At 42.0% G+C, this 61,266-nt stretch overlaps 2 protein-coding genes across 5 annotated transcripts in view; one reads left to right on the top strand and one right to left on the bottom strand.

The window, feature by feature from the left end:
- sh2d3a (SH2 domain containing 3A) overlaps positions 1–497 on the bottom strand; it is a 28,950-nt gene extending 28,453 nt beyond the window's left edge. Inside the window, exons 1-3 of the mRNA XM_034188400.1 lie at positions 401–497; positions 129–220; positions 1–37 (exon numbers count right to left, since the gene is read on the bottom strand). The exon at positions 1–37 is cut by the window's left edge and continues 81 nt beyond it. Coding sequence (XP_034044291.1) covers positions 1–37; positions 129–218 — 127 coding nt within the window. The 5' untranslated portion in view covers positions 219–220; positions 401–497. The remainder of the gene's footprint in view (positions 38–128; positions 221–400) is intronic.
- Positions 498–3,586: 3,089 nt separating this feature from the next.
- On the top strand, positions 3,587–55,921 carry LOC117525740 (proto-oncogene vav-like). Of its 4 annotated transcripts, none has more exons than XM_034187675.1 (29): positions 3,587–3,725; positions 3,851–3,952; positions 4,048–4,164; positions 11,755–11,871; positions 18,776–18,834; positions 25,351–25,416; positions 27,872–27,980; positions 29,606–29,695; positions 36,446–36,514; positions 36,605–36,708; positions 36,804–36,903; positions 38,071–38,166; positions 38,257–38,325; positions 38,401–38,487; positions 40,504–40,589; positions 40,674–40,809; positions 40,924–41,033; positions 41,234–41,335; positions 41,436–41,530; positions 41,661–41,683; positions 41,772–41,808; positions 46,878–47,014; positions 47,548–47,613; positions 50,737–50,768; positions 51,057–51,167; positions 53,598–53,685; positions 53,881–54,010; positions 54,114–54,265; positions 54,352–55,921. In XM_034187675.1, the coding sequence occupies exons 2-29, from the start codon at positions 3,866–3,868 to the stop codon at positions 54,403–54,405; spliced, it is 2,529 nt and encodes an 842-aa protein (XP_034043566.1). In that variant the 5' UTR covers positions 3,587–3,725; positions 3,851–3,865; the 3' UTR covers positions 54,406–55,921. The 4 variants fall into 4 exon arrangements, with proteins under 4 accessions (XP_034043566.1, XP_034043565.1, XP_034043564.1 ...); XM_034187674.1 differs by having other exon boundaries at positions 3,587–3,769; positions 29,600–29,695; positions 54,352–55,920; XM_034187673.1 differs by having other exon boundaries at positions 3,589–3,725; positions 29,600–29,695; positions 54,352–55,920.
- Positions 55,922–61,266: the final 5,345 nt, after the last annotated feature.

A 61,266-nucleotide genomic window follows, 5' to 3' on the forward strand; every position in this document is an offset into this window, starting at 1 on the left:
CTTCTTTCAGCTCCGTATCCGTGACGTTCAGCAAACCCTGACGAGACGGGCAGGAAAAACAGGAACTGTCACACGCATCTAAGTGCAGACACAACAATAACACAGGGGTGTATTTGCATGTTACATACTTCCAGACCGTAATATTCACTCTCTAGTGTCTTTGTGTACTGGGGAAGGCCAATCTGTCTCAGCCACCAGGCGATGGAGCGATTATTCATGTCTGGAAAACAAAGAACAGCTTCTATGTAACGTCCCACTGAACACGTGCTTCTACACGTCTCTGTTGTAAAGTTGCAAAAAGTACAAGTGAAAAAGTCATCATTCATGAGGTCATGCCTCAAATCTTCCAGAAACGATGCACCTAGGCACTCTGGGATTTTTCCTTTCTGTCTCTACTCACCGTCGGGTTTCCTTCTTCTTTTGCAGCTGCTGTCATGTAGTTTGTTAAAACGCTGAGGTGAATTGAGACTCTCACTTTTCTCACTTTCTGTTAATGGTGGAAACCTGCAGGGTTACTCAAAAAGCCAATCAGATTGTACAGAGGGCGCAGCACGCACCCCGCAGCAAACAGCAAATCACGGAGCGGGAATTAGCGTGACTGGTGGTGGGGTGGAGGCTGCAAGTCGGGGCAGAGTCCTGCATGTGCAGAGACGGAGACAGAGTGCCGAAAAACAAGACGAGAGAAGTATGAAAATGAATGAGTGTCAGGCAGCTGTCAACATGTTCGGTCAGACGCAGGCATGCAGGCACACAGCGAAACAATGCTGCGCGGAAGGCCGACACCTAGTGTTGAGGTAGTGCAGGCCCTGCAGCGGCTTAGGAACGCCTTTAGATGGATGCAGTAAAGTAAAGACTGCGTGAATGTGAGAAAATATCTGTCGTAACGTTTGTCTGTGGGTCAGCAGGAATACACTGAATCAACAGGAATATTGTTGTGAAACCTGGTAGAGGGATGGAGCAGGAATCGAGGAAACCCCCATTAATCTTTGGAGAGGATCTGGCTCAAGAGACAGATCCAAGTTGATGTCATTTTACATTTTCACTAAATTCTCAAGAAATCATTTACAGATCATTGTGCAAAACAATTACAGCATATTTATAGTGATAACAGTGGTGGAGCCAAAATTTTTCCAAATCAGGGGCCAGATTTTACACAGAGGGGCAAAATACATGCCCAGCATCTGTGCACAGGGCACCTGTTCAGTCAGGTGTTTATATTTCAATAGTCCTTCTTGTACTGTTGGCAGCACTTTCAGACTTGAAGAGAAATACATCATTAAATATATTTTCTAATATATTTACTCACACTGTCACACTCATTTTCAACCGCTTAGTCCAATTAAGGGTTGCGGGGGGCTGAGGCCTATCCCAGGACAGGATGCCAGTCTGTCACAGGGCCACAAACAGACAAACAAACACATTCACACCCTCTCGCAATCACCTACGGACAATTTAAAGATTCCAATCCACCTAACCCGCATGTCTTTGGATGTGGGAGGAAACCAGAGCACCCGGAGGAAACCCACACAAACACAGGAAGAACATGCAACTCCACACAGAAAGGCCACAGGTGGGAATTGAACCCATGACCTTCTTGCTGTGAGGCAACAGTGCTAACCACTAAGCCACTGTGCTGCCCTTATAATAATATATTTAATATTGTTCAAACATGTTGTGTACTTATAAAATGCTTGAAAAATAAAAACTCTGCAATTTTCATCTTTATTTATATTGTGGTGCACAAAAAAATGACACTTCATATATTTAAACATAAAATACTTTAAACACACAGGCACACACACTTATGTAAGAATACAGACGTTTGATTGTACTATTTTTGTTGTTTTACTGTAGTTGGCATCCAGCTTAATGGTGAATTACCGCCCCCTTCTGCTCTGGAGTGTGACTCGCACAGTGAATTGACAATATATAAGAATTTATATTTTGAGAGGAACTCTTTTCTGTTTTCCCCTGAAGGGGGCATTAGTTTTACTCTTGTACTTTCTTTGTTCCCCACTTCAGGAACACAATGTAGACAAAATATGTGTGTGTGTGTGGGGGGGGGGGATCACCACAGACGTCTTGTTTGTCTTTAAGATGTCGCACCGCCACTCATCCAATTAATTTCTTCAGTCTGAAAAGGTGAGATGGTTTGGTATCACCAGCATTTGCCAGCAGAGGGAGACAGCCTCTATAAACAAACGGCCAATTTCTTTCAGCAGAAGACATCATTGTAGAGTCTTTTTTAGAGAATCATTAAGATTGTTGGGTGTTTGTTCCTTGACAGATGTGAACCATCCTTAATCTTTTTGGAAGCTGTACAAGGAAATGGATTGAGTTGGGAAAGATGGTGTCTACGATCTGCCTCATGGGTGAGCGAAGGTTTTTCTTATTTCATAGATGGCTTCACTTCAAACCATCTGAGATGTTCACCTTCTTATGCATAAAAGTTTGTCTCGTCTTTTAGATGAGGGTAAAATGAGCCTTGGTACTCCTTCGGTAACCGTGTAGAAGTTTGAGCATTCCGCGCTGCCCCGAACACCATAAACATTATTTGTCTTGTGACGTGGCGTTTGATCCTCGGTGTGTAAGATAATTTGTCACAGTGTGTTAATGGATTTGAGGAAAGAAGGTATGTTGTGTTTTCCAAAGACTGTCTTGAGGTTCTTTACAGCCACGTTCTGGATAACAACTGTTTGTCTTTTTTTTTTTTAACTGGTCTGTTTCTCTTGGATCCACTTGCAGACTTGATGAGGCCAAGGCATCCAAAACCAAGGCTTTGACCCCTAAAGGCCAGGGATTTAAACCCTTGATGTCAAGGGTTTGACCCCTCAAGGCCAAGGCTTTGATCCCCTAAAGGCCAAGATTTTAAACTCTCAATGCCAAGGGTTTTACCCCTAAAGGCCAAGGTTTAAACCTTCAATGCCAAGGCTTTGACCCCTAAAGGCCAAGGTTTTAAACTCTCAATGCCAAGGGTTTTACCCCTCAAGGCCAAAGCTTTGACCCCTGAAGGCCAAGGTTTAAACCCTCAATGCCAAGGCTTTGACCCCTAAAGGCCAAGGTTTTAAACTCTCAATGCCAAGGGTTTTACCCCTCAAGGCCAAAGCTTTGACCCCTGAAGGCCAAGGTTTAAACCCTCAATGCCAAGGCTTTGATCCCTAAAGGCCAAGGCTTCCAAGGCCAAGGCTTTCTTCTCCACTTCTTCTATGTGGACATTAGCAACGATAGAAGAAACAGGGGGTTGGGGGGGTCCATAGCACATCAGCTGTGTTTTTGTCTGTACCTGTTACTGTCTAAACCTATCAAGAGCCACAGCGACCAGAGGAACTTGCTACAAATTAAAACACGAGTTGAGTGTAAGCCTGCAGAGCTGAGCTCAGCCACCACATCAGTCAGCACTCTCCAGAAATAACATCATGGCTGATATCAGCACGTTTATTCTCATCAATTTCAAGCTCTCGTTCCTTTCTCTTTGTTTAAATATACATGCAGATCACACTCCGCTTTTCACACCAATGAGGTGTGTGTGTGTGTGTGTGTGCAGTTGTGTGAGTCTGCGTCAGAGGAAAAAGGAAGCTGCGGCGTGAAGTTAAAAGCTTTTACCACCCTGCAGCTCTGCAGAACACCCACCACGGAAGAAAGGCAGAACACCATCGTACAGCAGTGAGATAATGAAAGCAAGGCGGTGAAGTGAACGGCGATAACGAAAACGAGAGACGCTGAAGGTGAGCGCCGATTGTCACAACTCATCCAACTGTCGAACTTTACGGTCGGTGATTTTACAGCAGCTTTTTGCCTATTTTATGGGGTTAAACAAAAGTTTTGTTGATGACCCCATCTATCTGTGTAGAAAACGCACGCCCAGATGGAGTTGTGGCGCCAGTGTGCACTGTGGCTGATCGAATGCCGCGTTCTGCCTGACAACCACAGGGTCACTTGGGAGGGCGCACAGGTCAGTCACCTGGTTTCACACCCTCAAAATAACGGTGTTGGCTCTTGGGTCTGATTCTTATTAATTTATTGTTCCATTTGGGGTTTGATTGGCAGGTGTGTGACCTGGCTCAGGCGCTGCGAGATGGCGTGCTGCTGTGCCAGTTGCTAAACAACCTGCTGCCTCAGGCTGTCAACCTGAGAGAGATCAACCTGCGCCCCCAGATGTCCCAGGTAACGCACACTGCGCTGTGAAGTAACTCTGCAGAGAGAGTGCATGTGGTCCCATTCAAAACAGTCGAGTTGTTTTTAACACTTTAAATTGAGTGCATTTCAAAGTGAGTTTCATAAACACTCAAACTCAGCACCTCACACATAATGATTGTCACTTATACCGCAATCTATATCTGTTGTCATGACGGTGGAGGGAATGAAAAAAGATAGAAAACACTCAGATGGTGCATATTTGCGGCGACTGCACACGTGTCTGAATTTGAAGATGCTCTTCAGCATGAGGATTAAAAAATGTGCAGAGAACTGCGGTTTCTATGCAGGTGGACATGCATTTGAATGTGTCTTGAATATTGTTAAATATCCCTCACCGTAAGATGAGTACATGACTTTAATGTTGTTGCTGGGCAAAACGTATTTTGTGGTTGGTTTTATAAAACATTCAAATGTATTAACTCCTTAAGAATACATAGGAGATGTTTGATACTTAAACCATCGGTACCACTGGACATTAGATTAACTTATTGGGTGTTAGGAATGTTTGGTGCAAATATTTGTATATTAATGAGGATGGGGGGGGGGGGGGGGGGTTGCCCAAAGAAGTTTCTCCTCATCTCTGCTGCCGATGTTGTGATATGGTGCTATATAATTAAACTGAAATGAATTTTTTTCCTTGGGAATACAGTAACTCATTAACAATACACAGTAGACACTTGATACTTTCACTGTATATACTCTCTGGGGATTAGCTTAGTTGATTTTACTGTTATATTGTGTATATATATTGAGGATGAATTGATATTTTTTAAATTGTGAATACAATAATTCATTAACAATGCATGGTATAGTTACTTGATACGAATACCACTGATGTGTGTTTGGGCTTAGTTTAGTTGATTAGATGTTAGTGATACATTGTGTATACGTATATTTGATTATTGAGGATAGAGTGATTTTTACTGTGAACACAATAATTCACTGTATGGTGTAGACTCTTGACACAAACACCAAGATACTCCTTGAGGATCAGTTTAGTTGTTTTGATGTTAGTGTTACATTGTGTGTACATATATTTGATTATTAATGAGGATGGGTTAATTTTCACTTTAAACACAATATACAAACACAGTGGAAGCACTTGGGTATTAGGGATGAATAAAGTTGATCTTTATCTTTAAATGTTGTTATTGTGGTTTATGTTAGTGTGTTATTGATTTATTAGGTTTATGTAGTTTGATTGGTTTATTCAGTTTAGTTAAGTGTCATGTTGCTGTTACCAAGTGTGAGAAGTGCAGTGCGTTTGATGTCTTCCACCACCGTGTCTGTCTGTGGCTATGTAAAAATAAAACACCTGGTTGTGGCAGAATACAGAAAAGACAAAAAGCTCTGCATGCTTGCATGCACGTGTGTGTATAACTTCGATCACGGACAAACTGATGAGAGCTGACATTTACCGTTTGGTATGCTGATGTATTTTGGGTCAAGGATGAACGCTGCCAAAACGGAACATTGATAGGACTAATATTTTTATATTAATTAACAACACTAAACAATGGACATTGATAATTACATTCTGGACTCAAGCGCCATTTCAGCAGGGAGTGTTAAATCATCTATATATTAAAAGTGTGCATTCATGCATGATTTTATTTATTAAGATCAATGTAAATACATAATATAATTGTAAATATGTTAAAAATACAGAGATGACACAAGAAAGTGAAAACACTTATTTCCATTGTGGTCCATTTACAAATCAAATGACAAAATAGGAGTAATAATAAAATAAAATAATAATAACAATAATAATGATTATAATTAGTGAGTATATGATAACAAGAACCTAAAATACATTACAGTACAAAACCTATAAATACATTAAGACAGTAAATTAACATTTAAAAATTATGTAATTAACAGGAAATAAAAGGGTTGAGTTCTTCTAAAAACTGTTGAAGTCTTAGGTCTAAGGTTCTAAAAATACTCTGGAATCAAACTCCATTCCAACTCATTATAGAAACTTTTGCATAATTTATTACCACACTTGAAAAATGTCAGCTACCTATTTTATAAACACTACCCACTCTCAAGCCTGTGGATCCCCACGGGCAGTGCGCTAGTGTGTTTGAGTGTGTGTGTGTGTATATATATATATATATATATATATATATATATAATTTATTTATTGTTAGGGTTTTTGTGTATATATCTATTTATTTGAACAAAGTATTTTTTTTTCCTCTGTCATTATTTAAGAATACGTCATAATATAGCCTTTCTATTCAGAGTGTGTTTATATTATGGTTCGGTGTGATACAGATTTGGGATAACCAATATGTATACCTGGGCTAGATTCCTGGTCGTGCTACTTGTGTGTGTCCTTGGACAAAACATTTTATGTGCATTGCCTCAGTCCACCCATCTGTCCACAAGTACCACCCTTGGCGGGTGAAGCAGCCGGCATTGGACTGGCATGACATCTGGGGAAAGTCCTAGACTCTCATCATCTTCATCTCATGGAATCCGGGGATACGCAGTGGCACCAATGGGCCTCGGGGCCTACATAGAATTAAAATTAAGCATATTATGATCAAAAAACTAGATAAGTTGGAATGAAGATCTACAGAGCATTGGCCTTTCTTGGCTTATGTTTGGTCAACTCATGTTTGTAAGATCTGAGTTGTCCTGCGATTGAGTAAACTGAACAACACGGCAGATTATCTGAGAAAGCAAGTCGAGCAAAATAGAAATGTCTAAGATGTAAGAATTACAAGGGAAGAAATGTGGTTGAGCAACACTCAAAGGGAAGTCCTTGTGTCTGAAATTTGTCCATTTATCTGTGTGTGTGTGTGTGTGTGTGTGTGTGTGTGTGTGTGTGTGTGTGTGTGTGTGTGTGTGTGTGTGTGTGTGTGTGTGTGTATACAGGGGGTTGTATGCTTTGGCACGTGCACAGTAACTCTGGGAAACCCTGTGAGCTGAAGAGTGATTAAGACACGTCCGGTGACTAACAACAGACAGCAGTCTGTGCTGACGTGGACACGCAGAAGGACGTTACACACAGATCTTTTTTCATTGGTCACTATACTATAAAATACTGTTAGTGTTTTATGCACAGTATCAGTGTGCGAACATAAAGTCATGACTGAGTGATGTATGCACCAAAACAGTCACAATTTAGCATTTCCCTTTTGTTCAAATTAGAGTTCCGCATTTTCCGCTGCTGAATAGACAGACGGACTCAGGAAGCTGCAGTGTGACATGCTGCCTCTGCGACCACCGTCTCACTCATGTTACACTTAGACTTAGACAACTTTATACTTAGACTGTTCTCTGCGGTTAGTTTTTTAGTGTAGTCACTTCATAACCCCCTCACTTCTTTGGCCACATGGTGAATGTGACCTACTGACTTTTCTACTGGGTTTCGTATTTCTTGGTAGAGGGGTTGGTCGCCAATTATCTAAGGGATCAGGGGATCAAATCCCAGTTAGACCTTGAGCAAATTGCAGAACACCAAATTGCTTCTGGTGTTCAGGTGGTGGAAGCTTCTTTCATCATTGTGTCAATGTGATTGTAAGGTACTCTGGTTTAAAATCATCTTCCAGAATGCATATTTTTGGAAACAAATAACTTTCTTGGCTGAGGATTTCTTTGTTTCCACATTTTGGAAATAGTGCAAAAAGTTTTGCAAGAGTTATAAACCAGCATGAGACTCGGAAATCACATTATTGCATCATTAATGGCATTTCAAATCTGCGTTGTTCCAGTCCACCCAGCTGGAAATGGAAACTGGCTTTGTTTAGGGAAGTGACATGCCACAGACTGGCATCCTGTCCAGGGGGAGTCATAGACTCTCATCTGCTTCACACTGTGGAACTAGGAGAAAAGCCCCCGCAACACTGAGCTTACTATAGAACTTTCTATGTATGTTCTAGGTAGCTTAGTACATAAGGAGCTGGGCTGATAATATATGTGGATCTGGGTTCGAATCCCTTATGCTTCATCTGCATTGTCACCTCACAATCCACCCAACTGTAAATGGGTACTGGCCTTGCTTTGGGAAGTATAACTGGTGTCCCTTTCAGGGGAAGTTGTAGACCATCATCTGCTTCAAGCTGAAGAATCCAGAGATAAGCACTGGCCTCAGGTCCTACATAGGACTTATGTCTGTTTCTTGCATACATATTTTTTTTTATTTTGCGTGCTGCTTATTTTGCTTGGGGTTGCCACAGTGCATCTAGTTTGGATCCGCATAATATGACAGGTTTTACACCGGATGCCCTTCCTGTTGTATCATAGAAAGTGGGATACAGTTGGACTTGAACTGGTGGGAACCTTCTGTTTGAGAATAGTAGAGAAGCTTGAATCTTCGACTGGACTGGGTTGCTTGACGCGAGGACGTTTCGCTTCAAATCTTCCGCATCTTCATCTCCACCTTAAAGACACTAACCACAAGTTTGAGGATAAGGAAGTTAAAATATTAGCCAGAGAGAAGAAATGGTTTGAGAGAGGGGTCAAGGAGGCATTCTTTGTGAAACGTTTGAAACCCAGCCTTAACCGGGGAGGGGGTCTAAGACACGCTTTATCCCCTGTTTACAATGGGGTACTCAGGTCAAAGCAGTTTCAGGCTTTTGTTCATGGTAATGAGTCATTCACGTCATCAGCAGAGTTGTCAAGAGAGCCATTAAGAGAGGGTCTGTCCCATCATTAGGAGGGACAGCTGCCCTGTCATTAGGAGGGTGCTAACTAGAGCACAATAGGTGCTAATTAGAGCTATTGTTTAGTCACCAGCCTATAGCAGCCTGCCTCTCAGTAGGAGGGGTCTGGTTAGGTTTAAAACTCCAGCTTTTGGGACTTCTTGATTATTCTTCTCTACAAGAGTCAAGACAGAAGTCAGACCACCAGAGCAAGAATTTTAGCTGAGGAAGCTTCTGCGATTTGAAGCGAAACGTCCTCGCATCAAGCAACCCAGTCCAGTCGAAGATTCAAGCTTCTCTACTATGGAAACCACCTGGACAACTGAGAGCCTACACAGAAATTCTGTTTGAGAAGTAAACACACTAACCACTTACGCCTCTGTAATGCCTAGTTTCCATATTTCAGTAATGGTCCAAGTTGCCTGAAGCATTCCAGAAAACAAGAAGATGCCAAACTGCTCCAAAATGTAAAATATCACACAGGCAAACATCACGTCATGGAACACTAGCTTTTCATGCACCGTACACATCAGATGCAGTTATGACCGTGTGCAATATCAGTTACATTTTCAGCAGCAAAGACAGTACGTCATAAACTGTACAGACCCTGAGGCCCGTTATAAACACGCTGCTTAACCCCAGAGTCTGTAGAGTGAAGTGGGTGTCCTGGATGGAATATCAGTCCAGTGAAGGTTGGTCCACATCCAAAGCTGGGATGGACTGCAACTGATGCAGATGAAGTGTCTTATCCAAGAACACAGACTGCAGGTAGTCTGAAGCAGACACACCTGTTATTGAATCCCGCTGTATACCTTGGTAGCCCAACCTGTGAAGCAACAGACAAAAGTGGTGTTAAGCCACCTTGACACTTGCACAAATTAGATCCCGTGGTCGCAGACCCCCATAAAAATTGGTCTCCCCCTGATTGACGAGGTTCACTCATTAACACCTCGTTTCTGCTTCACACTGCACTCCAGTCATCATCTGTCTCAGCGACAGATAGCTGAAGCTTTATTACAATCATTTCCACATAAATTCAGCATTATTTCATCATAAAAGGCAGCGGAAGCGATCAGAGCTAAATGGCTAAATGAGCTGCTAGCTGAGGCGTTCACTGCACATCAGACATTTCAAAGCGTCCTGGAATTTCACCTCGTTTCTGCTTAAAATGGCCTAGTTTCTGCGTAAAACTGACTTTAGAATGATTTAAGAGTTTTACCTTGTCATCTGATGGTTAATATTCCCATTAATCCATTTGATTGCTTTGGGTGAAGAGAGTGCGTCTCAGACGTACTGCTGTGGTCCGAAATGACACATGCACAGATGCAAAAGGTGGGCCGATTTTTAGGGGCGGACTGTTCAGTCTGCGACACCGGCACTGGCACGCAAGGTTTGCCAGTGCGTAAACTCGTTATAAACTGTTGTAAACTTTACATGGCTGCAAAATTTAGAAATTTTCAAAATTTCCGGCATGCATAAATTTCATGCCACTTGCATGAACTAGTCGGGAACATTGCGCAACCTATTCACAAGCACTGTGTGTCACTGTCTGTCAATACGTCTCATTGCACGCAGGGCCTCATACAGTTTACAACAAGTTTACAACAAGTTTACTCATTGGCACGCAATCTTGCGTGCCAGTGTGGGGATCAAATTGTCAGGTTTCGCCCCGGCCGGGGTGTATGTCTGTGTTTATCCCCTGTTCATATCCAGGTTATACTTACATCCAGTTTATTATACTTTTGTCATTTAAATCTTAGTTTGGTTCTGTTTATTTCTTTGTGTTATGGTATTCTCTGCTTTTGTTTCTCATTTATCTTTTGTGTTTTATTATCTGGTTATGTTCTTGTTGTCAGTGGCCTTGTTCTCTGTTAGGGTTTATCTTTTGTTTTGTCGTTTTTTGCATTAATTGTTTTCTATAGTCTTTGGTTTGTTTTCTGCTCATCACTTATTTTCTGTTTAACCTTTAGTTTGATTTGCTATTTTATTATCCCTGTTTGTCGCAACTTCAGCTATGCTCTGTTCCGCTATGGTTTTGGTTATGGTATTTTATGTTTCTTGTTGTTCTCTTTTTAGGTCTGTCACTTTATTTCTTAGTTTACCCCTTTGTTTTGTTCACATTTTTTATTATTGGTCTGTGGGTACATTATGTTTTTCACTATCGTTTTTTTCTGTCACTTACTCCTCTTGCATTGGTCTGCTTTGTTTTTCACTCACTCACTCTGTTGCTTTTCTTCCCTCTTCTTTGATGCACCTGACCACACCTCCTCCTAGAACCTTCCTTGCACCTGTTCCTCATTTACGTTCTGATGACTCTGTCAGATATTTCAGCCCTTCACTTTCTTCACTCGGGTGCCAGTTCGTTGTCTTTTGGAAGCCTCGTTCCAGCCTTTTGTTATTGCTCTGATTGTCTTGCCGTTTTTTGTTTTTTTTTACCTAGTTTTGTTGTTTCTGGGTCCTGCCTCTGTCACAGCCTGCCGTGCTCTGAATTACCGTGTTTGACCTCAGCTTGTTTTTGGCTACGCCTCAGCCTCACGCCTGTTTGTACCTCTGCCTGTTTGCCTGCCATTCTGTGTATCGTACCCCTGCAACGTTTAGATGAAGCCTTTTATTACTCCTACGTCTGTGTCCCGGAGTCCTGCATTTGTGTCCAGCCACACAAATTGGCGCAATTGTCAAGGTGGCCTCATGCTCACTTTAAGGCAGATCCGACTGAGGTTACAACATTTTAGATTATTTTTAACATTGTCGTTTAGGCTGTTTGAGACACACTCTAATGAATGCTTTACTGGTCTAGTACATATGATACACCTACTTCTAAATCTGAAATAATAATTTACCTCATTTTTGATTTATGTTGAGATAGTATGTTGATTTGTGTATTTACATTTGTGTTTAGTTCCTGTGCCTGAAGAACATCCGGATGTTTCTGGGAGTGTGTCAGGAGAAGTTTAATCTGAGAAAGAGTGAATTGTTTGAAGCCTTCGACCTGTTTGACGTACGAGACTTTGCAAAGGTATCAAACTACAAACTACACACCACTGTTTCTGTTTCCAGTGCCTAAAAGAAGAACTCGTTACAGATGATTGGTTTCTGTAACTGGTCAACCCAACTACTTCCTATGTGTGTTTGGCAGCGGTTCCACACTTTGACCTCAGTCAGCTTTGGACACCTGGACTCAGCCTCATTTTACATATTTTTTTAAAAGGTTTCAAAGAGTTCATGATTACTGTAATACAGTAGGACATTGTTGTTTTAAAGACTTTCCAGTGCAGATGTGGCTTCAACCACGGGTCCATTCTGTGATAAACTTCCTCCTCGGTCAACAGTCTTTTCGGTCACAGTGATGCATCGCTCTCTTAACGGTAGATAATATTACATTTCAATCTGATGCCTTCATCTCCTCATCAGTTCCTTATTTGTGATCCTGAGGTTCTGTTGGACCTTTAGAACAAAATGTCATCAATTCCTTGGCCTCCTTCATCAATGATGTAAAGTCTGTGTGGTCCCAAGCCTCTTTCATTTGTGTATAATTAAAGGTACCGTCATTTATGATACCACAAATCTTTTCGAAATAGCTGGGAAGAAGGAAGCTGACTTATAGTGCCGCAGATAAGAATTGTTCAGTTGATGATACAAGCACCAAATTTAGTACTCGTATAAATACTTGAGAAGTCTTTTTCTTCAAAAAAACAAAACAAAAACAAAAAACAAAACAAAACGCATTTCAAGCAAATATAGGTAATTATGGTACTAAATCATGTGACGTGTCTAAGCATACACTAAATGTAACATTTGAAGATATAATTTAGATGTGGTCCCGCCCTCTCGGCTGAATTCCTTTGTTTCACACGCTGCTCGAGACAGCGCGCGTTGCTTTATCAAAATTTTTTCTGGACCTGTGACGAATATCCGAGTGGACACTATTCGAGAAATTAAGCTGGTTTTCTGTGAAAAGTTTAACGGCTGATGAGAGATTATGGGGTGTTTCTGTCGGTGTAAGGGCTTCCCACAGAGCGGGACGTTGTGCAGCACTTCCAGGCGCCGTCGTTGGCCTGTTTCGACCTGAAAACATCCTAATTTAAGGCTTAATTCACCCAGGACATCGTGAGAGAACAGAGAAGATTCAGAAGAGGCCGGCATGAGGACTTTATGCGGACATTCCACTGTTTAAGGACATTTTTTAATGAAAGACGTGCGCGCAAATTCGCAGAGTCGTTTCCGTGACGACTCGGCGAATCTGTGTGCGCCGCGACAGGAAAAACACCTCCGTGTTGAAAACCATTTGTAAAATTCAGGCGGCTTTTGATGGCTTTCAACAAGTGAGTAACTGAGAAATTGTTTAACAGCTTGGGCATGTTCCAACTTGCCCGTTAAGGTTTCCAATGGAGGTGTTTTTCCTTTCGCGACCCCCCCTGTTTGTTTGTTTGTGAACAGCCTGGAACCCACAATTTTTCATATAGCGTTCTGAAATTTTTACAGAGGGTTCATATCCTGATAGGCAAGAACTGATTAAATTTTCAAGGTCACAGGTCAAAGGTCAAAGTCTGGAAAAAATATTGGAAAAATCCCTGTCCTTTAACATTGAACAAATATTCAAACATTCATAACTCTGTCAAAAAAGACTGAATTTCTTTCATATTTGACCGTGTTATGTAGGATGGTATCTTTTATTGACACACAAAGTTTGATCCAGATCTGATGCAGATTACAGATTTTATGGCCATTTAAATTTAACATTGAAAACCCCATTTAATGTATATTTGACATTAAATCTTAATCAAACGTGCCCCAATTACTCTCATATTTGAAACTGAGGTACAGACTGGCACTCACTATCGCCTGACAGTTTGATCCAGATCTGATCCAGAATGTGGATTTTGTGGACATTTGAATTTAATAGTGAAAAGCCCCTTTGGTGTACATTTTGCATTATATCTCAAACAAAAGTGCCTCAGTCACTTTCATTTTTCTGTTATGGTTTTGCCTACACCACCTAAACTAAATGAAACTTCCAATTTTATGCCTGTTTGTCTTCCAGTAATCAGTCAGAAACCAAGTGCCAAAAAGCAATGACAAATTGTGCATAGCAGAGATAACCAATGTTCTGTGAAAATTATCTGAAAAAGATTTACCAAACCAAAAAAGTTGAAAAAAAAATCTGACAGCACCACAAAAAAACTTGTGCATGAAGTAAATACATACTCATGACATTTGATCACATCTAATTTATCTTATGCAAAGCCACTTCTAACAGGACTTTGACCTTGAACATTTTTTTTCCAAGGTAAAATTTTGTGGAATTGGATACTAGTGTTGGCGAACGTTTGTGCTCTATGAGTGTGGTGCTCTAGTTTTTTATGTCTACGACAGTTCACAGGAGTTGAACTGGACTCAAAATGTTAAGTTTTGCATACTCGAGTGAATTACTCCCTTGAGTAAAGCCCACAAATATACAAATTGAGATGGACTGACATTTGTTCAGAGGGGGAGGTGATGGTCTCATGGTTAAAGTGTTGGACTTGAGACCAGAAGATCCTCAGTTCAAATCCCAGCCTGACTGGAAAATCACTAAGGGCCCTTGGGCAAGGTCCTTAATCCCCTATTGCTCCCGGTGTGTAGTGAGCGCCTTGTATGGCAGCAGCCTGACATCGGGGTGAATGTGAGGCATTATTGTAAAGCACTTAGAGCGTCTGATGCAGATGGAAAAGCACTATATAAATGCAGTCCATTCATTCAGAGCTCTTCTTGTCAAAATGCAAACGTGTCCAACCCGTTACTTGTGTCTATTCGAAGAGCATAAATACATAAATAAAGGATTCATTTGTTTTATGTTTAGGCCACTTTGTAAAAATATTTTATTCGCACATTAGCATTTTTGGAATGGTATTTTTTGTAGTCACGATGATTTATTGAAGCTATCGGGTGAACACTTTGTGTCGGCGCGCCGTCTACACTCAGACGTGTGAAGTGGGTTGTGATTCCACACTGCAGCTTGCAGATGCCCACATTCACCCCAGCAGGAAGGGGTTGGGTGACTTTTTCTAATTATCGAAGCTACGTGAGCACATGAATCCAAATTTTCAAAGCTGCCTGCTCAGTTCACAACACGATTGACTTCTACATACAACGTAAGAGCAACAGTGTAACAAAGTACAAAATGAGTCAACAGGAAGTGGACCTCGATCCTCTTCAGACTGTGGTGTCACACTACAGTATTAGTTTTTCTCATGGGTAATTTACCAAGAATCACTGAGCTTCTCATTCCAGTCAGTCATCTATCACGAAAAAAAGAGTTCTGTTATGTTGCAGAGTATTTAGACATTTAATATGCCTTTAATTGATTTCAATATGTACTGACTTTAGAGTGTGATAGAAGAAGTGTTGATGTAGTCTAACTTCCTGCATCCTAGATAAATGTTACAGTGAGGTACATGAGAATGTGGACAGTCACACTTTTTAAAATGAATTTAGCTATATATTAAAAGCCAAGTAGCCTATGTGTGCGTGCGTGCATGTAACATTGATCACGGAGAAACCGGGGAGAGCTGACTTTTGCAGTTTGGCATGCTTATGTATTTTGGGTCAAGGATGAACGCTGTGAAAACAAAGTTGATAGGACATATTTTTGGAGAAATTAGGGATATTAGTTAACAACAGTTAACAATGGACGTTGATATCACCATTAATCCGTCTCTGGTAACCAGACGAGCTCTGAAGAAAGGAAATATCTCAACGCTGCCAGTTGTAAAACATGACATCAACTAAATGTGCCAAATAATAAATACAGTTACTCACAAAACTTTCTCATTTTAATTTCCTACACTTTCAGTTAAAATCATTATAGAAACTTTGCATAATTTATTACCACCCTTGCAAAATGTCAGCTACCTATTTTATAAACACTACCCAATCTGAAACCCGTGGATCCTCCACGGGCAACACACTACTTTGTTTGTTTGTTTGTTTGTTTGTTTGTTTGTTTGTTTGCCTCTGCACACCACCACAGTGGAGTTGAAATAAACACTAAAGATGTGCTTGGAGTGTGTGTGTGTGTGTCTATATATACACCCTTGGTGCAAAACAGAACACCTCCGCAGGTCATTTATTCCAACAAAAGTTAGACTGTATAATACCTCAAAATGTTTCTAACACCATAATCACCTGCTGATTTCTACGCCTACCGACACCTTTTGTGCTTTATTACATGCACAACTGTGCAATTTATCCTGTGCAATAATTTTACCATATCTATACATACTTATACTAACTATATTCTATTTTTCACGTAATCTGTTCACATCAGTATTTATGCACCCATCAGCAAACATCACAGCATACACCTCACATCACAGCAGTCACCTTTCTTTAATGTAAATATTTTTCTTTACTATTGTACGACTCTTGCTGCAGCAACAAGTGATTTTCCCCACTGTGGAATCAGTAAAGTTTGTCTTATCTTATTGTTCATGCAACTAATGACTTTTACAGCCAGTTTCCTTTAAACAAGTCAATGAATGGTTACATGAACATCCCACATCACTGAATATGTCTTGGACATCATTTTACAGCAGTCACTGAGAGGCAATTCTAAAAAAAAAACAGAGAGACTATGCAAGAAGGAGACTAGTGAGGGAAGCCACTACAACAGCCATGGGAACTCTGATGGAGTTTGGGGTTTCTGTGTATGTGATTGGAGAAACTACAGTCAGTGCAACTTTTGTCTGTTGCGTCATCACTCACAGTTTCAAGGTGGAGTCACACGGAGAAAGATTTTAATACAAGAAAACAGATGATTGCTTGAGTCTCCCATGGACTTCCTGGCAAACAGTAGCTTAAATTTCACATCTTCTTTTTAAGAAAACCCTTCTCTCTGTGACTTGAGCATGAAGCTGTTTAATTAGTGATGCAAAGAAAGCAAAAGCAGCCCGCTAATCATAGCCACAGAAACCATACCTCATTCAGAGTTGGCTGGGTATCTTGGTGGCTTCCCTCACTCCTTCTTGCCATACTGTTTGTATTTGTTTATAATTCATGTAAATTTAGGCCAGGGCATATTAAATGATGCGGAAAGGTTCATGGAACAATCCCCTGGCTTAAAAGTGATGATTTGTATTAACAATGATCCTTACGTTTGCTGTGTCCAGTTGCCTATGGGCTTGGGGGGGCTAACTGTCAATTCTAAAAGTTTCAGTTGGAATTTCCTTGGTTACTAAATCAGTCTTCTGTCATCATTCAGTTCATTTCCCCTGAAGCTTTTCTTATTTTATAACCCAAAATCAGAAAGGCCATGAGGATATGGAAAATGCAATAAAACAAACAAAAAACAAAACAGTCATCCTTAAATTTACTTTGATTTCTATTTTATTACAGACTTTATGAAGCAGAGATATTTCATATTGTCTGCAGTGAATTAAAAGTCAAAGTGAATGTAAGAATAACTGCATTTTTATTGTTTGTTTTTGAATTTTATATGCGTTTTTCGCACTGTCCCAACATTTTCTGATTTTGGTTTGTACTTTCACTTCTTCAACTGGGTCTTTCATTTATTTCTCTCTCTCCTGCATTAAAGCCAAAATCAGACACAAATGTTCTGCAAGAATGAATATGGCTCAGAAACATCCTCTTTACTGATTATTTTTAGCGTTTCTTACCAGAAGTGTCTTAAGAGGGCTGTCTACTCTGTAACTCCCAAAAGACAAACTGCACCATTTTAAGGCACAGGGGGGAAAAAATTGAAGCAAAATATTTTGTATTGTTCAGCTCTTACGGTGCTTCTGCTCTTCTGTTGGACAGGGGGCGTGGCCAGCAGCTCCTTTACATTTAAAGCAACAGACAAAAAAGGATAATAAAATAGCTCAAATATTCACTTTTGTTGGAAGTGACTTTGTGTTGACATGCCAAGAAAAAAAAAAAGGGGGGGGGGGGGGGATGCATCAAACGGTACTTTTATTATAACTCTGGGATGCCTAAAACGTTTGCACAGTACTGTACGCGTATATATAAAATTTGTCATGGAATCAAGTAAATTAGGTTTAGAATAATTTAATTGTACATGTGTTTTGATGTATTTGTTGTATTGTTAGCATGATTATTTGAAAATAAAAACTTGCTATTAGACTTTTATATTCATACAAACTCCCCGCCCCCCTTCCCAGTAACTTTCTGAAACTAACAAACCAGTTGTCAGAAAACTCCAATCTGTGGTTAGTCCTGGTTTGGAATGGAAACCACTGCATTTTTAGTAATTAATTGTGACCTGAGATGTTTCATACGTTGATGAAAGTACATGTCAAACAGCCATTTGTAGTTTTACTGGTTTATGTTTCCCTTACATCCAGATTTCACATAAAGTTTGGTGAAGTAGTTGTTGGGTAGAAACACATACTGCGTGGTGGAGGTAAAAGTAAAAACATAAAGATTAAACTAACCAGATGGTAAATGATTTATCTCAAGAAGGAAGTTGACGGTTAGTGATATATTTCACACATCTATGATTTAGTTTATAAGCTGACAACTGATAACAGTTTGATTCTGATCATGTATATCCTCATAGTAACTTCCTGAGTTTTTACTTTAACAATTTCAGAGCAGATTTATAGTCACATTTTTAAAAACTAATGGAAATCTGCTCATGAAAGCAAAAAAAAAAAAAAGATTTTATTGCGTTTGTTTTTGGGGTTTTTTGCCTAGTAATTAATTTTTTTTATGAAAATGAAAAAGAAATGACATTTGTTTTGTTGGCATAGGAAGGTTTGGATGCTTCTAAGGTAACGTTTTGTTGAGTCCTGATAATTGAGTGGAAAAAGCATCAAACATGATGCTGTTATTTAAATTCTATGGCGCCTGAAACTTTTTCACATTGTGCCAACTCTCCCTCTTCCTCTCTCTCTCTTTCTGTGTTTGTGTGTATATAACAGGTCATAGACACATTGTCCATCTTGTCCCATTCATCTATTGCTGTACAGAGAGGACTGCAGTAAGTCCATTCTTTATGTTGTATACAGTGCACCCAGAAATGAATTCACAGCACCTCACTTTTTCCACATTTTGTTATGTTACAGACTTATTCCAAACTGGATGAAATTCTTTTATTCATTTATTTCTCAAAATTCTCACACAAAACCCCATAATGATAATGTGAAAAAAGTTAGTTTTTTTTTTTTTTTTTTTTTTTTGCTGAGATCTTTGCAAATTTATTAAAATACAAAAACTAGTTAGTCATGCATGCATAAGTATTCACAGCCTTTGTCATAAAGCTAAAAATTGAGCTCAGGTGCATCCTGTTTCCACTGATCATCCTTGAGATGTTTCTACAGGTTACTTGGAGTCCACCTGGGGTAAATTCAGTTGATTGGACATGATTTGGAAAGGCACACCCGTGTCTACATATAAGGTCCCACAGTTGACAGCACACATCAGAGCACAAACCAAGCATGAGGTCAATAGTAGGGGAGCCAGATCCCCAAAAGAGGCTTATTTATGGTTTTAGGTGGTCGTGCATGATATACTTTTGTTTGATGTATTTTTTTATAGATATGGTGATTCTGTACTGGGAAAAAATTGTTAGCCCTTCCGATCTTCTTGCGATTTGATGCCAGGGCTATAACTTTGCCATTTCACCTCGGAGAAAAGTCAGCAAAAATATAGGGGTAGGGGAAAGGAAAATGCTTCTAGCAGATAGTTGCAATAAAGAAAACCAAAAGTATTTGGTATCACTGGAAAGGTCTTAGTTCATGCTAACTACTCATAGTATGCAAATTGCCCTGGCATCATTGATGACATCGCTAGATGTCAAAAGGTCACTGATTTGGAGGGGCAGGTGAAAATCTGCGGTACCTGCACGCATATTATTTTCTTGTGGCAATATGCAATGCGCTAGAAGTAAATGGAATAGTGAAAAATGTTAAGGAGATATCAAGGAAGGTTTTTATACCAAGAAAGTTCATATCTATTTTTAGATTGTACGTTAACCCTTTGTGTGAAAAATGAGGAATTTCACGAAATCGGCCAAAATAGACATATTTCACCTCTTTGTTGTTACTGCTCAAAACAAATGTTTGTATTCATAGATGTTTGTTATTTTCTTTATTTGCAACCCCCATTTAATCACTCCCACTACTTGAAACTATTGTCTGAAATTACATTGGCTCATTATGCCTGGTAAGCCTTTTGGAGCCTTCCAGGCTTCAGTATATCCTTAAAACAAAGAACCCTTCAGTGGATGGGGGTATGAATTATTGCCTCTCTCCTGCACATGTAACATGTGGCATTCCTATTCTAAGATCCTGAATTTCAGTTTGAAGTAGCAAAAACCTATCTGAATGTGCCTGAGCCTTTGTTGATCAGTTAGTGGATTGCTTGTAATAGCCAGAGGTATGTTATACATTTTTTTCTGAATGTCACAATGTGAATGAGATGATACAACCATTTGTGTGCATTGCATGTGTATTCTACACTGGGTGTGGTCCCTGTTCAATAACCTGAACTCGTACACTGTGATGTCACTTACCAGTGAACTGGAAACTGGAACCTGCATGTCAAAACGTGCAAAGAAATGATGCTGTACTTGGTTGCTGCAGGACACCACAAATATGTTTCATGCCTGCCCCACTACATACAAGCAATGGAAGGGCTGCCAGATACTGTCCAATCTCAGTTTGAAACAGGAAAGTTCACTGTTCGAGTAAAGCGTGGTAAATACAATGGAGTGTGGACAGATATGGCACTGGAGCAAATTTTCAATAAAGATGCTAAGACAAAGTTGTTCTCCAGCGTTTCATAGTCCCAAATAACAATCAGCAAGTATCTGAAGGCATTGCCTGAACTTACTTCAATCTCACAACAAACCCTTGAAATGGTCCACATGATGAAGGATGACGTTCTGCCAAGAAATAGTTCATCAGTGAAAGAGGACAACTGTGTTTCAAGCATAATCACGGTCATTAATGATAAGTTTATCAATCCATTCACAAGCTGTGTTACTGAGTCCCTGACAAACATTGCGACAGGCGAAGTAGCCTCTTCTACAGATCTGGCATCAGCCAAAGAAAAAGGGCTTGCTGCACTTAAGCTGGCAGAAGAGAACAATGCAGCTAAGGTTGTTCCACTTCACCTGAAAACCTTCCTGGAGAAAAGCAAACCAGTACCAAAAGTTTCAAAACTAAAGGAGCTCCATCAGGAAGAAGAGGATGTCATGCAGTCTTTGTGCTTTGCTCAAAATTTGGATGAAACACAAAAGATTGATGCATTTTCACATGAATGGACCAGTTTGGACCCAGATAAGGATCACACATGTGGCTCTGCAATGCATAAAGCAGACTATCTTGTTGCCTTGAAAGAGGCCTGTGGAACCTCCTGGGTGGAATGCGAAACACGTCCAACAGATGAAGCCATTAGATTTGTAAGCAGCACTGGTGTGATTGTGGATATGATGGCATTCATACAACGCTTTCAGGACAAGGGCTGCACTGATTTCAATCAACTTCAGAAACGTTACCTGCAAAAGATGGTTACAATGCTTCCAGATGGATGCCAAATAATCCACATTGTAGGGGACAGATATGACATCAGCCCAGAGAGAAGCTTAAAGCAGGAAGAACGATGTCGTCGGGAGAAAGAAACTCAGTCATTGAAGACCTTCATTCCTCAGCCTAACCTGCTCTTGCCAAAATGGAAAAAATTCATCAGGAAGAAAAAAAAACAAGAGAAACCTTTTCAAGTTTCTTCTGGACTCATGGTCCAGTGGACAGAATGATATCCCTGATGGAATGAAATCATTGTCAGCGGCTTCACTGAAACTACAGTTAAATTGGCAAGACCTAGTCCAGGAAATACCAACACTCTCAAATCCAAATCACGAGGAAGCAGACACCCTAATCTTTGCCCATGCTGCATTTATGATTAGAGAACAGAAAATCAGGAGGATAATCATTGAGGCAAATGACACAGGTATAGTGATAATGGGTATGTTCCATGTTCAACGGTTAGCTGGTTTGCAGGAACTCTGGATTCACAAGCACACAGTAACATCAGATGTGCACATATCCTGCCATGCCATTTCTGCATACCTGGAGGAAACATTCCCAAACCAAAACACAACTGGGGTGATCCTGGTAGCATACATCCTAACAGGTTGTGACACGGTTAGTTACCCTTTCCGTATTGGTATGAAATGAGCTCTGAAAGAGGCGCTGCAATGTATCAACTATCTTGGCTCAGTGGCAAACTTCGGTGAAGGTGTGATAGATGTCCAGCAATCTGCAAGTGTAGCAGATTTTGCTCAACACTTCTTTGCATTGTATGGGAAGAAAGGCTTCACTGGGACAATCGATGAACTACGTTACCATCTATTCATGACCAAAAACGGAGACTTAAGATCACTGCCCCCAACATCTGATGCATTCAAACTTCATCTGCTAAGAGCACTCAATCAGTTGATCATTTGTAAAAAAAAAACTACAGAAGTGAAGCCTACATTGCCAGATCCTACATTATTTGGACGACACATTGAAAATGGTACCCTTGTTGCAATGAGAATGACTAAAGATCGAAAGCCAAATTATGTTAGTACATCGTGTAAATGTAAAAAAAGGACGTTCCCGGATGAGGTGCCAGTGTAAAGTGGCCAGGGTGAAGAAGTGCACAATTTCTTGTGCTTGCCGTGGTCAGCCGGATTTATGTGATCTACAGCCACAAGAATAGTTTGATACATGTCATAAACAAGTCATGTAGGCCTACACACTAGTATTTTTGCATATTGCGAAGGCATTCTCCATCCGATGGTACAACCCTCAAGATTCCATCAGCAACTCAGGTTGGAAAGGGTTAAAGTGTGTGGAATATCATTCTAGGGGTTACATTTGACATTCTTGGTATCTTTTCAGGCTGTTTACCAAGTTATAACATTCATTCAAACTGTTGTGAAGTGATGACTCGAAAATTTTGAATAATATGCTTATTTTGGCCGATTTCATGAAACTACTCCATTAGACACAAGGGGTTTACATGCAATGTACTTAATAAATATTAACTTCCTTGGTATCAAACACTTCCTTGTTATCTCCTTAACATTTTGTACTATTTCATTTGCTTCTAGCTTATTGCATGATGTCACAAGAAAATAATGTGTGTGCTGGTACCACAGATTTTCACCTGCTCCCCAAATCAGTGACCTTCTGATGCCTAGTGACATCATAAATGACGTCATGGCAATTTGCATACTATGAGAAGTTAGCATGAACTAAGACCTTTCCAGTGATACCAAATATTTGTGATTTTCTTTATTGCAACTGTTAGAAGTATTTTCCTTTCCCCTACCCCTATATTTTTGCTGATTTTTCTCCAAGGTGAAATGGCAAACATATGGCCCTAGCATCAATTTGCAAGAAGATAGGAAGGGCTAACAATTTTTTCCCATTGCAGAATTACCCTACCTATCAAAATCCACATCAGACAAAAGTATATCATGCATGACCACCTCCATCCCAATTTGAGGCCCTTGGCTCCCCTACTACACAGGAATTGTCTGTCGACCTCCAAGACAGGATTGTCACGAGGCACAAATCTGGGGAAGGGAACAGAAATATTTCTGCTGCTTTGAAGGTCCCAGTGAGCACAGTTGCCTCCATGGAAGAAGTAAATGGAAGAAGTTCAGATCCACCAGGACTCTTCCTAGACCTGGCTGCCCATCTAAACTGATCGGGGAGAAAGGCCTTAGTCAGGGAGGTGACCAAGAATCCGATGGTCACTCTGTCTGGAGAGAGGAGAATGTTCCAGAAGGACAACCATCTTTGCACCAATCAAGCCTGTCTGCCATACAGGCTGACCGGAGTTTGGCAAAAGGCACCTGAAGGACTCTCAGACCATGAGAAACAAAATTCTCTGGTCTGATGAGACAAAGATTGAACTCTTTGGTGTGAATGTGTCGTGGAAAATACAGCCAGTCACCGTTCTTATTTCCAGACAAACTCTCTGAATTTTGTTGCAACGATCAATTGTCCAGACCTTCGCCTTGGAAAAATAACCAGAGAGTCGGAGAGGATCCGATCGGGTCAAAACAGCAGTTTATTTGCCGGCAAAGGAGACGCTTCACAGCCTTCAGAAAAAAAAACCCGGAGCGTATTTTATACATCTTCAGGTGTCAATGTTCCCACCCAAGCATGGGTGGTCCCTGCAACTCAGCAATTTTTACACCAATCAAAACAGATGTTTTTGACTTCATTATGCAAAGATGCAAATAAACTAATTTCTTGGTATTCCTCAATCAGTGGGGGTCACTCTCGATCAACAAGTAGGTGATATCATGGAAATTTACCAGGTCAGGGCCTTTTTGCCTCACCAGGCCCTGAATCATTAGATATTTACCCTTTCTGGTGAGTCCATTGTTTAATTCAATATCAGAACTTAATGCTTTACTCTAATTACACCCTTACAACATACAAAACTTTGTCTATAATGCAAAACATTGTCTAAAATACGCAGTCATCTTAATCCAGTTGTATTTTTTGCATGCATTACATGAGAATAACATTTCTATGTTTACTAAATGCTATTCCACCCTTCATTTGAATATGTCGTGTGTTCACTAAAAGCTATTACCTAATGTGTGCAGAGAATATATAAGGATGGGTAATTTATCTGACCTTGAGCACAGAATATATATGTATTCTACCACATATCTAGTAACATATAATCATTAACACACAACTTAATCATCTTATAGCATTAGCAGGTTAACATAAAATACTTCTTTAGTAACTCATCGCTAATCTCTGATAAAAATTACACCACAAATGCCAGGTGTTATGTTTGGAAGAAACCAGGCACCATCCCTACAGTGAAGCATGGTGGTGGCAGCATCATGCTGTGGGGATGTTGCTCAGCAGCAGGAACTGGGAGACTAGTCAGGATTGAGGGAAAGACTAAAGCAGCAATGTACAGAGACATCCTGGATGGAAACCTGCTCCAGAGCGATCTTGATCTAAGACTGGGATGACGGTTCATCTTTCAGCAGGACAAAGACCCGAAACACACAGTCAAGATATCAAAGGAGTGGCTTCAGGACAACTCTGTGAATGTCCTTGAGTGGCCCAGCCAGAGCCCAGACCTGAATCTGATTGAACATCTCTGGAGAGATCTGAAAATGACTGAAGCATTTTCATGTTGCTTCCTGAAGAGGTTTTTTCATGTTGTCATTATGGAGTGCTGTGAGTACAGTTTGGAGGGAAAAGAAAATTATTTACTCCATTTTTTAATAAGTCTGTAACATGACAAAATGTGGGAAAAATGAAGTGATGTGAATACTCTCCAGATGTACTGTAAGTGAATTATTACCGATATCCAGTTCCTCTGTTTTCATGCCAGTGGTTCTTGTGTTGAGAAATATCCTTTGGATTTTACAGATCTTATATAAGATCATGTAAATTTTTCCACAGTCATCAAGGTTTCTTCCTTTTATTATTCCTATTATTATTTTCCTTCCTCTTGGTTTCAGGCCTTTTCCTTTGGGAGGAAGCAAACCTGATGATGAAATCTACAGCGGCCTGTCTGATCAGATAGAGTAAGTATTTTCAAGTTGTGATGATAAACGTCTGAAATGTGAAATTTAATTGTTAATCCTCATCACAATGCATTGTTCTTGTAAAATCATTAAGTCCAGTGCTATGATTTGACAAATGTTACACACACACACACACACACACACATATACATATATATATATATATATATATATATATATATATATATACATATATATATATATATATATATATATATATATATATATATATATATATATATATACAAAATTATTACTTATCATCATCTGTCTTTCCATTGCTATGCAGATGATGTTCAAATTTATTTCGTACTTGTGGGACCAACGAGTGAAGCACAACAAACTGTTTTGGTTTGCATTGCTGATATCAAACAGTGATTATCATCAAACTCCTTGCACTTAAATGAAGAAAAATCTGAATGCATTGTGTTTGGTGATATGGAAAAGTCTGGTTTTTGTGTGGTGCCCTGTGATTTTAAAACTACTCTTAAGTATCATGGGGTAACATTTGACAGTATTTTTAGATTTGATGGAAAAATTGACACAGTTGTCAAATCTAGCTTTTTTTCAATTGCACCTTTTAACAAAAGCCAAACCTTTTCTTAGCCATTCGGACCTTAAAAACAGTATTCATATAAGATATACCTTACTGAATTTTCATGCTTTTATCAGCTCAAGATTCACCTGCTGTAATGCACTTCATACAGCCATTTCTCAGTCCACAATTAATCGCCTGCAGCAGGTGCAAATCGCTGCAGCCCGCCTTTTAACTAACACCCCCAGACGTGAGCACATTACCTCTATCGTCTACTCTCTGCACTGGCTTCCTGTCCACTGTTGAATTGATTTTAAAATGTTAATATTTGTTTTTAAAGCACTTAATGGTCTTGCACCACCATATCTGAGTGAGTTTTTGGTGCCATGTGACCAAGGCAGGGTTCATTCATTCTCCATCTGTTGGAGGTTCCCAGATCTAATTTGAAACATTGGGATGACTGGGCTTTCTCAGTCGCTAGGCCCAGACTCCTCCCTAATCTATGCATCAGCACTGATCTGGGTCTTTTTAAAACTGAACTAAAGACTTTTCTTTTTAAAATGGCTTTTAGCACTTAGTCGTGCTGTGTTATCTCTTTTTAGTTTCACTGGAAAGCACTTTGGGCACCTTCTGGGCTGTGCAAATACAGAGAAGAAGAGACAGCCTGTAAAACTTTGTAAAAGCCTTGGAACTGAATGACCTAAGCAGTGGGTCACCCCTCTGAGTCTGGTCTGCTCGAGGTTTCTTCCTCAGTATCATCAGAGGGAGTTTTTCCTTACCACTGTCGCCTGTGAGCTTGCTCTAGGGGTTGGTAAAGTTGGACCTTACTTGTGTGAAATGCCTTGTAGCAGCTTTGCTGTGAATTTGGTGCTATATAAATGTAATGAATTGAATTAAATTAAACTTGATTGATTGATATGTAGTACACCTCTGCACAGTATGATTATACACATGTGTCCATACGTTACCGACATTTCAGTGAGCTGCGCTGCTCATGTCCACAGACTGTGTCCCTTTAGTCTCATGCTCTGTGCAGGATGTGTGGTCAGCCCCTTCAGCCTGCTCTCTGTGTGTGAGGAGATCAGAGGGAATGGAACACCAATCATTTGAAGCAAGCGACTGCCTTATTCCCAACCCAGTCTCACGGCATGTCTTGATTCAGCCATATTGTCACGAAAAGTGCACAATTTTTGTCATGGCAGCTTGAATTCATTCTAATTCATTCCATGATAGCTGCACGTAATTAAAAGTGCAGTGGGGGACGGGAGTGATTATGATTAGGGTTTGGGGAAGGAGTAAGGTTAGGAGTAGGGTTAGTAATAATGATTTAAAAAAAACCGTCATAAAAATTTGAAATTTTGTGAAGGGGACCATGAAAAAAAAATGTGAGACTGGGCTGGTTATTCCACCCAGAAACGTTGGAAGCATGAATGGAATTGGTTCATTTACCTTTTTTTTTTCCAAAATATGAACCTAAAAGCAAAAGCATACTAATCTGCATTTGTGTTGAATCACTGTCCCCAGATGAGATCAGTCCATTCATCGGAGTTTAGACAGACAACACCACCAACTTATGAAAAAGTTGACATTTTATATGAAGTAGTGTAAAATTTCATGGATGAGATGTGTGCTGAATTTCAACACTGCGTACAATGATTTAAAATCTGTACAGAGTGAGTGAGTGAGTTTCTATCAGATGCTCTAATTTGTACAAAAATTAAACAAACTTAAAATGGACTAAATATTGAAGGCGGTATGGCTTGACATGTTGTGCAACAGAAAAACAAACAAAACACTGCATTGTACAGTAAATTCATCCCAATGCATATATATATATATATATATATATATATATATATATATATATATATATATATAAAATTTATTTATTTGTTTATACCATTGTGTGTTTTGTCTCAGTGACACCGTGGATGAGGATGATGACCTGTATGACTGTGTGGAAGATGACGAGAACGAAGGCGATGAGATCTACGAGGACTTGATGCGGACGGACGAACAGCCAGAAACTGTGAGTGATTCCCAAAGTTCTTTTCCTCGTTGCGGCTTCAGAAATCCGTCTTTAACACACACTGTGTGGGACTACATGGTGATCAAATGAATACATTGTTTTTCTTTGCTGTACATGTCATGCATTTTCACAATTGAAACTATATTAGGACAGGTGGTGGCCAAGTGGTTTTAGTGCAGAAGGCTCCCGGTTCAAGCCCCGCCCCTGCCGCATTTCTCCGTGCAATGTGGAGTTGCGTCAGGAAGGGAATCCAGCGTAAAAGCTGTGCCAATTCAACAGCAGATCCAAGGTGGATCTGCTGTTGCGACCCTGAGTGCAAACAAGGGAGCAGCCGAAGGGTCTCACTTGAAACTATATTAGGACACAGTTTTGTGACAGTGAGGTCAATTCTGGACATTGTGGCATTGAAACCACTACACAAACCCCTTTGGGTCCTGGTTGGCAACTACAAAGACACAACGGGTCCTATCTCTCAAAAGTAACCATCTAAAGTAAGTCCCTTCGGCTGCTCCCTTGTTTTTCACTCGGAGTCACCACAGCAGTTCAAAGGATATTGATTTGGCACACGTTTTAAGCCAGATGCCGTTACTGACGTAACTCCACAATTACATGGAGAAATGTGGTTAGGGGTGGGGCTTGAACTGGGAATCTTCTGCACTGAAACCAAGTGCACTAACCACTTGGCCATCACCCCTGTGCTACAGAAGTAACCGTCTATCTGGTGAAATAAGCTGACATGACACGTGCAGATCCTCTAGACCTTTTCTGGTTGATGGTATCATCGTCACATCGCCACAGTATCACAGCTGGTGCTCCCTAACAGTAACCGCTCATTTGGCCAAAAGTCATTCCAGCGATACCCAAGTACCAAAGATGTTGAGTCATCACCTTTGGTCCTCACAACACCGCAAGATCTTCCCAGGTGGTTTTTTTTTTTGGTTTTTTTTTCAAAGGTTGAATAGCAAGAGACACAAATGTCACTGCTGATAAATACTTGCTGTTGGTATTTCATGATTGAATGTAATAAAGAATAAACATCCAGTTTTGTGGCCACAGGTTGCAAATGTAACCTCAGTTTTTTTGCTTTTTTTCTCCCACCAAAGAAATCCTCCTTTGTTAGACATATTACACAAGATAAAATGTAGATTTTATTGCTAACTGTGGACCGTGCATTATTTTAAGACCAATAGAAAAGTTTATTTTATTTGTTTGTTTGTTTGTTTTAAACCTTTTTAAGTCAAACATTTCTAGATCAGAATCCCATCAACATCTCCGTTCCTGGCCAGTTCTTGAAAAAATATTTTTTTATGTTACTGTAACTAACCTGGTTAAATAAAAATAAATAAATAAATGGCTGGTCCTTGGTTCAGGTCCATTCTCTTCACTACTTGTTACGAATTTGGTACATATGTCAGTTTACACATAGTCCCGATAACAACCAAACACCAAATAGATGAAAACATTACCTTCCTGGTAAAGGTCAAGTAAAATGATGATACAAAAAATACCGGATACACTTGAAGAAATCATGTAAAGTGAGCAACAAAAAAAGTCCTGGAAAATATGGACTAATCAAGACTCTGATGTGTGTTTGTGTGTGTGCGTGCGTGCGTGCATAGCTGCAGAAGACTGGAGTGGACAAAAGGGAATGCTGCCTGCAGGAGATCAGACAGACCGAAGAGAAATACACACATACACTGGAATCTATATTACTGGTCTGCACACATGCAAACACATTATTTGCACACATTCAAATTGCTCACAACTTCTAAAATGTCTTACAGGTACAGTGATGGTGAAAAACAAAGTTTTTGCTTCATGATATAGCAACTATATGAATCTCACAGAGTCGTGCATTGATTGTAATCATTTAATAATCAGTTAACAAGCTTGCAACGTTTTAAGAATATTTGACTGCATGGAGCTTTGAAAATTTTCTATTTATATTTTTCAATTAGAAAAGATCTCCAGTTCACAACAAGGCTTCATAAATTGCATGCAAATAAAAGGTCTACATCACATGGGGAACATCCCTCTAGTCCTAGGGTCCACTAGTGATAGTCCCAGTATTAAGGAGAGCAGGTTGAAGTTGTTTTTTCATTTATGGTAGGCTATATGTGTTGTGTGGGCCGCTGAAGAGGAGGTACTGCTGGCCCACCACCACCAGAGGGCGCCCTGCCTGGAGTGCGGGCTCCAGGCACCAGAGGGCGCTGCCGCCGACGAAGGCTGCCAGGGTGACAGCTGTCACCCATTACTGGACACAGCTGACTGCACTCAGGACGGAGGTATATCAGCAGGACAGCGTCTCCACCTCAGTGCCGAGATATCGCCTTGAGATTAAGGTAACCTTCTCTGCAAGCTCATATTGAAGACTCTGATAAACCTTGGTAAACCTTTTCAGGACAGCTGACTACAGAAAGCTACTTGCTTGGATAAGTACTCACCTTTCCTGCTTCATTGTAACAAGAGGTGGAGGCGGCTTCTCCCCTCTCTGTCTACTGGGTGCTGTCGCACCCATACCTGTGTGTTTGTGCTCTTTCCCGCCAGCAGTACCGGATCCGACGAGCGGAGACAGTGGCCACCTGGGAATTCGGGACTTGGCGGTTCCAGTACTTCTGGGGTTCGGTGGCAGAGGAAATCTGGGTGGTTCCGGTTCGACTAGGACGGACGCCTCCTACCTTCGAGCCTGCCCACACGACACCAGCAGATTTCGGCTTCAAACTCCAAATTATTAATTGTTGTATTGGTTGTGCTCTTTTCACAACAGTAAAACTTGTTATTCACCTTTCTCCATTGTCCGTTCATTGCGCCCCCTGTTGTGGGTCCGTGTACCTACACTTTCACAACAGGATATCTCGGCCAGCGTCATGGACCCCGAGGGGCGTCAACCGGCTGTTGAACGGCCAATGGAAGACCAAGGCGCGGCGGAGGCTTCGGGAGGGGTAATCGGTGAGTTGCAGCGGATCCTCACCGCTTTCACCTCTCGGATCGATTTAATGACCGAGCAACACGTTCTCCTAAACCGCAGGGTAGAGGCTCTCGCCGCACAAGTGGAGGCGCGCCCTCCGGGCGCCGCTGCGGCTCTCCCTCCCGAGGACCCTGCGCGTGAAAGTAACGTTCCACTGGTCGTTCAACGGTCCCTTCCTCCGTCCCCAGAAGCATACATAAGCCCTCCAGAACCGTACGACGGCTGTGTGGAGACGTGCGCGGACTTCCTTATGCAATGTTCGCTCGTCTTCGCTCAGCGTCCCGTGATGTATGCAGCTGATGCTAGCAGGGTAGCTTATGTGATAAATCTGCTTCGCGGGGAGGCACGCGCTTGGGCTACAGCGCTCTGGGAGCAGAACTCACGGCTCCTTCAGTCATACGCCGGGTTTGTACGGGAGCTCAGAACGGTGTTCGATCATCCCAACAGAGGAGAGTCCGCTTCAACCGCATTACTGTCCATACGACAGGGACGTCGGAGCGCAGCTGCCTATGCAGTCGCCTTCCGCATCGCGGCAGCGAGATCCGGCTGGAATAGCACTGCCCTCCGCGCTGCCTTTGTAAATGGATTGTCTCTGGTCCTAAAAGAGCACCTGGTGGCTAAAGACGAACCGCGGGATTTAGATGGGCTCATTGATCTGGTCATACGGCTTGACAACCGGTTAGAAGAACGCCGCCGGGAACGAGGCGAAGGGCGTGGCCAGGCACGCGTCGTCCCTCTCCCTTCCGGGTCCGATCGAGCTCCGCCCTCCCCACGCTCCTCTGTTCCTGCGCTCCGTGGGGTCACAGCTCCCCCTACTGACGAAGCTAGGGACACGAGTAGGGCAACATTTAGGGCACCAGATGCACAAAGGAGATGGACCCACGGAGCGTGTCTTGTTTGTGGTTCAATAGAGCACCATGTGAGAGACTGCCCCGAGCGGTCAAACGCCCGCCCTTAGAGACTGGGCCAGGGGTGGGCCAAAACATTCACGTGGGACATACCCACATTGCTACACGACTCCCAGTCACGATCCTGTTTGAGGATTCAACCCTGAAGGCCCCAGCACTGGTGGACACGGGCTCTGAGGGGAATCTGCTAGACAGTAGATGGGCCAGGGAGATAGGGCTCCCTCTGGTGGCTCTTACCTCGCCTGTGCAGGTTCGAGCACTAGATGGCTCCCTACTCCCACCAATCACACACAAGACACCTCCAGTAACTCTGGTGGTGTCAGGCAACCACCGGGAGGTGATCGAGTTCTTCGTGACTCAGGCCACCTCCCGTGTGGTTTTAGGATTTCCATGGATGCTTAAGCACAATCCCCGGATTGATTGGCCGTCCGGGGTGGTGGTTCAGTGGAGCGAAACCTGCCATCGGGAGTGTCTCGGTTCCTCGGTTCCTCCCGGCTCCCAAGCTAAGGAGGAGGTCCGAGTCCCGCCCAATCTGAAGGCGGTGCCAGCGGAGTACCATGACCTTGCGGACGTGTTCAGCAAGGATCTGGCTCTCACGCTTCCTCCCCACCGCCCGTACGATTGTGCCATTGATTTGGTTCCAGGCAGTGAGTTCCCGTCCAGTAGGCTGTACAACCTCTCACGGCCGGAGCGTGAGTCAATGGAGACCTACATCCGGGACTCATTAGCCGCCGGGTTGATCCGGAATTCCACCTCACCGATGGGCGCTGGTTTCTTTTTGTGGGTAAAAAAGATGGCGGACTTCGTCCATGCATTGATTACAGGGGGTTGAATGAGATCACGGTTCGCAACCGATACCCGTTGCCCTTGTTGGATTCAGTGTTCACCCCCTTGCATGGAGCCAGAATCTTCACCAAGCTGGATCTTAGGAACGCGTACCATTTGGTTCGGATTCGGAAGGGAGACGAATGGAAGACGGCATTTAACACCCCCTTAGGTCATTTTGAGTACCTGGTCATGCCGTTCGGTCTCACTAATGCTCCCGCGACCTTCCAAGCGTTGGTAAACGATGTCTTGCGGGACTTCCTGCACCGGTTCGTCTTCGTATATCTAGACGATATACTCATCTTTTCTCCGGATCCTGAGACCCATGTCAAGCATGTACGTCAGGTCCTACAGCGGTTGTTGGAGAACCGTCTGTTTGTGAAGGGCGAGAAGTGTGAGTTCCACCGCACTTCTTTGTCCTTCCTGGGGTTTATCATCTCCTCTAACTCCGTCGCCCCGGACCCGGCCAAGGTTGCAGCGGTGAGAGACTGGCCCCAACCCACAAGCCGTAGGAAGCTGCAACAGTTCCTCGGCTTTGCTAATTTCTACAGGAGGTTCATCAAGGGCTACAGTCAGGTAGTTAGCCCCCTGACAGCCCTGACCTCTCCAAAAGTTCCCTTCACCTGGTCGGACCGGTGCGAGGCCGCGTTCAAGGAGTTGAAACGGCGCTTCTCGTCTGCACCAGTTCTGGTGCAGCCCGATCCTAGCCGCCAGTTAGTGGTTGAAGTGGATGCCTCGGACTCAGGGATAGGAGCGGTGCTCTCCCAGAGCGGGAAGACCGATAAGGTCCTTCACCCGTGTGCCTATTTTTCCCGCAGGTTGACCCCCGCTGAACGGAACTATGACGTCGGCAATCGGGAACTCCTTGCTGTGAAAGAGGCCCTCGAAGAGTGGAGACATCTGTTGGAGGGAACAGCCGTGCCATTCACGGTTTTCACTGACCATCGGAACCTGGAGTACATCAGGACCGCTAAGCGTCTGAACCCCAGGCAAGCCCGCTGGTCATTGTTCTTTGGCCGTTTTGACTTCCGGATTACCTACCGCCCCGGGACCAAGAACCAGAGATCGGATGCATTGTCCCGGGTGCACGAAGATGAGGTCAAAACGGAACCGTCGGATCCCCCGGATCCCATCATCCCGGAGTCCGCTATCGTGGCCGCCCTCACCTGGGACGTGGAGAAGACCGTCCGGGAGGCCCTGACCCGTGTCCCGGACCCCGGAAACGGACCAAAGAACAAACTATACGTCCCACCAGAGGCCAGGGCCGCAGTCCTAGACTTCTGTCACGGTTCTAAGCTCTCCTGTCACCCAGGGGTGCAAAGGACCGTGACAGTCGTCCGGCAACGCTTCTGGTGGGCATCCCTGGAGACCGACGTCCGGGACTACGTCCAGGCTTGTACCACCTGCGCCAGGGGCAAGGCCAATCACCAGAAGACCTCAGGGCAGCTACAGCCACTGCCCGTGCCTCATCGCCCCTGGTCCCACATCGGCCTGGACTTCGTCACGGGTCTCCCGCCGTCCCAGGGAAACACCGTCGTCTTCACGATAGTGGACCGTTTCTCCAAGGCGGCCCACTTCGTGGCCCTCCCGAAGCTCCCTACGGCCCAGGAGACAGCGGACCTCCTGGTCCACCACGTCGTCCGTCTGCATGGCATACCATCAGACATCGTCTCCGATCGCGGTCCCCAGTTCACCTCACATGTCTGGAGGAGCTTCTGCCGGGAACTGGGGGCCTCGTTCAGCCTTTCGTCCGGGTACCACCCCCAGACCAACGGGCAAGCAGAGCGGGCCAACCAAGAATTGGAGCAGACACTACGCTGTGTGACAGCCGCGCACCCGACGGCCTGGAGTACCCACCTGGCCTGGATCGAGTACGCCCACAACAGCCAAGTGTCATCAGCCACCGGCCTCTCCCCGTTTGAGGTGTGCTTGGGGTATCAGCCCCCCTTGTTTCCGGTGGTCGAGGGAGAGGTCGGTGTGCCCTCGGTCCAGGCCCACCTACGGAAGTGCCGTCGGGTGTGGCGTGCTGCCCGCTCTGCTTTGTTGAAGGCCCGGACGAGGGCGAAGAAACATGCAGACCGGCGGCGGGCCCCGGCCCCCACGTATCGTCCTGGGCAGGAAGTGTGGTTGTCCACCAAGGACATTCCCCTTCAAGTGGACTCCCCCAAGCTCCAAGAACGATACATCGGTCCCTTCAAGGTCCTCAAAGTCATCAATCCCGCCGCAGTGAGGCTTCAGCTTCCGGCCTCACTGCGGATTCACCCAGTGTTTCACGTCTCCCGGATAAAACCCCATCACACCTCACCCCTCTGCACCCCGGGTCCGGCACCACCTCCTGCCCGGATCATCGACGGGGAACCGGCTTGGACCGTGCGCCGGCTCCTCGATGTCCGTCGAATGGGCCGGGGTTTTCAGTACCTGGTGGACTGGGAGGGGTACGGCCCCGAGGAGCGCTCCTGGGTGAAGAAGGGCTTCATCCTGGACCCGGCCCTCCTGGCCGACTTCTACCGACGCCATCCGGACAGGCCCGGTCGTGCGCCAGGAGGCGCCCGTTGAGGGGGGGGTCCTGTTGTGTGGGCCGCTGAAGAGGAGGTACTGCTGGCCCACCACCACCAGAGGGCGCCCTGCCTGGAGTGCGGGCTCCAGGCACCAGAGGGCGCTGCCGCCGACGAAGGCTGCCAGGGTGACAGCTGTCACCCATTACTGGACACAGCTGACTGCACTCAGGACGGAGGTATATCAGCAGGACAGCGTCTCCACCTCAGTGCCGAGATATCGCCTTGAGATTAAGGTAACCTTCTCTGCAAGCTCATATTGAAGACTCTGATAAACCTTGGTAAACCTTTTCAGGACAGCTGACTACAGAAAGCTACTTGCTTGGATAAGTACTCACCTTTCCTGCTTCATTGTAACAAGAGGTGGAGGCGGCTTCTCCCCTCTCTGTCTACTGGGTGCTGTCGCACCCATACCTGTGTGTTTGTGCTCTTTCCCGCCAGCAGTACCGGATCCGACGAGCGGAGACAGTGGCCACCTGGGAATTCGGGACTTGGCGGTTCCAGTACTTCTGGGGTTCGGTGGCAGAGGAAATCTGGGTGGTTCCGGTTCGACTAGGACGGACGCCTCCTACCTTCGAGCCTGCCCACACGACACCAGCAGATTTCGGCTTCAAACTCCAAATTATTAATTGTTGTATTGGTTGTGCTCTTTTCACAACAGTAAAACTTGTTATTCACCTTTCTCCATTGTCCGTTCATTGCGCCCCCTGTTGTGGGTCCGTGTACCTACACTTTCACAACAATATGTTGCACTAAAGTAGGTTAAGTAATGTTACAAAAGTGTGACGATTAAAAAAACATTTAATTATGGTGAATTACCATTTTTTGTTGATTTTCAATTCAACAGATTCATAAACAGTACAATTAAAGGCGATTAATGGTGTGTGTCAACAGAATAATGTATTTTATTTGTGTAAATTGAACAAAACTGGATCTGTTTTGTTAGCTGTTTAAAAGTATTATATTTATTTGTGAACTTTAAAATCAGTTTGGGGTTGAGAGGCTAGGACCAGTAGGACCCTAGGGTTAGTGGACCTACCCCCATTATGTGCCTGCCTTAACAAGTCCAGACATGTCCCACTGTGCAATACATGGCAACATTGACCAACACATATCATATCATAGTTTACTAACTGGATGTTGCACAAATCACACTCTGACTGAATCATTACGTTGAGGAAAAAAATGTCCATTTTTCTTCTTGTGCAGCACTTTATGAGGCCTCTTCAGAAGTTCCTCCAGTGTCAAGACATCGAAAGTATCTTTATCAACATAGAGGTAAAAGGACAGAGAGTATCTCCATAACTGCCCATGTGGACGCTTTTACTTTCATTTATGGCTTTATTTATGTCTTTCCCATATGTGTAGGATTTAGCAAAGGTGCATCAAAATTTATTTGAGGACGTCCAGAGATCAATCCTAAATAAAGGAGCCAAGAATCTCTACCAGGTGTTCTTAAACTACAAAGAAGGGTAACATCATGCCTTTTTTTCTTTCTTTCTATTGTAATTCTATAGATTTAATGTGTTCAGAGTCAATAACTGCAACACTTGCTGTTCTTTTCCAGGCTTTTACTGTATGGGCATTACTGCAGTCAGGTAGAAATGGCGACCAAACATCTAGACAACCTTTCCAGTCAGAGGGAGGATATCAGGATGAAATTAGAGGTGAGGAAGACCTACTGCAAAGGCCATTCCCCAACAAATGTACCACAACTGTCACATCTGAGCCTAAATTAGAAGTATAATTTTGAAGTGAGTCTTTTATTCACAGGCCCAAACAACCACAGTAGAGATCACGGGTGACAATCCAGTGACAAGTTCTAGCAAGGCAGCAGCCATCGATTATCTATGCCTGCTTATCCTGTTGAGGATTGTGGGGGACTGGATACTGTCCCGGTGTCGCTGACCAAACGGTCCCCCTAAAAATCCGTCCCCCTAATGACGCGGTTCATGGATGAACACCTCGATTCTACGTCAAACTGCACACCAGTCATCATCTATCTCAGCGACACATATCTGAAGCTTTAGTACAACAATCATTTCCACATAAATTCAGCATTATTTAATCAGAAAAAGCGGCGGAAGTGATCAGAGCGCCGCGGCTAAGCGAGCTACTAGCTGATGCATTCACTGCGTGTCAGACATTTCAAAGCATCGCGGAATTTTGCCACGTTTCTGCTTAAAATTGCCTCATTTCTGCTTAAAACTAACTTTAGAATGATTTAAGAGGTTTTACGTTTATCATCTGATGGTTAATAGTAAGTCCCTTCGGCTGCTCCCTTGTTTGCACTTGGGGTCACCACAGCAAATCCAAGGTGGATCTGCATGTTGAATTGGCACAGGTTTTACGCCGGATGCCCTTCCTGATGCAACTCCACATTATCCCATTAATCCATTTGATTGCTTTGGGTGAAGAGAGTCCGTCTTAGACGTGCTGCTGTGGTCCGAAATGACACATGCACAGATGCAAAATTTCTGCTGTGTGTAACTGCCAAAACCTGAACTTCCTTGAATGGTCACTTGATGCTGGCTGCAAAAGCAAGTCAATCCTCATAAAAACCGTTGATAAATTGTCCGTCTTTCCAACAGAAATGCACATTTACAGTCTGGTACCAAAACAGGTTTTGGTGTCGGAAACTAGTTTCCTCATTCGTGACAGCTGTAAGAGGGAGTGACTCACTTTTGGAGCAAGCCTCAAATGGCCATTCAAGGAACTACAGGCACTTCCGTGCTGGCTTCATTTTGCAGCAGCGGAGGTTACTGGTTGAGTAAACCCCACTCAACACAACCGCTGGTTACAACCGGTGTTTCCTTTTTCTCCGTTTCCCTCAGGAGTGTTCCAAGAGGGCCAATAGCGGCCGTTTTTCTCTGAGAGATTTACTCATGGTTCCGCTGCAGAGGGTCCTCAAGTATCACCTGCTGTTACAGGTATGTGTGCGCATGCATGTGTGCGTGTGCGTGTGATGAATCTGGATTTCACCCAACAGCTGTAACTGGATGTTTGTTTTGTGACTACAGGAGCTGATGAAGCACACAGTCGACCCCATGGACAAGGACAACCTCTGCACGGCTCTTGATGCCATGAGAGTGAGTGTGGATACATACGTGTGTATAAACCACTGACTGAATGTTTGTTCAATCATCGTGTGTGTGTGTTTGCAGGACCTGGCGCAGTATGTGAATGAGGTGAAGCGAGACAACGAGATCATCAGACAGATCACCACTTTCCAGTTGTCTATAGAAAACATGGTGAGATGTTTCAATCTTTAATGTCTCTTTCTATTTTTTTTTTATCTGCGTGGCCAAACACAGAGCAGCTCCAGGAGTTGCTTCCCTCCTCGTGTGCGTCTGCCTGTCTGTCTGCCCAGCTGTGTTGTCAGTGTGTACATGGTGTCTTGACAAAGACTTTGTGTATCAAAGTACAAAAAATGTATCTCATTAAGAGCTCAAACTCGTGCAATGTTGGGCACATTTTGGTTCTATTTTTGGCCACCACGGGGCTAACTCTGAAACCATGAGTACACAATATGGTGATTTAATTTAGACATTAGACAAGTTTTATGTTGAGTGCGTTTGAAATGTAATTGAGATAATCAAGGGGACAGGCCTATGGAACCTTGTGTATGTGGTATCTTGACAAAAACTCAATGTATCAAGATGAAACTTTGTATAAAATGTTGCCTCACTAAGATCTTGGGCAATGTTGATGTTGGGTAAGTTTAGATTTTAAAGGTGGCCACCAGGAAATCGAGTCTCTGAACCCTTGTGCATGCAATACCTTGGAAAAGACTGTGTGTATCTCAATGATCCTTGGTTCATGAGGTCACCTTGCTAAGACCTCATACAAGTTTTATGTTGGGTGCGTTTGAAATGTAACTGAGCTAATCAAGGGGACAGGCCTATGGAACCTTGTGTATGTGGTATCTTGACAAAAACTACACATATCAAGATGAAACTTGGGATAAACGGTTGCCTCAGTAAGACCTTGGGCAATGAGATGAGATATACTTTATTGATCTCACAGTGGAGAAATTATGTTTAGACTCCAGTTACCTCAGACAGCAATTAGTCCACAGTTATTACTTGTTTACCATAATAATGGCACACATCAGAAGTAAAGACAGCACATACACATTTGACATTGTTTATGTGCACTAAATTTGAAGAAGTCCATTATCCGAATTGAGGCAAGTGGGTGAAGGTCACGCAGCAACCCTGAGATGCGCCACCGTCAGCTTGGGGGGAGGAACGGGGACCAGCTGCAGCTAAAACCGCACCACCCCCGCAGAAGGGGGAAGGAATGACATGAGCATAAGCCGGAGTGGGGGTGTTTGATGGGGGGTAGGGGGGTGGGGGAGGGAATGGAGCATGCTTCAGTCCTATGAAAACATTTTATTGTCTTTGTGAGTTGAGATAAGAAACAGCCAAATGTTCCCCAGGCTGAAGACATTCCTCTGGAGGAAAACAGTCGGGCAATTTGTCCTTCAGGCTTGATAAGCCTGTAGTGTTGTGGTTTGAGCAGTGAAAAACACTTTTAACAGTTCCACTTAAACAACCAAATCCCAATTATGAATAAAGAATATTCCCAATTATGAATTAAGAATATTCACCGGTCTCCGAAATCTTCAACTTCAACTGCAAGGTACGCATCTGCTCCAAGATGTCATCCAATTTGCGTCTGAGTTCATGTTGATGTTGAGTAAGTTTAGATTTTAATTGTGCCGACCAGGAAAGCAAGTCTCTGAACCCTTGTGCATGCAATACCTTGGAAAAGACTGTGTGTATCTCAATGATCCTTGGTTCACGAGGTCACCTTGCTAAGACCTCAGACAAGTTTGATGTTGTGCACATTTTTATTCTAATTGTTGCCAGTATGGGGGTGAATCTTTAAAACTTTGTGTATGTGACATCTTGACAAAGATGTTGTCTAACTGGATGAAACTTGGCACATAGCATAACCTCAGGAAGACCACGTACGAGTTTGTCATTGAGCGTGTTTTGACTCTAATTGTGGCCCAAGGTCTTCATGGATCATGATAAAATCGGCCACTTGAGAATAGAATAGAGTCTTTATTGTCTTTGCACATATATACATACAACGAAATTTGTCCTCTGCATTTAACCATCCTAATTACAGTGGTCCTTGATTACACTCTCAGACCTCGTACAAGTTTGAGGTTGAGCTCAGCGATGCACTTTGTACTAAATATTACCTTTCTTCTTGTCATTTTTGTCCTCTCGTCTCGACCCTCGTTTTCTCTGCAGACTCAATCTCTGGCGCTGTACGGTCGTCCTAAAATTGATGGCGAGCTGAAGGTGTGCAGCACAGAGAAGAAGTCTAAGCAAGACAGGTACGTGTTGTTTCACATCTGTGCATTTTGTGTGCATTCACACTTTACCGACTTTGCATTTGTGTCCGTGTGACTGGTGTTCAGGTACGCCTTCCTCTTTGACAAAGCCGTGTTTATATGTAAGAAGAAGAGCGGCGAGACGTTCGAGCTCAAACACACCATTGAGCTACATCACTACCAGTTACGAGATGAACCCGCACCAGAGAAGGATAATAAAAAGGTCTGACTCTTCCATCGCGTCCACTCGTTTGCCTGTTTCTGATTGCGGCAGATGTTACAGATGTAATTTGTTTCCACTGAAACACGTGTCTGTGTATGTTGTGTACGTGAACAGTGGTCACATTTGTTCCTTCTACTCGACTGCTACGGGAGGTGTGGGTACGATTTCTTTTTCAAAACCAGAGAACTGAAGAAGAAATGGTTGGAACAGTTTGAGATGTCGCTGTGAGTGAACAAAAGCACACACAAAATAGTACATAACTAATTTAGTACACTGAAAAAAGAGAATGTTTGAACCAACTTAAAAAAGTGTTACAATTTGTAAAAACCTGAATGAATTAAGTTGTTTGAAAGTTAAATCAACTCTAACTTAAGTTCAAACAACTTACGTTGTACTGCTGCTCAGTTGTACTGCGTGTTTGCAGGTCAAATATCTGTCCTGAGAACTCCACGGCCAACAACCACGACTTCCAGATGCACTGCTTTGAGGAAACCACCTCCTGCAAAGCCTGTTCCATGCTGTTACGGTACCGTTATATCCGCTGTTCCCAAAGATCTCATTAAAAATCAAACTTAAAAAAAATTTCTGCTCTGTTGAGACCAAACCTCTCCATCTGTCCTCCACAGAGGGACATTTTTCCAGGGGTACCGCTGCACTCGCTGTAAGATGGCGGCACATAAAGAGTGTTTAGGCAGAGTCCCTGCATGCGGACGCAACTCAGGCACGTATCTGTGTGTGTGTGTGTGTGTGTGTGTGTGTGTGTGTGTGTGTGTGTGTGTGTGTGTGTGTGTGTATGCGCAATAGTTCTGTTTTAAACTTCCACTACACTGCTTGTCTTCTTCAAATTTCAGATCATTCAGGCACTTTGAAGAAGGTAAGGCCTCCATATTTTTATAGATGTGCATGTTTTATAAAAGCTTTCTACATAAACAACTCATGGTCTTTTTTTTTTTTTCATTCAGAATCGGACACAAAGAGCCTCCGGTCTTACCAGCGTTGGTAAGAATTTCGTTATCAGAACTAAGTGTATTTCTCAAGTATTGCGTTTTAGAACATTTTTGGCATTTGGTTACTTTTATCTTACACTTTGACTTTTATTCCACTGTACTTTTGGTGGTAAAATTGGGCAGCCCTGGTCTAGTACAACATCTGTGGAAGAGTTTTGTGTTGATGACAGGAATACTTTTTTGTCCTATTGATTATACTCTGTAGTTAAATAGTCCTTTCTATGTTATTAAAATTATTAGAATTTATTTTCTTTTTTACTGTTTTGTATAGAATTCATCTTGTACTTTAGCCATCATTTAAGTTTTTTTTTAACTTCCTTCTTAACATTTCCTCTTTTAATGTCAGAACCATTGTTGCCAAGTGTCTTGTTTTTCTTTTGAGGACCACTTTGAAATTAAATAGTTTTTTAATTAACACTTTAAATGTAATATTTAGTTAATTCTGCAGCCACTTTGCAATTGTATGTTTTTTTTAATCCATATACACTCACTCAGTCTGCCTATTTCAGATTTATGTAGTTTATATATTATGGAGTTTACAACTTTAAATCAGCCAAAGTTGGGATGGTATAGAAAATGAAAAACAAAAATCAAAGACTGCAGTGATTCTTATTTACTTTGACTAAAGTTTCACTGCAGACAGTATGAACCCAAGACATATCACATTTTGTGTGGGCAACTTCATTTCATCCGTTCCTGCATGTCAGGCGTGCAACACATTCCAAAAAAAAAAAAAAAAATTCAGAGGGGAGCAATTTGGGGTTAGTAATGAGGTAAAAAAAAAAATAAAATATGTGACTGTAATCGGATTTGGTACAAAAGCAGTATCCACAAAAGGCTGAGTCTTTGAGGAGCAAAGATGGGCAGAGGATCTTCAATTTGTCAACATCAATGCATGAGGAAAATTACTGAAATGATTAAACATTTCCAAGTTCAAACACTACAGTTCGAATAATCATTGAACAATTCAAGGAATCTGGAGGAATTTCATTGCATAAATGGCAAGGGCACAAGCTTAAGTTAAACACCCATGATCTCTGATCCCTCAAACAGCACTGCATCAACAACAATAATTCATCAATAGCCGTTATAACCACATTGGCATGGGATTACTTTGAGAAACAGTTGTCAAGCACTATGATAGGACATAGCATTCATAAATGTCACTTAAAACTTTACTGTACAAAAAAGAAGCCTTACGTTAACCTTCTCCCCAAGTGGCATCGTTTTGTTTGGTTTTTTTCCCCTGGGCTTAGAGGCATACTGCCTTTAAAATGGCAACTTTTCCAAGAACATCCATGCATTTTTCAAAAAGACAATGCAAAACCACATTCTGCACACATTACAAAGGCATGGCTACTGAAGGAGAGGTACAGGTACTGGACCGGCCTGCCTGCAGTCCTGACCTGTCCCCAACAGAGAATGTGTGGGGAATTTTGAAACTTGCACACTTTAAGATGTATTTGCAGGTAGAATGAGACAAAATAAAACCTGACACTCTTCATTGCTCAGCATGATCAAAGTGTTGTGGGAAGGAATGTCAGCATTACAAAGTGATAAATGCTTTAGTGTGTTAACTTTTTTGGAAAGCGGTGCAGCAATAAATGTATCTTAACAAATTAAATGGAGTTTAATACAGAAAACATGAGATATATTGTGTTCATGCTGTCTGCAATAAAACAGAAGTCAAAGAAAATATATGAATCACTCTGTTTTTTTTTTTTGTTTTTTTTCTTTTCTTTTTCCATACTGCCCCACCTTTTTCAGATTTGGGGTTTCAGATTTTACAGTAAAACATACTCTGTTCATAAAGGACATAAAGCAAATAAATATTTCTATAGTAGTAATCATGAAATACCATGTAAAGTTATATCCAGAAATGTTTGGAACGTAAACCCATTTTTGTAAAGGAAACAATGTATGGTGGAAGAAAAAAAAAAAAATTAAAATACCTATAAAGGTTTGAGGCATCAAAAAGAGTCTTAGAAATGTATTAGAATACATTTGGACATTTTGATTTTTGTTTGAATACTGTGGCTCAAATATGCGAGATTTACAGACACAAAATAGAATTTTTGCAATTTTATTCATTTATTTTTATTTATTTATTTTGGCTACAACATAATTTTGGTGCAGCTTTAGGGTTATGGAGTTTGGTGTGTCATTGCTGACAAAATACTGAACAACATCTTATCTTGTAGGAGTTCTTCTACTGAGGAGATAATGTGTGGTATTATTCTGAAGACATAATTCTGTACAGTCATTCCTGTTAATGTTGCTATTTGGTACATTTTTGTCGGTTATACTGCTGGATTTCAGTAAAATTTTAAAAGCAGGACTTGTATTGGAGTACAAAAGATTTAATATGACAACATTTCTAAATATTAAAGAGTAAGTGAAATATTTCTTCATCTTCTTCTTTGTCTGTTCCCGTTAGGGGTCGCCACAGCAGATCAATCGTTTCCATCTCACCCTGTCCTCTGTATCTTCCTCTGTCACACCAACCACCTGCATGTCCTCTCTCAGCACATCCATGAACCTCCTCTTTGGTCTCCCTCTTCTCCTCCTTCCTGGTGGCTCCATCCTCAGCATCCTTCTCCTTATATACCCTGGTCCCTCCTCTGCACATGTCCAAACCATCTCAATCGCGCCTGTCTGACTCCAAACCGTCCCGACTGAGCTGTCCCTCTGATATGTTCATTCCTAATCTTGTCCATTCTTGTCACTCCCAAAGAGAATCTCAACATCTTCAGCTCTGCCACCTCCAGCTCTGCCTCCTGTCTTTTTGTTAGTGCCACCGTCTCTAAACCATACAACATAGCTGGTCTCACTACTGTTTTGTAAACTTTCCCCTTCACTCTTGCTGATATTCTTCAGTCACAAATCACTCCTGCCACCTTTCTCCACCCACTCCACCCTGCCTGCACTCTCTTCTTCACCTCTCTACCACACTCTCCATTACTTTGAACAGTTGACCCCAAATATTTAAACTCATCTACTTTCACCACTTCTACTCCTTGTAACTGCACGATTCCTCTGGGCTCCCTCTCATTCACACACATGTACTCAGTCTTGCTTCTACTGACTTTCATTCCCCTTCTCTCCAAAGCATATCTCCACTTCTCCAGACTAGACTCAACTTGCTCTCTACTCTCACTACAGATCACAATGTCATCTGCAAACATCATAGTCCATGGGGACTCCTGTCTGATCTCATCTGTCAACCTGTCCATCACCACTGCAAACAAGAAAGGACTCAGAGCTGATCCTTGGTGTAATCCCACCTCCACCTTGAATGAGTCTGTCATTCCGACTGTGCATCCTGCACTACCCTAACATACTTCTCTGCCACTCCAGACTTCCTCATACAATACCACATCTCTTCTCTTAGCACCCTATCATAAGCTTTTTCTAAGTCCACAAACACACAATGTAACTCTTTCTGTCCTTCTCTGTACTTTTCCAACAGTATTCTCAGAGCAAACATTGCATCAGTAGTGCTCTTTCTCGGCATGAAACCATATTGCTGCTCACAGATCTTCACCTGTTTTCTAAGCCTAGCTTCTACTACTCTTTCCCATAACTTCATGCTGTGGCTGATCAGCTTTATGCCTCTGTAGTTACTACAGCTCTGCACATCACCCTTGTTCTTGAAAATAGGAACCAGCACACTTCGTCTCCACTCCTCAGGCATCCTCTCACTTTCCAAGATTTTATTAAACAATCTGGTTAGAAACTCTACTGCCATCTCTCCTAGACATTTCCATGCCTCCACTGGAATGTCATCTGGACCAACTGCCTTTCCACTCTTCATCCTCTTCATAGCAGCCCTCACTTCTTCCTTGCTAATCTCTTGTACTTCCTGATTTACTCTCACCACATCATCCAGCGTCTTCTCTCGCTCATTTTCTTTATTCATCAGCTCTTCAAAATATTCCCTCCACCTTCTCGGCACACACTCCTCACTTGTCAGCACATTACCATGTGCATCTTTTACCACCCTAACCTGCTGCACATCCTTTCCAGCTCTGTCCCTTTGTCTGGCCAGTCGGTACAAGTCCTTTTCTCCTTCCTTACTATTCAACTTCTTGTACAGCTCGCAATATGCCTTTTCCTTTGCTTTTGTCACTTCTCTTTTCACCTTACACCGCATCTCCTTGTACTCCTCTCTACTTTCTTCATCTCTCCGACTATCCTATCCTTGATACCATATCTACCCATTACTTCCTCATCACCTCTGTTCCCTTCACCAACATGCCCATTGAAGTCTGCTCCTATCACCACTCTTTCATGCTTGGGCACACTCTCCACCACCTCATCTAACACACTCCAGAAATCTTCTTTCTCTTTCATCTCACAACCTACCTGTGGGGCATATGCACTGATGATATTCATCATCACCCCTTCAATTTCCAACTTCACACTCATCACCCTGTCAGACACTCGCTTAACCTCCAACACACTTTTAACATACTCTTCCTTTAAAATGACCCCAACACCATTTCTCTTGCTGTCCTCACCATGGTACAACAACTTGTACCCACCGCCGATGCTCCTGCTCTTACTTCCCTTCCACTTGGTCTCTTGCACACACAATATGTCTACCTTTCTCCTCTCCATCATATCAGCCAGCTCTCTCCCTTTACCAGTCATTCAAAGTCCCCACTCTCATTTCCACCCTTCTAGTTTTATTCTTCTCCCGCTGTTCGTGGCAACATTTTCCTCCTCTTCTTCATCGTCTTCGCCCAGCAGTAGCCCAATTTCTACGGGCACCCTGTTGGGCAATAGCACCGGTGGCGGACGTTGTTAACCCGGGCCACGACCGATCCAGTATGGGAATTCAGTTCTGAGTCTGCATAGTTGGGTTGGCTTGTTTTACGCCGGATGCCCTTCCTGACGCAACCCTCCTCATTTATCCGGGCTTGGGACCGGCACTCAGAATGTACTGGCTGCACACCCCATGTGGCTGAGTTTCATATATCATTATTATTATTATACCTGATCCACATAACATTTGTTGTCATTCCGTCCAGTATCTTTCATTTGCTCGCTCTCTTGTAGGACGTCCTAAGATGGAGGTGTACCAGGAGTATTACGGCTTGCCGCCACCTCCTGTAGGCTTCGGCCAACCACTTCAGCTCTGCAGAGGTGACATCATCGAACTGACGCAGGCCGAACCGGACCTGGCGTGGTGGGAGGTAACGATAAAACCAAGCCTGACAAATGTCTTTCTTTATTTGAATTTTTATATCTCTTTCTGCATTTCCCTCATGCATAAGCTTAAGTGTTGTATGAACGAGCTCCGTGCACATTTGTATCTTTTCACTTCCTGTACCTCTGCCTTTTGGCGATTGCTGTCGTATCCCGATCCTATATTGTCTGGGCTGGAAAGGTTGAACAGCGTCGGGCACAAGTCAACTCTCTCTTAATGGTTTTTAAATTCCTGTTCAGCTCTGTCTATTAACTTGTTAATTACCTACAGCAGCTTCATCATCTGTGTCTCTCACCTTTTCACTCGGTGGAAGAATCTTGTGCATAACCAGGATTTTTCTCTACTTTTCCTGCCTGTGTGATCTGACATTTTCCTTGTTTGCTTTTCTTTATGTTCCTGGATCTTGAGCTGGATCAGGTCTGGACGTTAGTGTTTTGAGCTCCAGATTCACAGCAGGCAAAAAGTGTTTGTTTGAATTATGCAGGCTGGACTTATGATTTGTTCTTGTGTGTCACTCAGGGAAGGAATTTGACAATTGGTCAAATGGGATGGTTCCCCTCAAACAGGGTGCAGCCCTATATCTCCGTGAGTAGAATCCAGACATTTCATTTTATTTTAAAAACAGCACTTAGTTCTTTTGTAGGCTGAATGTGTTGCGTGAATTCTGGTGTGTAAAAGTTTAGTATCAAGAAGAGGGGAAAAAGTATTGCATTGGTCTGAATATGACTTTTTTTCATTATTCCCTGCAAATACATGTGAAAAATGATGTTGTCTTATAATGACAGATATGACTTTTACACGTCTTGTACATACATAACAGGAGGTAGCAACAGAAACCTTTGAAAAAAGAGTTGGCTTCTTGCACTACTTATTATGAGCAGCCATCCACAACAGCTAAGAACAGAAAGAATTCATGGTCTGAAGTAAAATTTATACTCATGGTGCTAAATATTGCTTCTCTGCATTTTAACACCACAGTCACTTATCTACATAACTTTGACAGGATCACCATAAACCTGCATAAAACATTCACAAATAACACAATAAATCTTGTATTCTTTTATTGTCATCTTTTTATTGTTTTAAAATTTTAATTCAGTTTTTTTGTTGTTGTTTTACGAGGTCTGTCAATAAAGTAACGGTCCTTTTTATTTTTTTCAAAAACTATATGGAATTCATTCATATGTTTTTACGTCAGACAAGCTTGAACCCTCGTGCGCATGCGTGAGTTTTTCCACGCCTGTCGGTGACGTCATTCGCCTGTGAGCACACCTTGTGGAAGGAGTGGTCCCTCCCCGTCGTCGGATTTTCATTGTCTGGAAATGGCGGAATGATTTGGGATTTTTTTCCATCAGAATTTTTTCAGAAGCTGTTAGAGACTGGCACCTGGAAACCATTCGAAAAATTTATCTGGCTTTCGGTGAAAATTTTACGGGCTTCACAGAGAATAAGGTCTGTTACTACAGCTTTAAGGACCCCTTTAAGGACGCTCGGCGCGCCGCGCTCCGAGCTGCGACGCCGCCGCACTGGACCATTTCTAAACGGATGGCTCTGTGGATACGAGACCGTCGTGTGCTCTTTCTCTGGTTATCACAAGAGCTGGACATCAGCCATTTTCCGGCAGATTTCACTTTTAACAAGAGATTTTTCGAATGGTTTCCAGCTGCCTGTCTCTAACAGCTTCTGAAAAAATTCTGATGGAAAAAAGTCCTTTTCATTCCCCCATTTCCAGACAATGAAAATCCGACGAGGGGGTGGGACCACTCCTTCCCAAGGCGTGCTCACAGGCGAATGACGTCACCGACAGGCGTGGAAAAACTCACACATGCGCACGAGGGTTCAAGCACGTCTGACGTAAAAACATATGAATGAAATCCATATAGTTTTTGAAAAAATAAAAAGGACCGTTAATTTATTGACAGACCTCGTATGTTGTGTGAAGCGCCTTGAGACGAGTTTGTCGAGAATTGGCGCTATATGAATTAATAAATTTAATTTAATTTGAAATTTGATTTGAAATCTAGATTATTTATTCACATTATATTTTCTGGTCAAATTGCACCAGGACAGGTTTTATCTTGATAAAGAGATGAGATGAGATTTATTGTCATTACACGAGTGCAACAACAATGAAATTAAGTTTATACTCCAATTCCTTCAGACAAAATAAAGCAACTAATCCACAATTATTACTAGTTGAACATAATAATGGCACACATCATAATTAAAGACAACACATATACATTTGACATTGTTTATGTGCACTAAACATGAAGCATTCCGTCATCCGAATTGAGGCAAAGTGGGTGAAGGCCGCAGCAGGGGGGCCTGCACTGCCCAGCTTGGGGAGTTGAAGGCTGCAGCAGCAAAAGCCACACTGCCTCCAGGGTGGTAGGGAGGAGGCCAGGGTGAGGGGAGTGGGAAGACAAAGGGGGGAGGGGGGTAACAGGGATGGAGGGAGGGAGACATGAGTCATGTACGGATGAGTTCAGTTTGTGTCCGTTTCTGTCCGTGTGTGAGTAAAGTCTGGCAATGCAAGGCAACAACAGGCTGGAGAGGGGAGGTAGATGGATATGAACAGGGAGCCGAATTCCTTCACCAAGGCCATAGATCCTTCAGGGGGAAGAGCAGGGCATTTGGCCTTCAGGAGCCGATAAGGCTGCCATGTTGATGTTAGGCGGAGAGATACACAATTCCATTTACTGCACCTCTGACTGTCTAGAGTCCAAATTTATGAAGAATATTCTCCGGTCCTCAGCAGCATATCCCTTTGCAGTGCAGCAATATGCTCCAAGATGGTATCCATTTTGCATTTGAGTTGAAGAGTTAACGCAGTCTGAGATTACACTGCCTTGCCCAACTCATTAATCATGACGGACAGATGAGGGGATGAGATTCTGGTAGCAGCCATCTTGCTAATATTCCTGTAGGTCAGGGCAGCGCACAAACCAATCAGCGCCAAACCTCCCACCATAAAAGTGAATAGAAATAAATCCTCAATGTCTTCCACAGAGAGTGGAGCCAAGCACAACATGCGCCATTTTTCCCAGACGTCGAGATCATAGCCCGCTGTGTAGGTTCCATCAGGGCACGCAGGGTCCCTCAGCCCTAATTTCCTTGTCGAAAAAAAACGGTGTCAATAGCATTGAGAGACCAGCTGATCAATTCCATAGTTAATCCAAATCTTAATTTAAAGAATTCACGGTCTGGTGAAGCTGGGACTTTAAAGGTCGGAGCAGAGATACAGAACAGAAAAGGAGGAGAGGAGAGGGGAGGAATGTGACCGCCCTTGTCGGAATCCCAAGCTGTAATAAAATGTAAAGAGAGCAGCAGAATCACACCACGTCGTGTGCGCGTACTTCTGCATTCTACCCTTATTATCCTCAGAATTCTGAAACAGCCCCTCTAACAGCTTGTTAGGGTTCCAACAATAGTGCAGAAAATTCTGGCAATGGGAAAACTGACTAACATGACCTAATCAGGCCTGCTTTTTCTGTGTCAATACTTTTATTTTTCACATAAAATGATTTTCTTTTACAAAACCAAAATTTGGTGTTCAGAAAGTATTTTTCCAAAATGTGTTTTTGAAATGGGGACCGTTAAGGGATGGGGGTATGTCTCACAATTAGTGCCATGTTATATTTGGGCCAATATGGTAATCAGGCTGCTGCAAAGGTTTGACCTTTTTTTGATCCCTCTTTCTGTCAGAGGCCGACACCTGACCTGTCCGGCTTCCACTGGTAAGTACCACTTGAAACTACTCTAAATTATTCTCATCAAACCACCTCAAAAAACTTTCTGTTTCCTGTATGCCACTGCAGTGCATGATCAGGAATGTTGCAGAGCTGATACAAAAAACCCTCCTTCCTGCTCAAGCCACAAAAACAGAACCAGATACAAACTAATATCAGTATTTTATGCACTGTCACGACATTTATATGCCCATCTGAAACTGACTTTTTTTTCATGAAGCTCACGATCATGTTTGAGATAAAAGTCTAACCTCTGAATTCTTGGTGCGCTTTAAGGTTTGCAGGAAACATGGACCGCAATGCTGCTAAAACCCTTCTAATGCCCCGATCTGATGGAACCTTCCTCGTGCGGCAGAAAGACGGAGGAGAATTTGCCATCAGTGTCAAGTGAGTTTTTAAATTTATCAGATGAGGCATAATTTAATAACCAGAGAGCATCACTTGCAGACGCAGTCAGTCAGTTAATATACTACATCTATTCCTGCATTTAAGGCCTGCAACACAGTGCAAAAAAAAAAAAGTTAGGACAGGGGAAATTTATTGTGAATTAAGGATTAAATCATCACTTTTACAGCCTGTTTTCTTGAGACAATTCAGGGGATGGATGCAGCATTGATTACAAACACGTGCTTTTTGACGTAAAATCATCATTTAATTACACTATGTAACACAGTTTTTGTTCCTGGCTCCTAAGTGTTATATTTCAACTGCTTATGTCTAAAGTTTATGGAAAAATGACTACATTCAGCACAAACTTTGATTTGATTTATTTATTTATTTAGTTTTTACGTTCTAGAAAGTTCTAAAAGTTTCTTGAAATTTCTAGATAATTCTGGAAACTTCTAGAAAATTCTGGACAGTTCTAGCAGTTCAAGAATATTCTTGATTCACCTTCAGTAGTGAAGGTGAATCGAGAATATTCTTGAAAACAGAAAAATTTCAAAATATCATTGTCCTGATCACAGAAGCAAAGTTTCTGTGGAATAACAGCTATTTTCTATTTATTTAAGGCATAACAGGTTAGGAAAACACACTGTGTACCCAGGAACAAAACAAAAATAAAAATTTGTTACATAGTGTTATATATAGCAATACTAGCCCTAAATTGCCCCAGTCCCATTTTTTCTTTTTTTCTTTTTTTTTTTTGGAATGTGTGGCCTGAAAAACAAGAATGTGAAATATAAAATAGCGTAGACATCAGGTGACAGCCACAATCAGATTTTTGCAGGGCTCAAGCATTGGTCCATTTCCTGTTGTATTTTTCAGTGTATATGAAAGAGAAGATGTGCACTTAGGCCCCAGAAAAGGCTAAATTGGAGCATTATTAACAGTTTGGTTGCAATTTCTCAATTTTTTTCTAAGAATAAGCTATCAGTATATGCTCCATGGCGATGCAAAATGTTAAGCCCAGCTTCCCTGCAGTTGTTATAGCAAAAGGAAACACGCCTAAGTAGGGTGTGTTCATTTTTCAAATGCAGAAATGGGCCAACGCCGTGTCAATGTTAGCGAAGATGATCTCATTAGCGATGGTCTTCTTTGCACCACATGTTCACATGATAACGCCGTCAAGTCTGAGAGCATATGCTGGTGCTGCGCATTACCGCATCCCCAACACCGTGGAACCGCCCCGGCAACTACCCAGGCAGACAACTGGTCCATTCGCAACCTCTCTAAAATAATCACCTATCTGCTGAAGCCAGGTGAAACATGGATGTCCCCTTGGCCTTCTCTAGACACTGAGATCCTCAGCACTCACCTGTGTGCTGGATCATGCACAGAGAAACGAGCCACATGGCCAAAATGTTGTAGCTGACGTTCCCTCACAATGTAAGTGGTACTCCTCATCTTAGTCTATCTCAGTAACAGCCCGTTTGATACAAAGTCATTCCATCTGTACACAAGGATCCTTCGAAAACACTTAGTACCAAAGACATCCAGTTGTTGCCTTAGGTCACTGGTTAGTGTAATTTACCAACAAGTCTGTACTGTGACCATAGTCAGCGGTTGAATCTAACTGTAGTTTCAGCTCGAGCCCTGCACGGAACTAATTTCTTTGTTCCGTTACTGCCCGCTCCCGCTGAATTTTGGACCGTTCCCGCCCGCACCTGTGGTGTGTGTGTTACACTCCCGCCCATTCCCACAATGTGCCTGTCCAGTCCCGCTCACTCCCGCAAAACGCTGAGACGTTTTGCCCACACAATAATAGAGATGCATTCAGTTTGTCTCTCCTCTCGTCCTGCGGGAGAAAACATGTCAGTTAGGCTAATAATAAAGAGATTCATGGGGTGTTTTTTTTTCTCGATTTCCTGACCTGTATGTCTTTCAATGCACTGATCAGGAATAGTGTTACTATTTGGTTATTTTCATTTAGTTTAAAGAGAGTTTCATGTTTGTGCCATATATGGACATGCAGTGTTGCTACGGTAACATGCTGCACTGTGTCTCTCTGTATGTGTACCTATTCACTCCTGTTATGTCGTTCTAAAGATGTTCTGTTTAAGCAGAAAGTAGTGTGTGGACACTGCATACTTTACACTATTCTCCTTTGTTGACTCAGTCATCCTGTCACTTCCATTTCCACAGTTTTTTTTTTTTTTTTTTTAGCCGCCCACTCTCACTGCAGCGAAGTTCTGACTGCCCGCTCCAGCCAGATTTGCGTTGGGTCCCATGGGACCCAATCCCATATGCAGCCCTCTAGTTTCAGCACACTTTGAATTTACTTCTGTCACAAATTCAAACTCTGAACTTTCCCAACAGTGATACAGGTATCAAAGTGTTTAAGTGTTTTAGTCAAACTTCCTCTCTGTTCTCTCTCAGGTTCAACATGGACATCAGACACATTAAGATCACTTCTTTCGAAGGCCTGTTCCGCATCAATGACAAAAAAGCATTCAAGGGTTTAGTCGTAAGTTTGCTGTCACCTATTGGATCACAGTGTCATAACAATGGCCAGAGGAATAACACTTTCTTCTTGCAGTTTTGATAGGAATCAGAGTTCCCCTTTATCTTGTTCTTTACACTGTGGATTTATGATGTCTGTTTGCCACATTCAACATCTCAAACATCATCATCTGTATCCGTCTGTTCGGTTCTCTGCTAGGAGATGATTCAGTTTTATCAGGAGAACTCTTTAAAGGAGTGTTTCAAAGAAGTGGACACCATGCTGCATACACCGTATAAACAACCAGAGCACAGTGGCTCCTCTAACAGCACGCCAAATACCACACCAGGTACAACGCCATCACTTATCAGGTCAAATCACCTCATTAGGTGACCGCATGGAGTGCAAACCTGCAGACGTGTTGGGTTTTTGTGCTGCAATCTGTGTGACAGGAGGCAGCATGCGGAGTTTTGGCGTAGCAAGAGCCAGATATGATTTCTCAGCCAGGGATCGCTCGGAGCTGTCGCTGCGGGAAGGAGACACCATCAAAATCCTCTCCAAGAAGGGTCAGAGCGGCTGGTGGAAGGGAGAAGTGTACGGCCGGGTGAGACACTGGCACACACACATACAAAGCCACTTCATATGTTTAGAAACATCCCTGTGTCACGTTCACTGTTCCTGTGCTTACAGGTGGGATTATTTCCAGCCAACTATGTGGAAGAGGAATCCTCAGATTACTGCTGACATGGATGGACAGGATGCGCGGACATTCGTCCAAGTCCGGTTAGCATTAGTTGCAATAAAACCAAATGAACCAGTATGGATGTGTGCAGGTGAACATAGAGATATTTGTAATGTAATAACTAGCACTGTGAATAAATGTTTATCCAGCTAACTGGAGGAGATTGTGCTTCAAGTATGTACAGCTAGAGGGCGCTCAGAGTTCATTCTCACACGATTAAAATCAGCTTCAGACTTGAAACTCTGGCAGGCAAATGGAGGTACGAGACTGGTACCCATAGCCGACATGGCTGCAGGTATGAGACTCATCAGTAGCTGAAGTGGCTACAGGTGTAAGACTCATATCCCGAGCCAACAAGGCTACAGGTGCAAGACTCTTATACTCTAATGAACGTGTGCACAGATAAGGCTTCAAAACGGATGTGGTTACAGGTACGAGACTTGTATCCCCAGCTGACGTGGCTACTGGTACCAGACAGGTGCCAGACCCATGCAATCACAGGTACTGGACTTGTATACCAGACATGTGGACACAGGTAAGAGACGTTCCTGCACAGTGGCACTTTCTGAAGGGCTATGATAGAACCCAGTAGGGCAAAGGGTATTGCAGTATTGTTAATTTATGAACATTTATTAGGATTATGCAGCGTGAGCGATCTGAAACTGCTATCTGGTGGTGCACTGACATGAAAGTTGTGTAGGAATGATGTTTTCCAGTGTGTCAGTTTATAACAGTCATTGTTACACTGACATGGCACCTTGAACTGATAATGGGCCATACTTAAAACCATGGTTAGCCTTGGCATAGGTGGTTACATCAACAATTGCTAATGGTTACCAGAAAGCTTTAATCCCGCGTAAACACATCATGAGCATGTTACCAATAGATGCTAAACATTTGCAATTTGTGGCAGGCGCTAAACCAGATGTTTTCAGTGATAGAACTTTGGAACATTCTGTCACACAGTAAATGATGTTTACTGTAAATTCATCAAAGTGTTTCAAAAATTGTCACACAAACATTTTAAGTTCCCCCCCCCCAAAAAAATATTTTTTTGCTGTTAATTTAAACATTTGGAAATATTATACAAAAATGCTTTGTTTGCCTTCATTTCTGAACAAATTTGCACCTATGTAGTTAAAATAAGGGGTGCCAAAAATCTAACAAATACCGTAACTTAAAGCATATCCACCTACAAATTAAAAATGTGTACGCGTTTACCACAAAACGTACACATGCACTTTAACTGCAGCATTGACACATTTTACAGAGCCAAATTTGCAGAAAATTCTGCAGAAATATAAAGTGAAAGAAACATCAGACTTTCCTGTGTTGGACAAAAGCTGAGCGCTTGAAATGCTGCTCTTCAAAACTGTGCAGCTGTATCTGCCACTAGGTGGCAGCATAGGATTACCTGAGAGACAAGCTCGGAATGAAAGTATCAATGATTTGATTGATTATACTCAGATACAACAAAGTGCTGTCTGTGTATTTTCACCGTGACACTCACACTCGTGCTGAATTCTTGTGCATGCTCATGTTTGTTGTGTTCACAAATCAACTCCGCACAGAAAGGACCTGTGGGGGATCTTTTTGCTGTTATCCAACAGTGCAAACTGCTAATCCACCGTGCCGCTCACAGGCAGAGTAATGTTAGATTTTATTCCCAGCCTTCAATAAATCATGAAAGTTTCTCATCACTAATTAAAATGTATCTGAAAAACTGGTAAGTTTTTTGCTCATTTAGTTGTCTTGATTTGACAGCTTTATTATCATAGCCAAGTGGCCTCTGTGTGTGTGTGTGTGTGTGTGTGTGTGTGTGTGCGCTTGCATATGGCTTTGATCATGGAGAAACTGGGGAGAACTAACGTTTGCCGTTTGGTATGCTTATGTATTTTGCAAAAATGGAAAGTTGATAGGACTAATATTTTTGGGTAAATTAGCGATATTAGCTAACAACACATGACACGAGAGATGTTGTGCTGCAATGGACCATTGAAGTTGGGGGTTTTGCGGTTTTAAATGTTATTTTGGTTCATGTTAGTTTAAGTGTTGTTTATGTAATTGATTTATTGTTTTTGTGGTTCAGTTGGTTTTAGTCAGTTTAGTTAAGTGTCATGTTGCCATTACCATGAGTGAGAAGTGTACTGCATTTGATGTCTTCCACCACTGTCTCTGTTGGTGTGTAAAAATAAAAGCACCTGCTTGCGGCAGAATGCAGAAAAGTCAAAAGGATCTGTGTGCATGCATGCAACTTCAATCATGGACAAACTGGGGAGAGCTGACATTTGCCTTTTGGTATGATTATGTAGTTTGGGTCAAGGGCAAACGCCACCAAAACAGAATGTTGATAGGACTAATATTTTTGGAGAAACTACAGATATTAGCTAACAACACTGAACAATGGACGTTGATAATTACATTCTAGTCTCGCACTCCATTCCAGCAGGGGGCAGCAAATCATCTATATATTAAAAGTGTGCGTGCATGATTTTATTAAATTCAATGTAAGTACATAATATAATTGTAAACATGTTAAAAATACATGGATGACACAAGAAAGTGAAAACACTTATTTCCACTGTGGTCAATTTAAAAATCAAATGACAAAAAATAAGTAATAATGAAATAAAATAATACTGATAATAATGTCTGTATGTAATGAATACTGTCTGTATTTAAAACCAATCTTTAAAACTACTTTTATTCACTGACTTAACAGAGCATGAGACTTCGCTCTGTTTTAGTTGTTTTTAGTTGTTCACTGCTGTTTTTATTGTATGGTTGTTTTTTTATGGCCCCCATATACAGCACTTTGTTTTAGCTGTGGCTGTTTAAGTGCTTTATAAATAAAGTTAATAATAATAATAGTGTGTATATGATAACAAGAACCTAAACAATTTCTAAATACATTAAGACAGTAAATTAACATTAAACAATTCTATAATTAACAAGAAATAAAAAGGGTGAGTTCTAAAAACTGTTGAGGTCTAAGGTTCTAAAAACGCTCTGTACTCACACTCCAATTTACCATAGAAACTTTGCACAATTTATTACCACCCTTGAAAAATATCAGCTACATATTTTATAAACACTACCCAGTCTAGAGCCCATGGATCCCCACGGGCAACACACTAGTGTTTTTTTTTTTTTTTTGTTTATTTCTCAACTTAAGTTTCTCATCACTAATCAAAATATATTGAATGAAACTGTAAATTTCTGATCATTTAGTTTTGATTTGTCCATATTTTACCAAAGGGTTGTTGATTATTACGTCATCGACTGACTGTTAACCATCATCTCCTAATTTACTGTTATTATTTCAGGCCAACTGGACGAACCATTATGGGCTGACTGAGTTCGGCTGTGAAAAAAACTAAAAACCTGAAGGAGACAAAAGGAATAATACAAAGCATGACCAGGAGTATTGGTGTTCATGATGATGTAGTGCTTATGACACATGAATGTACAGTAAACGCAGCAGCACACTGCAATGCTACAAAACATAGAGCATTATTTTTAATCATTTACATTTTGCCAGGATATTCAATATCAACGTCTTTATTCATTTTTAAATTTGCACACAAGGCTGATACATTGATTTACAACAATGGTGTATGTACAGACTTTAGAGCATTACATTGTTGTAACTCCGACTCAGCTTAAAGCTGTCTGACATGATGTAAGACTTCATGTCACTTCTCCAGCTATTACTACCCCCTGCAAACCACTTTTTAAGTCATTTCTTTCGCACAGGACAATTACTATTTATTATTACTATTTACTTGAGTACCTCATTCATTTTCTTTCACCAAAACATCAAATCTAGGCTTGCATCTCAGATGTACTTTCTGGCAAATTGAAGCTGAACTTTCAGGTCTTTTTTTTAATCCTCCTCTATACCATGAAGCTGTAGAATACACAATGCAAAACATGCACTATGTGCAATTTCTCCAATCACAGACAAAGCAGAATATAATTCCTGGGTTGTCTTGGTGGCTTTCCTCACTCTTCTTGCACAGTCACTCATTTTTTTGAGAACTATCTACTCCACACAGATTTACCACAGAGTACCATATTATTTGTATTTTTTTCATAAATGATGTAAAGTCCAAGACATACAGTAGTGTTCAGAATAATAGTAGTGCTATGTGACTAAAAAGATTAATCCAGGTTTTGAGTATATTTCTTATTGTTACATGGGAAACACGGTACCAGTAGATTCAGTAGATTCTCACAAATCCAACAAGACCAAACATTCATGATATGCACACTGTTAAGGCTATGAAATTGGGCTATTAGTAAAAAAAAAAGTAGAAAAGGGGGTGTTCACAATAGTAGCATCTGTTGTTGACACTACAAACTCAAAACTATTATGTTTAAACTGCTTTTTTAGCAATCCTGTGACTCACTAAGCTAGTATTTAGTTGTATAACCACAGTTTTTCATGATTTCTTCACATCTGTGAGGCATTAATTTTGTTGGTTTGGAACCAAGATTTTGCTTGTTTACTAGTGTGCTTGGGGTCATTGTCTTGTTGAAACACCCATTTCAAGGGCATGTCCTCTTCAGCATAAGGCAACATGACCTCTTCAAGTATTTTGACATATCCAAACTGATCCATGATACCTGATATGCGATATATAGGCCCAACACCATAGTAGGAGAAACATGCCCATATCATGATGCTTGCACCACCATGCTTCACTGTCTTCACTGTGAACTGTGGCTTGAATTCAGAGTTTGGGGGTCATCTCACAAACTGTCTGCGGCCCTTGGACCCAAAAAGAACAATTTTACTCTCATCAGTCCACAAAATATTCCTCCATTTCTCTTTAGGCCAGTTGATGTGTTCTTTGGCAAATTGTAACCTCTTCTGCACGTCTTTTATTTAACAGAGGGACTTTGCGGGGGATTCTTGCAAATAAATTAGCCTCACACAGGCATCTTCTAACTGTCACAGCACTTACAGGTAACTCCAGACTGTCTTTGATCATCTTGGAGCTGATCAATGGGTGAGCCTTTGCCATTCTGGTTATTCTTCTATCCATTTTGATGGTTGTTTTATTTTCTTTGCGATCTGTCTGTGTTTGTTACAAACCTCAGAATTAGTGCATTATTCAACATTAAAAGATATATGTTATATTTTAACTTTGTACAAATGACAGAATTGACATTAATGGAGTTATTCTATCAGTATTCACACAAAACCGTAAGTCAGGATGCCTTTATTTTTCAAGACCTCCGCCTGACTGGAGCATTGTGATTGGTAGAGAGCTGGCTTTGTGGCTGCTCTCAGGGTGCTGCAGTGCTGTAGCTTTGGAGCTTCCAGAAGGGGGCATTATGTTCAAACACAGAAGTGCTGACTCGTTGTTTGGGTCTTTTGCTGCTTTTTATGCTTCCAAAAGCGATCGTGGTGTCAAAACTCAAATTCAGCTTGTTAACAGTTGCAAATGTACCAGAGACAATACTAATTTATCGGTTATCTGTAACTTCCGATACATTTTTGGGTGGTTCATCGGTTTATCTTTATCAAAGATAACTAGTTATCTGATTATCTGTTATCGAAGTTAATTTTTTGGTTATCTGTGCCCACCACTGCCTGTAACTTGATAACTAAACATAATAGATGATGTAGACTTCATCTTTTTTTAAACCTCATTAACTCAACCAACATTTTGCTTTGCTTTTATATCAAAATTGGAGGAATTTCAATGTTTGTCACCTGTACAAAATGAAATTGGCCTGTCTTTATTTATGCTGCTTTTACCAAGTAACATTCAGTCACTGTCAATTATATTTTTTGGAATCTTTATGATCTGCCAAATAATGTGGTATACTTTTCAATGCAATTGGAGAATTTTTCGAACTGTGACCTCTACCTGGCTACAGCTACCACCCTGTGCTGGCCATCATATGTATACATCTAATATATAGGGTGGGCCAATAAAATGTTACTTTTTTAATTTGTACAATTAGAGTGTGTACTACAACAACCCACAGACCATTAAGGCCCTGAAGACCAACATCCGTCAGGAAATTCAGAGAATCCCTCTTGAGATGTGTGGCAATGTCATCACAAACTTCAATGTGCGTGTTGCAGCTGTGGAAAACATACACACGATCAGTCTCATATATTAGATCATATACGAGGTCTGTCAAAGTAACGGTCCTTTTTTTTTTTTTCAAAAACTATATGGATTTCATTCATATGTTTTTACATCAGACATGCTTGAACCCTCGTGTGCATGCGTGAGTTTTTCCACGCCTGTCGGTGACGTCATTCGCCTTGAGCACTCCTTGTGGGAGGAGTCGTCCAGCCTCTCGTCGAAATTCCTTTGTCTGAGAAGTTGCTGAGAGACTGGCGCTTTGTTTGATCAAAATTTTTTCTAAACCTGTGAGACACATCGAGTGGACACGGTTCGAAAAATTAAGCTGGTTTTCGGTGAAAATTTTAACGGCTGATGAGAGATTTTGAGGTGATACTGTCGCTTTAAGGAGTTCCCACGGAGCGGAACGTCACGCAGCACTCCCAGGCGCCGTCGTCAGCCTGTTTCAAGCTGAAAACCTCCACATTTCAGGCTCTATTGATCCAGGACATCGTGAAAGAACAGAGAAGTTTCAGAAGAAGTCGGTTTCAGCATTTTATCCGGATATTCCACTGTTAAAGGAGATTTTTTTAGTGAAAGACGTGCGGACGGATTGCAGTGTCGGCTCGCAGCTGCCGCAATGCTCCGCCACAGGATAAACACCTCTGTTGGAAGCCTTAAGGACAAGTTGGAACATGCCCAACTGTTAAACAATTTCTCATATACTCCCTCCACTGAAAGCCATCAAAAGCCGCCTGGATTTTACAAATGATT

This window comes from Thalassophryne amazonica, chromosome 15 (assembly GCF_902500255.1).
Source record: "Thalassophryne amazonica chromosome 15, fThaAma1.1, whole genome shotgun sequence".
Lineage (NCBI taxonomy): Eukaryota > Metazoa > Chordata > Actinopteri > Batrachoidiformes > Batrachoididae > Thalassophryne > Thalassophryne amazonica.

Coding starts and splice junctions, on each gene's coding strand:
- LOC117525740 (XM_034187674.1), top strand. CDS start 3,866: ATGGAGTTGTGGCGCCAGTGTGCACTGTGGCTGATCGAATGCCGCGTT. Junction 11,872..18,775: donor ACGTACGAGACTTTGCAAAG/GTATCAAACTAC, acceptor TGTATATAACAG/GTCATAGACACATTGTCCAT. Junction 18,835..25,350: donor GCTGTACAGAGAGGACTGCA/GTAAGTCCATTC, acceptor TCTTGGTTTCAG/GCCTTTTCCTTTGGGAGGAA.